This window comes from Nuphar pumila, chromosome 4 (genome assembly GCF_984573655.1).
Source record: "Nuphar pumila chromosome 4, dmNupPumi1.hap1.1, whole genome shotgun sequence".
Taxonomy (NCBI): domain Eukaryota; kingdom Viridiplantae; phylum Streptophyta; class Magnoliopsida; order Nymphaeales; family Nymphaeaceae; genus Nuphar; species Nuphar pumila.
Genome location: NC_143252.1, coordinates 140,436,050 through 140,508,138, shown reverse-complemented (window position 1 = coordinate 140,508,138; position 72,089 = coordinate 140,436,050). Strand labels below are relative to the sequence as shown.

The window sequence follows — 72,089 nt, the reverse complement described above, 5'->3', positions numbered from 1 at the left end:
TCAGCGGTTAATTTTTTGTGTCAAACGATGACTTAGCGACGTTCGCAACCACTGCTAAATCATCATTTTCCACCCAGACCTTTAGCTGTCGTCAAGACCACTGGTTAAAGTCACCAAAACATACAAAAAAAACAAAAGCAATCGGATTCGTGCAACGCTTTGTCTGATGATTGAGCATCTACTGTTACGCCTAATCACACGCACACGTATATATATATATATATATATATATATATATATATATATATATATATATATATATATATATATATATATATATATATATATAGTGAGAGAGAGAGGAACCCGTAACAGACTGTTGTGTCAGACGCCTTAAAGTGAAAAACGCCCTTTAAGACGTTTCTGGACCGCCGCTAGAGGGCATTTTCCCACCCAGAACATTAGCAGCAGTTAAAGACCGCTAATTTATGCCAATCGAATTTGAGAGTGTGCGGTCACGATTGCATATGGCAACAGGTTAGGTCCTTTAAAAATATTGGCCCTGTGGGCCCCTTTGTCATTGGGTTATTAATATTACCTTAAGCTGGACAGCATTCAGTCACATAACCAGGCACTTACATGTAGGAGTGTCAATGGGTCGGGTTTACCTGGACCAAATTCTTTAGGGTTCGGTTATGGTGACAAATAAGAAGACCTGATTAAGACTCAAGTCTGGACCCCAAGGTCTGATTAATACATGGACTCAAGTATAGTTTGTAAAATTTTAGACCTGTGCCTGACTTGAGTTCTGATTAAGACTTGCATTTTTTAATATAAAATGAAAAAAATATTATTTTATCGAATATGATCCCGATCTGGTTTATGTAGTTTTTATCGTTTTCGGGTATGATTTCTCTTATAATAAAATTGTGTTCCGGGCCGATACCATACCCAAAAATCTAGTCCAAGTCAGGTTCTACTTGGGTTCAACCAAACCGGCTGACACCCCTACTTATGTGATACCAGTAAGGGCTTCCTCACGATTTGGGGTGACACGAATGAAGCAGGATGAAATCATCCTTAACTCCTACTCTATCGTCATGCCCGCTCTTGAGATTTCATTCTTGCAATTTTTCCCTTTTGTTTCACCTAATTTTTATGGGAAGTTGCTGAGCTGACATCTATTTTTCATGATGAGTGAAACAAAAATCAAAGTTGGAAAGTGCTATTTGACAAGCGTCTTATAGCTTTTTTCACCACCTGCCACACTTTTTACGTGCAAATCCTTTGGTACTTTAACCTCTAAGCACTGAGCTGACAGGATTTTTTATTTAGAAATCCATGCCAATTCTCATGAAAAGCCCTTTTTCTTGAGCTCTGTTTCACTCATCCCCTGTGTCATCCCTCATCTTCACGGTACAATTTGTTTTAATCAAACGTGACCTTAGATGGATTCATGGTCAATTTAATAAGAAGAAGCCCTTTAAATAATGAAATTATATTCTTTGTCAACCGTTAATTTTTTAATCTTCTACTTGTGCTGGATATTGTGGAGAATAAAAAATCAATCAATAAAATCCTACACAAGTCAGATTTGAGCGATTTAAATATCAATTTTCATTAAATAAATAATGTAGATCGCATCTATCGAGTCCAATTTAAAATGGGTCTGACAAACCCCAGCTTGCTTTTCAAAATAAAAAAACAAAAAACAAAAAAGACCATGAGGTCATTGTGAGATGAATCAATAGAAGATGAAGTTGTTGAATCAGTTTTTTAAAGTGATTTGACAGATTGATGGAATTGACTTGACTTCAAGTCAAGATGCAAGCTTTGGACATCTTGTTGGAAACTGAGCACCAGTGGGGGCCACACATCAGCTATATTTATGTGGCTTTACTCCCTTCAATCTTCATCCTCACCAAAGCCAGAGGACCAATCTCATCTCTCCCTCAACCCACTGTTCATTCATGGCCTTCCGCATCACCATCATCCTTCCTCTCTTCCTCTTCTACTCTTGCTCTGCAGCACCCAGCCAACCACGTCTCTTCTCTTCTTTCTCCCTCCAAGACTCGCCCTGGCTCGTGAGCCAGAACCGAGTCCTCGTCTCCCCCAACGGCACCTTCGCAGCGGGCTTCCGCCCCCTCCCCACCTCCTCGCACCTCTTCCTCTTCGCCATTTGGTACAAAAACGCCATCAACCAAACCATCGTCTGGACCGCCAACCGCGACTCCCCTCTAAGCATCTCATCCTCTCTTGTCTTCTCTCCAGAAGGGGAACTAATCCTCGCCAACCACACCACCGGCCCAAACCTCTTGCCCAACGCCAAAACCACCAACCCCAACTCAACAAAACTCGTCCTAGAAGAGATTGGTCGCCTGCGGTTCGACAACTGGTCCAGCTTCGACTCACCAACAGATACGATCCTCCCGACCCAAACGTTCCAAAACCCATCGGCCCCTCGAACTCTGGTCTCCAGCAAGAGCCCCACCGACTACGGCTCAGGCAACTACGTGCTCCTCCCATCGAACTTCCTGACCTTTCAATCCAGAGACCAGTACTGGCCGGACAACGATGGAAAGGGGACTCCGGTTAGCCTGTCACCCAATGGCACTATTCTAAAAAAGAATGGTGAGCAATATTTTGCAGCTGATGTCAAGGCGCCCAACAGGCAGCGGAGGGTCACTCTGGACCCAGACGGCAACCTGAGGATGCACAGCATGGACCCAGACACCGGGACTTGGGCAGTTGTCTGGCGAGCGGTTGCGAACCCCTGCAAGATCAGCGGCGCCTGCGGCCCCAACTTCGTGTGCAAGAGTGATATTAGCGACACCGTCACCTGCATCTGCCCGCCGGGGTTTCGCATCACTCCCGGAGGCAGCTGCGAGCGCAAAATCCAACTCTTAAAAGACCCCGCGGAGAGCAAGTTTTTGCGCCTAGATTTTGTGAGCTTCGGCGAGAGGACGAGCCAGGTCTTCACCGACGTCGTCCAAGCTTCGAATCTCTCCTGCTGCCAGAAAATCTGCTTGAGCAATACGACATGCCTCGGCTTCGTCTATAAGTTTAATGGAAGCCAGTACTGCGCTCTCCAGATGAGTGGGCTGGTGAACGGGCACTGGACCTCCCCGCAGACCGTCATGTTCCTCCGCGTATCGAAACGAGAGACCGACGACGCTTCCAACTTCACCGGCATGGATTCATTGGTGAAGACTGGATGTAAGGTTGTTATTCGCCTCCAGGAGCCCCCGAAGAGATCCAACGAGAAGACGAGGAATCTCTCCATCGTCTCTTGCTCCTTCGCATTAGAGCTTATTGCTGGAGTAGCTTTCTTCTGGGCCTTCCTTCGGAGGCACACCAGGTACAGGGAGTTGACACAGATGTGGGGATTGGGGCTCTCGCCCGCAGGCGGTCTCGTGCGATTCTCCTACTCCGAGCTCAAGGCCGCCACCAACGACTTCGCCAGCAAGATAGGAGAGGGCGGCTTCGGTACCGTCTACAAAGGCGAGCTGCCGGACCACCGCGTCGTCGCCGTGAAGCGGCTCAAGTACCTTCCCACACGCCACAGCAGCGACGCCGAGTTCTGGGCCGAAACCGCGATCATCGCCCGGGTGCACCACCTCAACCTGGTGCGCTTGTGGGGGTTCTGCGCCGAGAAGGGACAGAGGCTCCTCGTCTACGAGTACGTCCCCAATGGCTCCCTTGACAAGTACCTGTTCCCCGCCGCTGCCCGGCAACAAGGCCTCCCGGAGAAGCCCATGCTCGATTGGAGCACTCGATACCGCATCGCCGTCGGCGTGGCGAGGGCCATTGCCTACCTCCACGAAGAGTGCTTGGAGTGGGTGCTCCACCGCGATATCAAGCCAGAAAACATTCTCTTGGAGGATGATTTCTGCCCGAAAGTATCTGATTTTGGATTGGCTAAATTAGCCAACAAAGAAGACATGGTGAGCATATCGAACGTGCGCGGCACTCGCGGGTACATGGCCCCTGAATGGATCGGGGGCGACCAACCGATCACGGCCAAGGCAGACGTGTACAGCTTTGGAATGGTGCTGCTTGAGATCGTCTGCGGGATCCGCAACTCGGAGTTTCAGAGACCGTCCTTGGAGAGCGCCGACTGGTACTTGCCCAGGTGGGCGTACCAGAAGGCGTGCAAAGGGAAGAATGTGGAGGAGATCTTGGACCCCAAGCTCCTTCAAACTTATGATGATCACCAACACTCTGTGATGGTTGATAGGATGGTGAAGACCGCGATGTGGTGCCTCCAAGAACGGACGGAGATGAGGCCGTCCATGGGGAAGATTGCCAAGATGCTGGAAGGGACGGTTGATATCACGGAGCCACCGACGCCCACCATCTTCTACTTGGAGGAATCTGCGTCTCAATCGTCCGCCGTGCTCTAGCTGCTACTTTTTCGATAGTGTAAACCTGTGGTGCCGGGCTTCTCTCTCAGACTTTCATCCTTGCTCTCATTCACGTTTGGAAGTGAGAAAACTCATGTGAAAAGAGAGTTTTGCCTATAAGAGTTTTTGACATGAGATGTTTTCCAAAATTAAAAAAAGCTTTTAGCTTGTTTCTATAGCCTGAAAAATATGGGAAAATGTAAAAAAAAAAAAAATGAGAGAAGGAGGGTGGTGATTATGGTGAGATAGCGGGTGGTGGTAGTGGTGGAGAATGTAAAAATAAATTTTTTCTTGGTGTGTGTACTTTTTAGAAAAATTCTCAGCTAAAAAGTCTCTAGTTTGGAAGGGTCAGAAAACCTATACGAGATTTTCCATTTTGCATCACTTTTTCTACATCGTTCTGGCTTATGAGAATGGAATCCTGATCACCGTTTAGTGAGAGGGTTGTGTATGTTCGCCCCCAATGATTCACTGAATCCCACGCCTGTGTTCGGGGCTTTGAATGAGCACCACGTATACAAGCACATGGGGCTCGTATTTCTGTGTATGTTGACATAACTTTGCATCGGACTCTGGTGTTGTTGCAAAGACTTAAGTACCCTTTATTGCTATTCTTCTCATAAAGTGATGGTTTGAGAAAATGACAAAAATGCCCTTCATTCAAAAAAGAAAAAACAAATAGTTCAAAAAAAGAACAAACATGTCCTCCATCCAGAAAGTCGAGGATGATGTTGACTCTTCAAAGTCTTCTTCTTTTTCTGTTCAAAAAAAGGACAAACATGTCTTCTTCTTCTTTCTCCGTAAAACATTGTAAAACCCTTTCTCTCTCTAGAGAAGAAATCAAGGTAAACAAAGAGTTCTTCCTAGAGAAGGCCATGAACATCAACTCTCTCACTCTCTCTCCTTTCTCTCTCTACTTTTGTGCACATCCAACAGACGATCCTACATTGCTCCATCGTCATCTTCTTCTTCTTCCTTCTTCGTAAAACACAGTAAAACCCTCTCTCTCTGTAGAGAAGAAATCAAGGGAGGTAAAGGGTTCCTCCTGGAGAAGGCCATGAACACCAACCCTCTCACTCTCTCTCCCTTCTCTCTCTACTTATGTGCCTGATTTAGAGTTTTTGCCCTTACAGGAGGGGGGTCCGGGGGCTCCCCCCCGGCGACGGGGGTCCAAGGGGGGCCGCCCCTGGCGGGGGGCAGCGCCCTCCGGACCAAATTTTTTTGGGCCTTCCAACAATGATTTGTAGTATTATCGAGCTTTCCTACAGCAATTTGTAGTATTTGTAGTGTCTTCCGTAAATCGCAAAACGCTATAGCGATTTGTAGTGTCTTCCGTAAATCGCTATAGCGATTTGTAGTGTCTTCCGTAAATCGTGAAACGCTATAGCGATTTGTAGTGTCTTTCGTAAATCGCTATAGCGATTTGTAGTGTCTTCCGCAAATCGCTACGCTATAGCGATTTGCGGAAGACACTACAAATCGCTATAGCGATTTACGGAAGACACTACAAATCACTCTAGCGTTTTGCGATTTACGAAAGACACTACAAATACTATAAATTGTTGTAGGAAAGCTCGATAATACTACAAATCATTGTTGGAAGGCCCAAAAAAAATTTGGTCCGGAGGGCGCTGCCCCCCGAGCCCCTCGCCAGGGGCGGCCCCCCCTGGACCCCCGTCCGCTGACCGCGCAGCGGGATCCGCACCGGGGGGGGAGCCCCCGGACCCCCCTTCTGTAAGGGCAAAAACTCTAAATCAGGCACATAAGTAGAGAGAGAAAGGAGAGAGAGTGAGAGGGTTGATGTTCATGGCCTTCTCCAGGAAGAACTCTTTGTTTCCCTTGATTTCTTCTCTAGAGAGAGAAAGGGTTTTACAATGTTTTACGGAGAAAGAAGAAGAAGACATGTTTGTCCTTTTTTTGAACAGAAAAAGAAGAAGACTTTGAAGAGTCAACATCATCCTCGAATTTCTGGATGGAGGACATGTTTGTTCTTTTTTTGAACTATTTGTTTTTTCTTTTTTGAATGAAGGGCATTTTTGTCATTTTCTCAAACCATCACTTTATGAGAAGAATAGCAATAAAAGGTACTTAAGTCTTTGCAACAACACCAGAGTACGATGCAAAGTTATGTCAACATACACAGGAATACGAGCCTCATGTGCTTGTATACGTGGTGCTCATTCAAAGCTCCGAACACAGGCGTGGGATTCAGTGAATCATCGGGGGGGGGGGGGGACATATAACCTGCTTCGCCGTTTAGTTGCCAAGGCCCTGCATCAAACCCGTTGGGGGCATAGGTTTTTTGGGTTTTGCCAAGCTGAACAGGAATAGTGGGTGTTTAGCTTAGTAGATATATTTTGCTTGTTTCATGATATATGATATATGCAGTAGTAAATAAAACCAATTATTGAAATTAGGGTGTCAATGGGTCGGGTTTACCCGACTCAGCCCTTACAAAACCCTATAGGGTCCGGGTATGGTGATAAATAAGAAGGCCCGATAATGACCCGAGTTGGGTCTGATTAATACATGGATTCGGGTATAGTTTGTAAAATTTTATAACAGACTGGAGCTGGTCCCGAGTTTCAATTAAGACCTGCAATTTTTCAATGAAAAAATAATAAAAAATACTATTTTACTGGGTATGACCCGGGCCTGGCTCATGTAGTTCTTATCGGGTCTGAGTATGATTTCTCTTATGGTGGGTCTGATTAAACCTGGATCCAAACACGATACCATACCAAAAGATCGAAACCAGGTCTGGTTTCACCTGAGTTCGAACCAAACCCGATGGGTTGACACCCATGTGTGTCTTGCAAGAAGGTTAGTGTTTTTCTTTTAGGGACACGAGCCATTTTGAGTTCGATTTTATAATCAAGAGTTTTGATCCTTTTACTTTTAACTTGAAAACAAATTTTTTTTAATTATAAACGAGCCGGTTCATGGTGGGCTCGTTTAGCTTGGGTTGATCACAAGGTCAAACTTGGCTGGGCTTGGCTGGTCACAGGCATGAGCTGAGCTTGAATGCGTCGAGCTCCACTTACTCGGTTGGTTTAAATACCTTGTTCAGATGTGCCACCACAACAAAGCAATAGATTAGCGACGACCACATTCCATCGCTAATCCGTCACTAACATGGTTAGCGACGGATTAGCGACAACGAGGCGACAGTATGCTTACGTCGTGAATATTTCGACGTTAACTGGCGACGGAATTATTCCGTCGCCAGGTCCGTCGCTAATTGCGACGGAATAACCAGCGCTATATTTCGTCGCCAATCCGCCGGTACTAAACGGCGACCACGGCTTAGCGGCGGATTTACTTCGGTCGCTATGCCGTCGCTAGATTAATATGAATAGCGACGGATGGTTCCGTCGCTAATCCATCGCAAACACGAAAAAAAATTAAAAAAAAAATTATTTGAAAATTAAATACCGAGAACTGTACAATTTCTATTTTCTGTACAATTTATATTTCCTGTAAATAAAAAACAAACCACACAAAAAAATTCATATAAAAAGAATCTACAACAATTAATCGTTCCACCTTAAAATTAAGAAGTTTAATTATTTACAATTCAACAATTACAATTAGGAAAAATAAAAAAAATAGAACTTCTTCAACACAGTCCTCTAATCATCGTCAAGATTTTGTGCGTCTTCTTGTTCATTGTCTTTATCTATCCCTTCAGCTCCACTACCCTGATTATCGCTAGCAGCCTACACAAGAAAAGAACAGTCAGTATTGATAAACAAAATATAATGAAATAAATTACACACTATATGTGATTCTATCATGTGCTCATGTGTGATCTAAGGCAATAAAAAAACTCTATATGTGATTCTATCATGCTCATATGTGCTCTAAGGCAGACAAAAAGTTATATATATATATATATATATATATATATATATATATATATATATATATATATATATATGATTCTATCATGCTCATATATATGCTAAGGCAGTTAAAAAATTGAATATGTGATTATAGCATGTTCATATGTGTTCTAAGGCATCTAAAAAAACTCTATATGTGATTCTACCATGCTCAGATGTGCTTTAAGGCAGGCAGAAAACTATATATGTGATTCGATCATGCTCGTATGTGTGCTAAGGCAGTAAAAAAATTGAATATGTGAATATAGCATGCTCATATGTGCTCTAAGGCAGGCAAAGCCAAAAGTTTTATATGTGATTCTATCATAAATGATATATAACATGTTCATATGTGTTCTAAGGCAGTAAAAAAACTCTATATGTTATTATAGCATGCTCATATGTGTGCTAAGGCAGTCAAAAAACTGAATATGTGATTATAATATGCTCATATATGTTCTTAGGCAGTCAAAAAACTGAATATGTGATTATAGCATGCTCATATGTGTTCTAATGCAGTCAAAAAAACTTTATATGTGATTCTATCATGCTCATATGTGTTCTTAGGCAGGCAAAAAAACTTTATATGTGATTATAGCATGCTCATATGTGCTCTAATGCAATAAAAAAACTCTATATGTTATTATAGCATGCTCATATGTGCTCTAAGGCAGTCAAAAAACTGAATATGTGATTATAACATGCTCATATGTGTTCTTAGGCATGCAAAAAACTGAATATGTGATTATAGCATGCTCATATGTGTTCTAATGCAGTCAAAAAAACTTTATATGTGATTCTATCATGCTCATATGTGCTATAAGGCAGACAAAAAGTTTTATATATATATATATATATATATATATATATATATATATATATATATATATATATATATATATGTGTGTGTGTGTGTGTGTGTGTGTGTGTGTGTGTGTGATTCTATCATGCTCATATGTGTGCTAAGGCAGTCAAAAAAATGAATATGTGATTATAGCATGTTTATATGTGTTCTAAGGCATCTAGAAAAACTCTATATGTGATTCTACCATGCTCAGATGTGCTTTAAGGCAGGCAAAAAACTATATATGTGATTCGATCATGCTCGTATGTATGCTAAGGCAGTCAAAAAATTGAATATGTGAATATAGCATGCTGATATGTGCTCTAAGGCAGGCAAAGCAAAAAAATTTATATGTGATTCTATCATAAATGATATATAGCATGTTCATATGTGTTCTAAGGCAGTAAAAAAACTTTATATGTTATTATAGCATGCTCATATGTGTGCTAAGGCAGTCAAAAACTGAATATGTGATTATACCTGAGAGGGACCTGGAATCGAAAATCCCCTATTCTGAACAGCGGCCTTGATCTCATTTCGGAGAAAGGGGGCAACGGTGTATTGAAAGTAGTTATTCAGTGATTCATTAATGATCTGGCGTACATCATCACCGGAAGGAATAGTCGGCTGCTTGGAGCTTATGTCGGCGCAAGAAGTCGGTGAGCCATAACTGGAAGAACCAATAACTGGTGAAGTGTTCATATTACTCTCAAACCCGAACACGCGACCTTTTTTGGGTTCACCTGCTGCAGTCACCCATGCTGTAGGATCAAATGATGGATGCTAAGTAGCGTCATCGCCATATCGCTCTACCATCTGTTGCTCATATGCTTCCTACAAAATAATGTTTAAAGTATTCATTAATAATTAATGATAACATTATGATAACTTGCATATATATTGCAATGATTATTAATAGAATTAATACATATTGTTGTCGTTCTCGCCTTCTCTGATACGAAGACTCTCGTAGTCTTCCGTTTATGTGTTTCTACAAACACATCCTTATATGGTACACTGCCTCCTTTTTCTGCTTCCTGCGAAGTTAAATGACAAAAGATTTAGTACACAAGTTTGCAACAATACTTATAAAATTAATATTATATATTGACGAGTTACCATTTTCTTTAGGTGGCTCCCAAATGTCTTAGATCCACCTGTGTGTAGATGGGCTTCGGGCATCTTCGATCGATTTTGTGCAGCCTTCGCAGAGCGATTTCTAAATGCATCTCCCGCCCACTTATCACACATTTCATCCCAGTAAGCTCTCCTGATAGTAATAGGACCATGGCCCTTCCACAGTAATGGATCATCTACTACGCCAGATGCTTTTTTTGCTGCAGTCTTCATAGTGTGCAGCATGTCTGCAAATCGATTGGCAGCCACCTTCTGCCACACATTTCTTGCATCATTTTCTTCCACCGTAGTTGCGAAGCGATTCGAAGCCTACAAATATTTTCAAAAAGTTAGTAGACATTGCTTAAATAAATTAAATATGAAACACATTAACTATGAGGAACAACTGTATACCATGAATGAGGACCACAATCTGTCTAACACCTCCTTTGGGTACTCTTTCCATTGAGCAACTGGTCCTGGTAGATGTTGAAGAAGTGAATTCTTAATCTCCCGTACTACTTCTTGTGGCTCAAACCTCGTGCTACACATGAATTGTTACACAGTAAATATCAATATAAAATATTTAAAAGATATGCAATAATTGAAAACAAAATACTTACGGTCGATTATCGATATACACTATTTGAATGAGTCTTCTTGTGCCAGCCTGAGAAGACCCTGTTTCCTGTGTTGGCTGTTGACTTGTGTGATCAACTGGTGTAGGTGGGTCGTGTACAGGCGCAACATCATCTGTAAAAAAATACATTAGAAATTCTCAGAATGTGCATTTGAACTAATCAAGCATCTAATTAGTTATATGGTATACCTATCACAGGAGCCCGTGAAGATGAAGGTTGAGCCTGGCTACTACTGGATGAGCGACCACTATAACCTCCACGAACCATATTCTAACAAATAACATATGTCATACAATACATTCAAATAATTCACATCAAGTATTACAATGCATTCAAGTCATTCACATCGAGCATTGCAATGCATTCAAATAATTCAAATCATTGACATCAAGTATTGCACTAATTCAAATCATTCGTTAATTGCATAAATTATAATACATTCAGATAATTGAAATCATTCACATCAAGTATTCAATGCATTCGAATCATTCGTATGCATTTAAATAGAGGTTTGTAGTATAAGATTTTGCTCACTAGCTTGAGAATTCTTCCTCGTCACTAGTTTGACTTTCTTCTTCTTCTTCTTCTTCTTCTTCTTCTTCTTTTTCATTGTTTGTCCATCCACTTGGTACATCATTTGGATCACATTCCTCCATGAATGTTTCATCGGCCAATGGAGATATGACATGCATATCATGCGCAACATCGTGACCATAAGCGAAGTCATAGACATCATCTGATTGATAGTAATCACTGTCTTCAGCTAACTCATCTTCCTGTAACTGATCATACTCGGGGTATAGTTTGGATTTCACCTTGCAAACTGCCCACCATTCATTTCTATCTGACTTTTTTATACTCGGATATGAAGTATAATAAACTTGTTGAGCTTGCGAGGCTAATATGAATGGTTCATATGTTCCAAAACTGGATTTATGATTCACCTCCACAATGCCTGAAGCTTTGTCAAGTCTTGTTGCAGTTGGATCAAACCAATGACACTTGAATATAATAACCCTGTTATTCATGCCTAAGTAAGTCAACTCCATTATTTCCTCTATAACACCGTAGTAATCATGTTCATTTTCACCGTAGCTGCTACCCTTGACACACACGCCACTATTTATCGTTGATTTGTTTATACCGTAGTCTTTTGTATGGAATCGATAACCATTTATGATATACTCGTTGTAGCATTCCACAACTTTGGTCGGACCATTTTCTAAATCACATATTCCTTGATCTTTAACATCACCATGGCGAACCTATGCACATACATAAACAATTATTGTGATCACGATCAATTAAGTAACTTAGTGTTGCTTATAAGTACAAAATTTATGTTAGCTTCTTTACCAACTGTTTCAACCACTCCACAAACTTAGTTTCACGTTCTTTTTGTACTTCTGCATCAGTGAGATGTGAAACTTTGCTTTGCAACTCCAGATCAAATCGTCTGCAAACCACAAATACTTATATTACCGAGCCATGTATCTACATATAGAACATAAAAGGATTTATAATTGAGTTGCATATACATATACTTACTCGATGTATGGGTCGATCATTGAGCAATTAAAAAGAATATAGATGTGTGCTGCATCTTGCTCTCGATCTGTCAATAGCCTTGATCGGCAACTACCAAATGCATGCCCAAGTGGTTGAAATATCGACAGCTTGTCAGCTACAGTTACTTGCTCTCCATCATCGTTACGGGGCGGGCATGTGTAACGTGTTGGAATATGAGGTTCGAAGTACATAGATGAGAAATTTGAAATCTCTTCTAAAGTGTACGCCTCACAAATAGAGCCTTCTACTCTTGCTTTATTACGAACCTTTTTTTTTAGGTCGAACATGCATCTGACAAGAATATACATTTCAAATTTTAAATATCTGTCATTAAAGAGACAAATATAAAAAAACATATACCTTTCAAATGGGTACATCTATCGATATTGCACAGGGCCACCAACCCTTAGTTCATATGGCAGATGTATGATCAAATGTTCCATAACATCGAAAAATGTTGGCGGAAATATCTTTTCTAACAGACAAACAGTGGTGATGACAGAGTCCTCGAGATTCTTTACATCTGATACAACGACCTCCGATGCGCACAATATTCTGAAAAATCCGCTCAACTCAGACAATACCCCCCATATAGGTTTGTTTAACATATCATGGAATGCTAGGGGTATCAATCGTTGCATAAAGATATGACAATCATGGCTCTTCAACCCATATAACTGTCCATCGTCAATCTTCACAGCCCGAGCAATGTTAGAGACATATCCATCTGGAAATCTCAGTTGTCTCAACCATTGACAAACATGTTTTATTTGATCAGGTCTGAGCACGTACTTCGCCTTTGGTTTCAGTACTTTGCCATTATACTCTTTGAGTTCCAATTTTGGTCTTTTACATATTAATTTTAATTCCATACGGGCCTTCGGATTATCCTTCGTTTTCCCTTTAATATTCATTACTGTATTGAACACATTATCAAACACATTTTTCTCTACATGCATCACATCCAAATTATGTCTTATCAATAGGGTCGGTCAATACGGTAGTTCACAAAAAATAGATTTTTTCGTCCAATTGTGATCCTTCCCAAATCCACGGAAGGGTGTAGGACTGCAGGCATCTGTTAATACATCTGGAAAGTATCGCAATCTTCTTAGAATCTCTATGCCGGACAATCTTGAGGATGGACCTTCCGTTTCAGTTGTGCCTGCTTTAAATGCATTCTTTTGACGTCGGAACGGATGATCGCTGGGTAGAAATCGACGATGGCAATCAAACCAGCAAAGCTACCTTCCATGCCTCAATCTAAAAGCTTTGGACTCCTCCATACAGTACGGACAAGCCAACCTCCCATGTGTGCTCCAACCAGATAACATACCATATGCAGTGAAGTCACTGATTGTCCATAGAACAACGACCTTCATGTTGAAATTTTGTATTTTGTGGGCATCATACGTGGTAACACTGTCATCCCACAGTACTTTTAATTCATCAATCAATGGCCTTAGATATACATCAAGATTTTGGCCAGGTGAGGTCGAACCAGGGATCAACAGAGACAAGAAAAGATTTGGACGTTTCATACACAAGCTTGGTGGAAGGTTGTATGGAGTTACAAATACTGGCCAGCATGAGTATGGAGTTGATCTACCCCCAAATGGATTAAATCCATCTGTACATAGACCGAGTCTAACATTTCACACTTCCATTGCGAAGTTCTGATGAGTACGATCAAAGTACTTCCAAGCTTCAGCGTCAATAGGATGCGTGATCTTGTTTTCATCGTGTCGAACTTTATTTACATGCCATCTCATGTGTTTAGCTGTCCTTGAAGACATATACAATCGCTGCAATCTAGGAGTGATAGGAAAGTAGCGGAGCGACTTGTATGAAACTTCCTTTGATCTCGTGCTACCATTGCCTCTTGTCTTTGGCTTGAACCGAGGATGCCCACATGACGGGCATGATATGTCATTTTCCTGCTCCTTGAAATACAACATGCATTGATTTGGACAAACATCAATCTTTTTGTAACCCATACCTAGAGCGTTGACCATAACTTTCGCACGATAGAAATTTTGTGGCAATTTCTCATCTTTAGGCAACATACTCTTCACAATCATGCACAAACGGTCAAAACATGATTGACTCAAATTATACTCGGACTTCAAATTCATTAGTTGAAGAACTGCAGACAAGATAGTGTGACTCTCACAACCGTTCCAAAGTGGCTCATCAGCATCTCTAAGTAAATCATAAAATCTACTAGCTGCATCGTTTGGTGATTCTTCATCTACGACAGTTCTTACATCACTAGAACTCATAGCAGAACCCAATTCTGTTCCTGCGGCATCAAATATCAAATTCGTATATGAATTATTGTGCACCACATTCACCCGTGCATCAAAATCGTTTCTAAATTCTTCTCCATGAAACGTCCAGTTTTGATAATCGCTCACAAAACCCTTCCTGTATAGGTGATGTCTAACGCCATGAGGTTCTACAAATCGATTATTCTTACAAATCTTGCAAGGACACCTAATCCGACCTGTGGGATCTACCGTACTGACACTTGCCGTTGCAAATTCAATAAAACTGTCAACACCATCCATATATTCATTCGATAACTCATTGTCCACTATCCTACGGTACATCCATTCACGGTTTGCAGTCATTCTGTCATATGATGTTACGAATAGTATCCTAACCAGTTAAAAGAGAACCATCAGAATGATATGATGAAGAAAATATCAAATTTATCATGCAATATATGATGTCATACAATCACAAGAATTATGATGCATGCATTAATAACTTAATATTTTCATGTGCAAACTATTCATGACACGATACATTCATTTGAAACATGCTTTCAGTATACAATTTCACATGGAAGACATAATCAAATTGAAAGTAACTACATGTAAGCATGGATACAATCACATCAAACATTGCAATACATCGAAATAATTCATATCAAACAAATGTCAAACATGTACCTGCAGCAAACACACTTCAATATCCCACTAACTACTATCATGCATAGCATGGACTCCGTACTCCAAAAATAAGAACACTTTCATATTCATACATTAAAATCATGCTCAGCATGATCTCCGAACTCCAACAAAGCAGTCCTAGATATCAACAACTAAGTGAGTGTGTGAACAATAAAGTGTTACATTCAATAAATTAAATAACATGTGATGCACTTGCATCACTTACTCACCACGGGTATTTACCCGATTTGCATTGTTTTTGTCACTTACTTACCACGGGTGGCGGGGCACAAGCGAGTTTCGTTGAGAAATCTGCAAAAAACACTGTGTTAAAATGAATATTGAAGCTAATTAGGGAAACACAAACACTTATGCAATGCAAAAAACAACTAAACTGTTGATGATATATCTAATGATGAAATGCGATGAAATAAAGTGTGCAAGTAATGTACTGCAATGAATATTGAAGCTAATTAGGGAAACACAAACACTTATGCAAAGGAAGCAAAAAGACTAAACAAAGAAAAATAGAACAAAGAAAAAATAGGAAATGGATCATAAATTGTTTATCTCTGCTCAACGGACGATCTATAGAAGATCATTCTTATACAAGAGGTGACAAAACAAAAATTTCATAAACCAGTACAGAGAAATACTAAACAACCACTTGCCTAACAGATTATAAAAAAGAGAGACACACTAAGAAACCATTTGCAAAATATACAATAAACTAAACCACAACCAATTAAAAATGGGATAATGATATACTCTCTTTAGGATTTCTCTGTTCCCATTTTCTCAATCAAAATCTTTTAAAACTCATATTTTTCTATCATGCCCTTTGTTTCCCCAATCATTAAAAGAAATAAAGGGAAAGGAAAATTAAACTGAATAGAAGGAAAATAATGACAAAAATCCTTTTCTTAACACAAACATGGCACAAGATGTTACATCTTCCCATCCAACAAACATTAGCCCAAACAAATATTCCAAATAATAACACTTGGAAAACAAACTGGTAATTCGGTTAAAACCTCAAAAAGATCATAGAAAATAGGTCAGATAGTCGCTTGCATGTGCTCAAGGAACAACTTCAAGAGATAGTTTTCATACAAGAGGTGTCAGAAGAAGAAATAATCATCATGGACATAACATAAATAAATAAATATATATAGAAAAATAGCGGGAGATAATGTAAGAAAGATGTCACATGAAAACCATAAAACAAAATGCAAAAAATAACAGAAATGGAGGAAATCGCTCAGAACAATTTGCTTATCTTTGCTCAAAGAACAAGCTTTGAAAGTTGTTCTCGTACAAGAGGTGTCAGAAGAAGCATTGAACATCATGGAAAAAATGAAAAAGAAGACATAATCATAAAAAGATAGTTTCGGAGGAAGCAAAAATGCAGATGAGGAATCGGAGGAAGAAGAAGAAGAAGAAGAAAATGCAGATGCAAATGATTACTTGCGCGTCGCCGGGCGGTGGCGGGAGGCTGACGGGGAGCGGCAGCTGGCGAGCGGTGGACGGCTGGCGAGCGCTGGACGGCTGGCGAGCGGTGGACGGGGAGCGGCGGCTGGCGAGCGGCGGCGGCCGGGCGGTGGCGAGAGCCGACGGGCGGCGGGAGGGAGAGGGCGGCGGGCGGGAGCAAGACAGCGAAACAGGAAAAAGAGAAAGAGGGATGGGATTAGGGCTTTACGTGACATTTAGCGACGGCTTAGCGACGGAATAATTCCGTTGCTAAGCCGTCGTAAATCAAAATACCAAAAAAGCGATGGAATATATTTTGTCGCTACGTCATCGCTAATTAGCGACGGATTAGCGACGACAGAGTTCCCTCTCTAAATCCATCGCTAAAATGGTGTTCTTGTAATAAGAATTAGCGACAAAAAAATTGCAGTCGCTAATCCATCGCTAAGTAGCGACAGATTAGCGATAAAAATTGTTTCCTCGCTAATCCGTCGCGAATTAGCGACAGATTGTATCTCTAGCTAATATGTCGCTAATTAGCGACGGAAAAAATCTGTCGCAAATTTCCGTCGCTAATTAACAATTTTCTTGTAGTGTGCGTGGTGTGGTTGCCGTTTGCAAATCCAATAGGTTTTGCTCTTCCCTTATGTCATTTGAGATTTCGTTGATGCAAGTTGATTTGATCAAATCTGACTCCATAGATGTGACATTTATAACGCTGATATGCAACTTGTGTGTAGGATTTTTTGGCGATTGAAAAATCAATGGTTGACAACACAAAATTTTGTGATTTAAAAAAAATCAGGTTTTCTTCATTGAAAAAATATGATCCAAGGGTATATTTTTACTGAATCGACCATGCTTAATCCATCTATAAGTGCAGATTTGATCAAAACAACTTGCGTGATAAGATTTAAGAGGGGTATGAAATGGGGGATGATATAGTGGATGACTGGAACCGAACTCAATCCTATATAGACGAAAGTGGTATCCACTCACCAACGGGAGCTCTGCTTGTCTGGTTGGAGCAGCTAATGCACGTCACCTTGTATTGGGATGTTGCAGGTTCAAAACCCAACGGCATAGTCCTAGTAGGGGTCTGCCTAACCCAGCTTGCCTTTAAAAAAAAAGAAAGTGGGATCCACTCATCCCAACGTCATATTCTATCGTCATACCCACACTAAGATCTCATTTTTGCAAGTTGTTTTGGCATGTAAATGGATTTAACATGGTTAATTTGATAAGAATCAACCATTGAATCATATTTTTTCATAAGAATACATTATTTTTTTTAAATCACAAAATTTTGATCCTTTTGCAACCATTGATTTTTGAATCTGTGGAAAATCCTGCACACAGGTTAGATTTTGACTGTTCAAATGCTAATTTAGATCACATTTTATGATTGCTGATTTTTGAATCGCTGGAAAAATCCTGCACAGAATCAGACTTCCGTTGAGAAATCTGCACAAAAAAAATGATGATTTAAAATGAAGTCACCATGAAAAAAAAAACCTTTCAAACTTAGGACAATAGGATCCTGCCAACTCATCTTTGGGCGAATATGGATCCACGAATATCATATTTGTAGGCTCAGGAGGCTGCGGATGGAGAGGTGTGAGGGTTGAACTCGAGCGCGACGAAGGAGCGGGTGCAATGGGAAAGGGCTTTTCCTTGCCGGGGTCGAGCGCCTGCCGGGGTCGACCCTCTACCGGGGTCGACCCCCTGCCGGACATGACAAGGGGTTGACCCCCTGCCGGGGTTGACCCCCGGTCGGACACGGCAGGGGGTCGACCCCGGACATGACAAGGGGTCGACCCCCTGCCGAACATGACAAGGGGTTGACCCCCTGCCGGGGTTGACCCCCGGCCGGACACGGTAGGGGGTCGACCCCCTACCGGGGTCGACCGCCTGGCGGAGTCGACCCCCTACCGGGGTCGACCGCCTGGCGGAGTCGACCCCCTACCGGGGTCGACCGCCTGGCGGAGTCGACCCCCTACCGGAAAACGCAGGGGGTCGACCCCCAATCCATTTAACGGTGGGGCCCGGAAATACCTGCGATTGCTCCGGGCGGCGGCGGAAGGTTGACGGAGATCGACTTCCGGCGAACGGTGGTGGCCGGCAGAGAGGTCGACGGGATGGATAGGGCAGCCGAAGGAAGAGGGCGGCAGGAGGGAGAGGGCGGCGGGCGGGAGCAGCGAAAGAAGAAAGGAAGAAGAGGGCTGGGATTAGGGGTAATGCGACATTTCGCGACGGATTAATTCCGTCGCTAAGCCATCGTAATTCAAAAAACGAAAAAGGCGACAGAAAATATTCCGTCGCCTAGGCCGTCACTATTTTGCGATGGAATTTTAGCCGTCGCAATTCCGTCGCGAACTGCCGTATTTATTGTGACAAAATATTTACTCGCACAATCCGTCGCTAAGTAGCGACGGATTTTGCGAGGGAATATAATCTGTCGCTAGATTCGTAAAATTCTCCAATTATAGCGACGGATTCATTTCTCTCGTTAATCCGTCGCTAAGTAGCGACGATATAACGCCGTCGCTAATCAACTGTTTTTTTGTAGTGGGATGTTGCAGGTTCAAAACCCAACGGCATAGTCCTAGTAGGGGTCTGCCTATCCCAGCTTGCCTTTAAAAAAAAAGAAAAAAAAAAAAGTGGGATCCACTCATCCCAACGTCATATTCTATCGTCATACCCACACTAAGATCTCATTTTTACAAGTTGTTTTGGCATGTAAATGGATTTAACATGGTTAATTTGATAAGAATCAACCATTGAATCATATTTTTCCATAAGAATACATTATTTTTTTAAATCACAACATTTTGATCCTTTTGCAACCATTGATTTTTGAATCTGTGGAAAATCCTGCACACAGGTTAGATTTTGACTGTTCAAATGCTAATCTAGACCACATTTTATGATTGCTGATTTTTGAATCGCTGGAAAAATCCTGCACAGAATCAGATTTGGTTGGTTCAAATGCTAATCCAGACCACATCTACGGGGCCACATTTGATTAAAACAGCTTGCGATAATGAGATCCAAAGATGAGTATGACTTTAGGGCCTGTTAGCGTGCCGAAGAAAGCTGGGGCTTTGCGTTGAAACACACGGCATTCTATGCGTTTCTGCTCCTCGTGGCACCAAAATCAACGACAAACTTCCCTTTCAGCGAAAACTTTTCTCGTTGGGGGAGGGGTCCGATTCATTTACCTTGGAAGGACGCTTCACATTTGTGGTGAGGAGCATCCTTCCGTGCTCAATTAGTGTATGATTTTGAGGGTTGACGGAATCCCATTTAGTAAGGCTATGGGATTTTTTTCAAGTGTGGACCTCAATCACAATATATCACAAGGACACGTGGGCACAAGGACAATTAACACGGGTTGGGCTCAAAAAGTTTTTTTTTTTTTTTGGAAATTGGACATGAGGATACAAAAGTGTTTAATTTTTAATCAATAAAAACTATTTTTTTTGACATTTTAATGTTAAAAAATGCATTTTTATTTAAGTAAAACTGTAAATCATTAAAATTAATAAATAATATTAAAATATTATCCACACGTGTTAGTATCCGAGAGAGTGTGCCTGTGTCACCATCGATACACCACCAAAATGGCGTGTCACCACATTCACAAAACACTGCCTGACGAGAAGTTTTTGAGTTATTTCAAACACTTGCTTTGGGCGTTAAATTACTTTTATGTGCTTCCACGAATGATAGATTACTGATATTCTTCTACATATTAAAAAAACTGTGAGGATGGTATAATCATTTTGTTTATTGTTAAATCGAGGTATACTATACGAGTGTAGAACCAAATGGAGTTTTTCATAATAAAAAAAAAACCGCTATATGTGATAACTGAAAAAATTCAAAGGCTATTTGTGAGTAGGTGATAAGTTGCTTGAATCATTTGCTCCCATTTGTTCTACATTCTATGGGGGGGGGGGGGGGGGGCACACACACTATAAACACTGAAATTAAATCTAGATAAAAAAGTGAAATTCAAAATGGATAAAAGCCTTCTTGAGGTTAGATTTGTTCTCAGAGGAAAATTTAATTAGATTGGGTTTCTACATAATTTTTCTGGTTATAGTATAGAATTGAATCTAAGTTCACATGGGCTGCATCTAAATCCAATTTCTAATGGTTATTTAATTAGATGCTAAACCTAAATATTGGAGAGAGAGAGAGAGAGAGAGAGAGAGAATAATAAAAGGCAATCAATACGGGCAGAAACTTCCACAAACTTTTAACTACTCATACTGGAGGAGGTGACACATCAAGTCCTATAAAATCAAAGACTTTGTTTTTTTCTATCGATTTTACAGAATATTTTCAATATCTGTTTCTGAGTTAATGACGATGTTACAAAACATGAAAATGAATCAAAGAATCATTCGCTCTTGCTTCCCCAAAGGTGACATCAGATATATTGTGCCTCGTGTGTGTTGGCTTAGCAATGGAGAAGCTCTTTTTAAATTTTTCAGATGAACCTAATTAAGGCTATGTTTGGGAGTCTTAAAGTGAGATGGAAATATCCTTTCCATGTGTTGCTAGAACATGGTTTTGCCAAATTGTAGTGTTGAGGATAGAATCACCAAAAAAAAATTCTCTTGTGAATGGTGTGGAAGTGGTGTTGAAGCTGCCAACTCCATTCCTAATTCAGTGTTTGGATTAACACCATTGTTCCCAAATAGCAGTCAGCATGAGAGCCCTGGTGGAAACTACAACTCAACTTCGATTCAAGGCACCCCAACAGGGCCTAAATAAGAGAATGATTGACAGACATCGAAGGGTGAATATGGTTTGAACCGGGGCTGTGTGTAAGACTGGTAAACGAGCTGAATGAGCCGAGCTTGAAGTGTTCAAGCTTGACTCATCCCTGTGGCGAGCCAAGTGAGCTCGAGCTCACGATCAACCTGAGTTAAACCAGCCGAGTTCGAGCTGACTTGTTTATACAGAAAATACATTGTTTTACAGTGGGAAGAAATAGGCTTACAAAAATATCTTAAATATATATTTTTTCCTACCTAACGAGCTTATACCAGTCGAGCCGAGCTGAGAAACAAGTGTTCATATTCAGTCTGCCAAGCCTATTTTATAAGTTCGAACAAGCTCTTTACGAGCAGAACATGAGCCGAAGCACTAGCAGCTCAGCTTGTTTCTCAGCCCTAGCAGTGTGATGGTTGATTCAGTACCGAAACTGACCTTATTAGTTCAACGGGTTGGACATTAATCACATCCGGATGGTCCGGACCAGCTCTAAACTCAATGGTACAGTTCTTGCCCTCATCCAATGGTACAGGTGTCATAAATGGGGTCTTGTACTATCAATGGATCATAACCAACCAATAAAGAGTGGACCAAAGACCTCATTGAGGCTCCTACCCATGAAGCAAAGGGACCACTTTGGATAATTTTTTGTGGATCCCAAACTAATCTCGGTAAGGTTGCTGACAGAATTCAAGGTGCAATCTCTGCCGAATTGGGTCCGCAAAAAGCACTTCATTGGACCTTGGATGAACCTGCATCCGAAGGCTACCTAATTGGCTAACCTTGACTAGGCCACTTTATTGACCTTCATGTTTTTTTCATGGACGAGGAAACCACCCTCAGAATTAGAGACCTAGTCACGCTGGCTAAGCCTGATGTACTTACGATCGCTATCCCTAAGCTGTAAACCCCTGGCACACCTACTAATTCTATAGCCAAGTCCAGAGTCAACCACCATTCTGGATTTGGAATTCACTCAGTTGATCAGAAGTTGGGTGAGCCCAATCGAGGCAAAATTTGAAGCGAGTGAATCCGAGTCTGTTATTATCAGGAAATGCTTGGCTTATATTTAATCATCAGGATAAAAATGGGATGACTCGACTTAGCTCTGACCAGGACTAGGTCCCAACTCTTGCTAGGCTTCTTTGGTCCGTGTTGAAGGAAATACTGTGTATGTGTGTGTTTGTGCGCCTGTGCGCGTGTCTGCGTGCACATCCAAAATAGCTTTGCACATTGCTTGGACAGAACATGCACATTGGACATCCACCCAACAAAAGCCAGGAACCTGGCCATATTCTGCTACTTCGCCATCAAAAGCATCGGCAGTATGTCACCTTTCAGGACCTTCATTCAGAAGCACAGCTCTTGCTTTCTGCGGGAGTTCATCCCACCCAGAGTGCCCAAGGTCTTCTATGATAAGCTTAGCCTGCTACAAACTTCTCCAATATGATTGGTGAAGGCAGCCGCAGCACCTTTTACAAAGGCCAAAGACTAATTCTTACTTGGGACAGTCCTATAATTGCCGCCCGCACCGGCGAATGACAGCTGTTAAACGCCTGAAGGCATACATCCTTTGGCAGCAATGCCTAGTTCTGTGCACACCTGCAAATCTATGCCTGAAGGCATCATCTGAACTGGGTTCGCATGTGAGGGTTTTGCACAAAGGATGCACCTAAAGCTGCGAGTCCACAAGCATGCCTCAATGAGCTATCTGAACACGCATCTGTTCCCTGCTGCAGTGAGGCATCAAAACCAGACAGCCTCTAGCCCCAGAAGCCCATACTTGACTGGAGCATATATTAGAGGATTTCCTTGAACAATGCCTTGTGCACCACTCTGGTATTTAAACCAGAAATTGTTCCCTTACAGCACGACTCTTGTTCAGAAATACCAAGGCTTGGATTAGCAAATCTCTCTTACGAGAAAAGGACATTTATTAAGCAAGTATGCAATGCCTTGTGATTCCTGGATTTCCTCAGCTCTAGTGATTGCAAATCACAATCACAGCAATTTCTCGAGTCTAATGAAAACATGAGAAAGTGCAGGCTGTGATTATGATTCACTTGAGAATGCTCCCTTCCTGAATCCTGTGAAAGTTGGTCACAAAACCAACATTGTGACCAACAATCACAGTTTTTGGTTCTCAACTGTGATTGCTCATCCCACCTGTGACCAAAGCAAACACGTCTAAATTTCACAGATCGCTCCAGAATTGCTTGAATCAGAACCAACCACAGAAAAAGCAGATGCATTCACAGTCGTTTAAGCGATGACCGGCATGTGTCCCGAAATGGGGATTCAATTAGACGTACAAAGAGAAGGGACACATTCTGGATTCACAGCTTATGATCAATTTGTGATGGTTGACGGAATGGTTACAACAGGAATATGATGCTTGCAAGGCGGCCCTGAATTGAGGTCTTCCATGACAAACATTGCCAAGATGCTGTCAAAGGACAATATCAGTCACAGAAATAGGGATATCGACCATTTTCTGTCTAGCAGATTTCAAATATCAATCACTCCAAATTTCCACCAGAGAAGGAAGAAAAACACGGGTATACAACTTCCAACACAAACAAGCTCTTTCATACTCTGAAACTTTACCACTAGTTCATAAGAAGACATTCAACGGAAAGAACTAACTATTAAACAAATGAGACAATATTTGAATTTAGTCGTGTATGATTTCATTTGTATGGGCTTGTGTCTCCCAACCAGTAGATGGCAAAAACTACAGGAGAACCAATTAAACATCACCCAAATACATAGTACAGCTACAGACTACAGAGAAGGCAGCAGAAAAAGCAAAGCCTGAGAAAACCATTGACGAGCAACCTCACAACAAAAGTAAAATAGTCACAAGACATTAAGGTCTATCCCCAAGGAGAAATGCATGTGGTTGCTAAATAAGCACACGGTCCCAAATACCCCACAAAGATCTCCATAGTTTCACCAAAACGAAAGGCAGACTCAGTATCTTCTCCTGGGAGGAGACCTAGAACGATGCCCATGTGGAGACCTGCAGAGGCGAACAATTACAAGGGTTATAATGAGGATAAACTGCATCGAAATAATGCAGTTCAGTGTGAATCTGTGATGAATAGTGATCATGAAAAAGTGTCTAGATAGCAACCTCCTCATGTTCCTACGCCTGAAGGGTCCATTGCTGAAAGCCCAATCAACAGATATGGTTTGTGTGAGAAGTTCAGTACCATTCAGGTTTTGTATCGCAGCCCGGGCTTCCTCTATGTTCTCATACTCTATCAATGCATAGCCCTGTTTCAAGAACAAATGAAATACCACGATAATGTTTTTACTCAGGTAAAATGTGAGCGTTATTTAACACAATTTAATACGGATAGAGTTGTGGGGAAGGGTCAAGCTAATGTAAGAAACAATGAAAGAATTGTCCAACCTTTCCTTTAGAAAAGGCAAAAGGTTATGTTTAGCCAGTACAGACCCCCAAAAGTATTAAAACGAAGCAGTAGGTGGGTATGAAAGATGACAAGTTCAAAACAGCACTGCATTACTAGTTTCCCGGTACTGATACAGTACCCGGGAAAGAAAAGGCCAAGATCAAACATGGAAAGCGGCAATTTTGTGGTACAGGCAGGAAGACATGGAAGAATGCAGGGGTTGCAAGTGTGTGCACACATGTGTAAGGAGAGAGAGAGTCTAATTAAATAAAATGAAAACAGCATCAGTTTGACTTTTGACCATGGGCATCTTCTGAAATATGAAGAATACAATGTCATGGGTAGGAATTATCCACAACTCTATGTAGGGGTCTCTGTTGTGATGGATGGCTAGGGATGGTCTTGCCTTTCTGAAGTCATGAAACATAAAAAATCACAAGTTGCTTCAGGCCGCAGAAGAGAATCATCATTTAAGGGATTGCAAAAATGAACAAGCAATCTTCAGATATTTTTGTGCCATTAGCTTGATCCCTTAATCAAACGAGTAAATGCAATACTGATTAGACTATTCAAGAAATAAACACGAAGTCAGGGACCTCAGAAGACGCAGAAGGCAAGGAGATCTTTGTTTATCTCCGAAAAATAGTGTTAGGTGATAAATTTCAAAATCCCCTCAGTCTTTTACGTTAAAACCAAAAGCAATTATGAAACATGAAGGTATCTCTCCATCTCCACCTTATCGTATGATCATTACCCACAAGAATGCCCAATGACCTCTCTACTATAACATGACATTGAACAGTGACAAAGATATTAAACCTAAATGCATCAAAACCAGTGAGAGATGAAAAATGACAAACCAACGAAGGAAAGGTTAGCAAATGGAATAGCACACCATAGCTTTCACATACACACATTGTGACAAAAGAAGAACAGACAAAGTCACCTTAACAAAACCAGTGCGGCGGTCAAGATTGAGGTGCAAGTTCTTAATATCCCCACAGTCTCCAAATTTTGCATGTAGGTCATCCTCTTGAGCCTCTTCATGAACCCCGCTAACCAAAACAATCCACCCCTCCACAGCTACATGTGAGGAACAAAGAGGTCAGTATAATAATGTTAATGCATAAAAAGAAAGGGGTCGCCTACAGCTCAAGTTATGTAGTTTCTGAAACTCACCATAGACATGACAAAGTATTAAAGTATAATGTTCAGAAAGAAAGATAACTGCTAATAAGAAAAGAAAATAAAGATTCAATAGGATTAAAAAATTCAATACAAAACAATGCAGCAGGAAGTTGAACATATTTATCAAATACGAACATGAAAATCAAGTGATAAATTCTAATAAATAGCATAAAGTGTCATTGATTCGACTGGTTTATTTTTCTCCTCAACCTCAAGTAAACAAGAATAAGAATATAATTATCACAACTTTTGGACAAGAAAATCCTCCCAAAGGTATGGCTGAACAACCAAACAACATTAGTCAAGTTATCATCAACCATCAACAAGAAAATGAAATAGAAATTATAAATTATAGTCATAGATAAAAGATTGATATTGTAAATCAAAAGGCAAGACCAATTTGTAAATTAAAAGCAGTGAAGACCAAGAACTTCCAAAACCAAAAACAAAAATACAGTAGCATCATATATTTGAGCAAAATGAAGAAAGTTTAAAATAGCAATTACCAGATACGAATTTCTCATGGTGACCTTTTTCCCACTTTGTTGGACGGGTGGGGGTAAAGAAGTTAGTCCAAGACCATAAAATTAGGTTAGCCACTTGGAACATAGGGTCTTTAACTGGTAAGTTGGTAGAGTTAGTAGATGTTATGTGTAGGAGAAAGATTGATATTTTATGTCTTCAAGAGACCAAATGGGTAGGTGAGAAAGCTAAAGTGATAGAACCTTGGGGATATAAGATTTGGTATACAGGTATAAATAGGAATAGGAATGGAGTAGGGATTGCTATGAGTCGTCAGTTTATAGATAATGTAGTTGAGGTCCGTAGGAAGGGTGATAGAATTTTACTTATTAAATTAGTATTAGGTACGGATATTATTAATATTATTAGTGTTTATGCACCTCAAGTAGGTTTAGATGATTCCATTAAGCATCAATTTTGGGAAGATTTAGATGGAGTAGTACAAGAGACATCTTATGGAGAAAAGCTTTTCATCGGCGGTGACCTTAATGGACATGTAGGCATTAGTAGGGATGGATTTGAGAATATCCATGGAGGCTATGGTATAGGAGAAAGAAATGAAAGTGGAGAAAGGATTTTAGATTTTTGTTTGTCCTATGATATGATCTTAGCAAACACTTGGTTTAGGAAGAGGGAGTCTCACCTAGTAACATTTAAAAGTGGGGTTAATACGAGTCAGATAGATTTTTTCCTACTTAGAAAGAGAGATAGGGGTTGTTGCATCGATTGTAAGGTTATACCAGGAGAAAGTGTAGCTACACAACATAGAGTCTTAATTTTAGATCTTAGAATTAGACAATGCCGCAAAAGGGATAGACATAGGATAGATCCTAGAATTAAGTGGTGGGCACTGAAAGGAGCTAAACAAGGAATGTTTGTAACGCAGGTAGTTAAGGAAGTTGATTGGTGTCTCGAGGAGGATTCAGAATCAATGTGGAATAAGATAGCGGGTGGTATGAGAAAAGTAGCTAAGGAGGTATTGGGTGAGTCTAAAGGCGGTGCACCACTAGGTAAGGATACATCATGGTGGAACGAGGATGTCAAATTAGCTATTAAGGTTAAAAGAGAGTGTTATAGAAATCTAAGTAAGAGTCGTGATAATGAGAATTTGGAGAAGTATATGATAGCAAAGAAGGAAGCTAAAAAAGTTGTTCGAAACGCGAAGGCTAAGGTATATAAGGAGGTTTATGACAAGTTGGATACCAAAGAAGGCGAGAAGGATATTTATAGGCTTGCAAAGATGAGAGATAGGAAATCGAAGGATTTGGGTATGGTTAGATGTATCAAAGATGAAACGCAAAGGGTTTTAGTCAAAGATGAGGAGATTAAGGAGAGATGGAAAGATTATTTTGATAAGCTATTTAATGATAGTCATGCTCAAGATCTTGGAGACTTCTCCATTCCTTTTCATGAGATAAATCGTGACTTCATGCGCAAGATTCAAAAGAAAGAAATTGCAGAGGCTTTGAAGAAAATGAAATCAAGAAGGGCAGTTGGCCCAGATGGTATACCTATCGAGGCTTGGAAATGCTTGGGAGAGAAAGGTTTAGAATGGTTGACAAATCTTTTTAACTTGATTTGGCGAACAAATAAGATGCCTAATGAGTGGAGGAAGAGTACTTTGGTGCCTTTATATAAGAATAAGGGTGATATACAAGATTGCACAAACTATCGTGGTATAAAACTCATGAGTCATACTATGAAACTTTGGGAGAGGGTGATTGAGTCTAGGTTGAGGAAGGTTGTCATGATATCGGAGAATCAATTTGGTTTTATGCCTGGAAGATCAACTATGGAAGCTATACATCTTCTTAGACAACTTATTGAAAGATATAGAGAGAGGAACAAAGATTTGCATATGGTTTTTATTGATTTAGAGAAGGCATACGATAGAGTACCTAGGGACGTTCTCTGGTGGACAATGATGAAGAAAGGTGTTTCTCTCAAGTACATTAGTATAATTAAAGATATGTATGAAGGAGTAGTAACCAATGTCCGCACTTGTGGAGGGGTGACAACCAATTTTCCGATAACGGTTGGGTTACATCAAGGATCTGCTTTAAGCCCTTTCCTATTTGCGATAGTGATGGATGAGCTTACGAGATCAATTCAAGAAAATGTACCGTGGTGTATGTTGTTTGCTGATGATATTGTTTTGATTGATGAGTCTAGAGCTGGGGTTAATGCTAAGTTAGAATTATGGAGACAGACATTGGAAGCTAGAGGTTTTAAGTTGAGTAAGAGTAAGACTGAATATATGGAATGTCGGTTTAGTAAGCAACGAAGTAGTGATGGGAGTGTAGTGAAGCTTGGTGAGCAAGATATACCGGTGAATGATTATTTCAAATATTTGGGATCCATCATTCAAAAGTATGGAGAAATTGATGGAGATGTAAATCATAGGATAAAGGTTGGGTGGATGAAATGGAAAAGTGCTACTGGAGTGCTGTGCGATCGTAGAATGCCATTGCGGTTGAAGGGAAAGTTTTATAGGACGACTATTAGACCCGCTTTACTATATGGTACGGAATGTTGGGCTGCCAAGAGACATCATATTCAAAAAATGAGTGTAGCTGAGATGCGGATGCTTAGATGGATGTGTGGAAATACAATAAAAGATAAGATTCGGAACGAAGAGATACGTAAGAAGGTAGGTGTTGCACCCATTGAAAATAAGATGCGAGAGAATCGTTTACGGTGGTTTGGACATATTCGGCGAAGGCCTAATGATGCTCCAGTTAGAAGGTTGGAGAAATGGGAAAATATATTAGTTAAAAGAGGTCGGGGTAGGCCTAGGAAGACTTGGATGGAGATGATAGGAAAGGATATGAATGCTTTGAACCTCACCGAGGACATGGCGTTGGATAGAAATGATTGGAGGAAAAGGATTCATGTGGAAGACCCAAAATGAATTTCTTTTTTGGTTCATATCGCTGACCCCAATTGTTTTGGGATGAAGGCGTAGTTGTTGTTGTTGTTGTTGTTGTTGACCTTTTTCCCATGAGTCTTTTTCAAGAAGGTCTCAAGATAAAAGAGTAAAAATTAAGAAAAATAAATAAAAAAAGCTTTAGAGGAACAATATTAAAAAAAGGCGCAAAATTAAGAAATGTTGTACCTAACAATAAAACCGGCCAATTATTAACTATCAATTATCACAAATCAAAACTATTATCATGCAAAAATCTCTCCAAATGATTCCCGATTTCTACGAAAAACTAAAAAACTAAGATATTTGACAGAGAAACTATGCTGGGAAATAATTCTTATTCTAAATGCCTGAACCAGAAAAAATGAAGACAGCCAACTTCATATACGCGTCTAAATAAACAAACTAACTAAAACAAGAATGCCAATAATCCAAGTGAGCATATCGAAATGATTCAAATATCTAATTGAAAAGAAGAACAAAAGCCTAACTGCAAATTAAAGCTGATCAACTAAGAAAACAACCAGAAATGCCTTAAAACCAACCAAATTAAAAGCCCAGGAGAAAGAATGGCAGAATTAAATAAATAAGAAAAGCATGACCCTGACAATGAAACCATACAAACTGAAATGATTGGACCAGTTACATACCATCAAAGTCACAAGTGCTGTAAGAATGCTTAATATAATATATTTTTCCCCTGTCAAATCAAATCTTTCACATACATGAACAGAACAAAAATGCAGCTAAATCATTCTAGGTCACAGACACACAGGGGACATGATAGAGATATGCTTGGTACAATATGATAGTTTGTAAAACTAGGATATGAGGACACAGCTGCATATACTATGTTACTTGGACACTGATACAGGCATCGGTGTTGGACAAAGCAGGTTGAAAACAAGATCCGTGGACACGGTATATATTTTATTTATTTATATAAAGGGAGAGAAAGAGAAAACTAATTAAGTAAAAAATAAAAGAACTATTTAAAAAAAAGGAGACATCCTCGGTTCTCTCATCATTTATGTTGTACCACACAATTCATCGAAATTGTAAGGAGAGTCAGTTCTTAAATGGGATTGAGTGACTAGGCTCGACTGTGGTAACTACAAGAGAGAATCTTTTAGCAACCAGCTTGACTCCATCAACTATGAGCCCTTTTTTATAGTAAAGGAGCATGCTGACTCATTCTCGTAGAGTTAGGCACAATAAAATATATGGAGAAAAATAAGGGTTTAAACAATGTTGACACAGTGTTCAAAATCATACATTTCGTTCAAAATCATTCAAAAGTGTTCGACACGTGACACCAAGTGTCCATTTTTATCTTGAACACTTATATGCTATGTCACACGGACTCGGCTAGGGAGGCACCGCACCCGAGTCGACATGCCCCGACATGGGTGTGGACACGGACACGGCCCGGACTCGGTCAACGCCAAGTCGGACTCGGTCAACGAGTCGAGGCCGAGTCCATCCTTGTTTTGGACTCAGTCAATGTTGACCGAGTCCAAAAATGTCCATTTTTAGGGCAAAAAACAAAAAAAAATTGATCTTTTTATATATTTTTTTAAAATATATATATATATATATATATAGCATGAGTCTCAAACATAAGCCCCAGAAAAAAAAATTCAGGGGGCGCTGCCCCCCTACGCCCCCCTTGGAACCGCACCGGGGGGAGCCCCCGGACCCCCCTTTCTGCAAGGGCAAAAGTACAATTTGCAAAGTTTGTAAAAACACTCATGCTTGTGCCAAACTTTAGAGGACAATATCCACATATATGCACACACTCGATATATATATATATATATATAGCCGAGTCCCTGTGTCCAAAATTTTTAAAATTGTGCCGCACCCGTGTCGCACCCGCACCCAAGTGACATAGCTTATATGTTGAAAAATGAAGTGTCTAGGAGTGTTGGTGTAAGTGTCCCTCTAGAAGTGTCAAGGTAACATAGTGCGCGCGCGCGCACACACACACACACACACACACACACACACACATATATATAGGATTTTGAAAACCTCCTCAATGGAAAACCCTCCCAAATGAACGTTTTATCGGATTTTTGGTGTTTTTTTCAAAATTCCAACTGTACCGATGTGATTTATATGCTTGTTTTTATAAGAGAATCAGTTCTTGGATCATTTAATTCGGATGCATGGATAGGTTTTTATAAGTTTCAAAAATCAACGGCGTACAATTTTCATTAATTTTTTAGGCTCCAAATACTATTTTTTTTATCCAAAAATCATAATCCAAGTGTCAATTTCTAGTAAATTAATCACGCTGAACACATTTGCATGCTCAATTTAGTAGAAATCGACTCTTGGATCATGTTTTTTCGACAAAAAAACATGTTTTTATGAGCCGGGAAAAACTGCTACCTTCATAGCCATTAATTTTGGATCACTGGAAAAACCTGTATACAGGTCAGATTCCGGTGATCCAAAATCCGGTTTCTACTAAACAAAACCTATAGATCACATCTATGGTATTAATTGTGAGGGAAAAGAAAACCAAAAAATGTGATTTTGAGGGGGTAGAATGAGAAAGTGGGCAGAACCAGCACATTACTCATATATATATATATATATAGAGAGAGAGAGAGAGATTAGGTGCCTACGATACGTGCTTTATGGGGTTTTTCAGATTTTTTTGTTTTATTTTTAAATTCTGACAGTACAGTTGTGATCTATGTACTTCATTTTATAGGGATCAGCTCTTGAAGAGTTCGATTCCGACACATGGGTGAGTTTTTATAAGGTTCGAAAAATCTTTGTAAAATTTCGAGGCTCCAAATATCATTTTTTTCATCGAAAATACATGATCCAGGTGTGGATTCCTAGTAAATCGACCATGCCCAACACATTTATAGGGTCAAAACTGCAAAAAAAACACCGAAAGAGCAGAAAAACCCATCAAGCATGTATCACAAGCACCTACCCTCTCTCTCTCTCTCTATATATATATATATATATAGAGAGAGAGAGAGAGAGATAGATAGATAGATAGAGAGAGAGAGAGAGAGAGAGAGTAATACGTTCCTTAGGCCCCCTTTTTGTTAGGTCTTGTTAGGCCCACTAAAAAATCATAGTTTTAAGTTTTGTTCTCACGTCTAACACTGTAGATATGATCTATAGGTTTTTTTTTAGTGGGAACCAGCTTTTGGATCACCGGAATCTGACCTGTATACAGGTTTTTTCGGTGATCAAAAATCAATGGCTATGAAGGTACCAGTTTTTCCTGGCTCATAAAAATATGTTTTTTCGTCGAAAAAACATGATCCAGGAGTTGATTCCCACTAAATTGAGCATGCTAAACACATCTAACGGTTCAGATCTATCATAAAAGACTTAAAACCTATGGGCAGAATGAGAAATGTCAAATGGGGCTTACTATGTTCAGTTCTCGTATATATATAAGGCATGAATGCCACTAAAAGTAAAGATTATTGAACAAAAATTCTAAAACATTATAACAATAAATCAAGGTTGATAATTGAAATGCAACATAATCAATGACAAATCTAGAAAAAATGCACAAGTAAATGGAAAATGGAAAAATCATAAACAGAAAGAGATAAAGTTAAGGGCATACTATTAACCATGTCTGACATATGTTTGTCTGTGTTCATGAAGTGCTGTGGGTGCCCTTCACCGCTTTTAAAGTAGTGTCGTGTCAATAACAGAAAAATGCTGGGTGAAGTGTCTGTGTGACATAGATTTCCTTTCCATTACAGGAAAGCAAGAAGGGACAGCAGCAATTCCAATTCACTTCATTATAAAGTTAGCATGAGAACCCAACTGTATGAACTTTGATACCATCTACATGAAGTGTTTGATAAGCGCTATCAAAGGCCCAATTAAAGCTAAACTTATTCAGTCTAGAGAAAAATGCTTGAGAATTTACGTTAACAAGCTATAAATATAAGCAGATAACACAGAATTTTTCAGAGGAGACAGGATTTACATATGAAATTAATCATGTCGTACATATATTCCTGCTATTCTGCTCCCTCAGATGAATGCACCTTATGGCTTCAAAACTAATTTTAAGTAGAAAATTCTTCAGACCAAAGTTACTGAAAGCTTCTTAGATAGGTGGGAAGCCTGCTTCCCGGAAACTTGCTTCAGAAACGTGATACTCCTCGCTTCCGAAATTTGATGAAAATCTCGATTCTCACACGCTTCTCCTATACTTTCCACATGCTTCATCTATTCTTATTATATGTTCTCTCGCTCTACTTTTCATGTTTTTTATGTGTTTCTTATCTACCTTCTCAATCACTTCCATGTGCTTTCTCTAAATTGGCAGTCATCATTTTTAGATTTTGTTAAAATTTTAATTCTTACAATAAAAAACATGAAATTTAAAAACAATCACTTTTATTTTAGTTCTATTTTGATTGCCATTCAATTCTTATATTGTTTTTTTTTATTTCCCCCTTCCTGCTTCCTATACATTTTAAAATGCATCGCTTCCTGCTATCGCTTCTCATATTATTTCCCGTTTCCCTTCCTAGTCTCGCAACTTTGCTTCAGACTCATGGCTGCCATTCTAGTATTCTAAGGAAAATGATTCTGCGACAGTGCCAGCATACAAATGTTGATGCTGGTACTTCAAGGTGATGGTGCTGGGTGATTTTGGGTGCCTCCACATATGCATAAACCACATATCATACATATATAACATATTTATATGTGTTCCAGATTTTTTCTATAAGTTTTTTTTAGAGAGAAGAAACATTTGACAGTACAGATGTAGCATGACCCACATTGGGATCTTTGTGACCAGATTAAGAAGCAATTCTGAATCATCCTTCTTTAGGAAAACATGACTGAAGTCGCTGAACTGTTGAATTTCAGGAAGAAATCCCATCAGCTGAGACATACACAACATCCCACAATACTGTTTCCATGGAAAGAGGTCTGTCTATATGAATTTCTCAGTTTTTTCCAATATTTTCCTAAATTTAAAGCTCACATTCGCATGACCAAGTCCACAAATTCACATATTCAGCAATCATGATTCACTCACAGACAGTGATCAGGGTCTAAATTAATCAATTATCTATCAATTTTGATGGCAACTGTTGCCATCATTTCCTAGAAGTAATCCACCTTGCAATACGTTTATGACAGTCTGACAAGGCAGTGGGTAACAAGCCGGGTACCCAATGGGCTCTCAGGCACCTGGCCCAAAATGGGCTGGGTTTTGGGCTGCCATATGTAGCCCGAGTCTGATAAGAATCGGGCCTCACCCGGCCTAACTAGTACCGGGCCTTGGTAAGAGGAAAAAATGACTATAGTGGAGCCCGGCCCATCCCATCTCATTAACTAGTTGGGCATAAAGGGCCCGAACCAACTGACCTAGACCTGGGTTGACCCCAACAAGATTCAGGCGGGCTTCGGTTGCCTGGGTATGGCTTGGGCCTGTCAGGCCTTAATGGGCCCTGATGCTTACGCTTAGCACATAGGAATCTGCATAGTAGTCAAGCATATTGAAAGAATATATTCAAATTGATGTCATCTAGATGTATCAAGATCAGATATGAGTCCTTGACAACAGTTCAAATTTCAATTCAACTTAAATTTCATACATCACACAGAAGTCAATTTTTTTTCTTGTTTTAGGAGATAGCCCGTAACTAGACCAAAGAGCGTCCATATTAGGGCTCTCTCAATTACTTTTTCTTCTCTTAGAAGGAAAATAAACCAAATTTTCATGATTGCATTCTGATAATGGGATGATATCATAAGCTTATTGCTTTTCTCCACTTCATGATATTTCATGGGTTTCAATGATTACAATTTTCAGATGCAACTAGTCCTCAAAAAGAGAGAGAAAAAACACCTGCAAATTGTGCATTTCATATGAAGAAATAAGCTCTCTAACTCCTTTTATCACAAATAAGAATTGTGTACCTTTCCTTCCAGTGTGCATCCCATCCTAAAGGACCTACATACATGATATCAAATACATTCATTCTCCATATGCAACAGGAGCATCTAATTATACAGTGAACAGGATTACATCCTTATAACAGATTTTCTATGTCCATCCTTGTTAAGATTTAAGATCTTCAAAAGATTTTATTACAATGTAATTATTAATCAACTCCAATAACCTATTCAAAGTCCAATTTCAGTTTTTCATAACTCATTGAAGCTAATAGACTGAATGCCACTGAATCCAATTCATAATATTACTATTTGATGGTCAGTCTTGTTCCAGATACATGTAGAATATGCATCAAAAATCATGTGCAGATCTTATTGTGGAACCAATTGATGAAATGGATTATGTAAAATCAATGCTGGCCCTTGATCCAGATTCAAAGTTTTCCACCATGGTGGAAGCTCAATATACTGTTAGAAGAAGAAGAAAAAATCTAACCAAAACCTTTTCCAAAGCACCAAGATCTGACTGAATAGAGTTTGAGGTGAAAGGTTATGTGCTCTCCAAGTTAAATTTGCCAAGCAGTTAATCAAATTTGCATTTTCCACTTCAAAAAGAAAGTATAAGAGGAAATGTCTTACTCAAACTTTATTAAATGAAAGTGAATCATTCACAGCAGTCAACCTGGAGTATTGCTAACAGCCCTAGCCAGAAATTAAAGACTGAGTGAAAATGCTTAGTGGAAAGAAAAAAGGATACGTCTGAACACTGCTTCACTTACCCAATGATCAGACTCAGTACATGACTCTAGTCTTCAATCTTAATAATGAAACCAAACATAAAAACATGAAGTACCCTACTAACTCTACCTCTAATGCTTTTCCAGGAAACAAGATCAGCAACTTAACCAAATATATCACTCAAATATGAATTGTTGTGTCCAATTTGTACTTCATTCTCCTCAAAAACGAGATTCTTATTGCACATTTCTTTATTAAGCCACCATCATAAAAACATATAATAAATTAAAACTGATTCTTGAATATGCAAAAATAAACAAAGAGATCGAGTGAAATTTAGTTCATAAACAATGGGGAAACTGTGGAAAGTGTAAAATCTGGATCAGTAGAGTTGCAGAATCATAATTTTGTAACCAACATTTCGGCCTTTTATGTCTCAGTAAAACTATCAAGAGGAAACAAGGACAATCAAGTAAATCCCTAAAATAGATGTATTACAAGATATAAAGAGCAGATGGTCATAAAAGCTAAGGGAAGTAGAAAAGAAGACATAGCGCAAAGAATTACTTTAGAGAGAGAGAGATCCCCAGAAAATTGAAATCTGCCTCTCAAACTACTAGGGAGGCTTCAATACTTAAGAGAAATGATCCAGCACAAGCAGCAAATCATAAATCAATACATAAAGCTGAAGCGCAAAATATGGGTCGTCAAGAAAACCTTCAAACCAGAAGGCTTATAGATACAAACAAGCATATAGAGGAAGCAAATGCGATGATGCAAAAATTATCGTGCAAAGCAAATGCGATAGGAAGCATACAAAATTATTAAGCCTAAGAAGCGATCCCTTAGTAGCTAAAAAGTATGATCCAAATTACGAAGCCAAATTGAATTCCATCTAACACAATCACACGCTATATAAACACAAACCAAGCTAATGCAGAGATTGAATTTTTTTAACTTCATACATTGGTCTAACCGCTTCGAACCAACTTTGAAAAAAAAAACCACCATCACCATAAAGCAGCAGCAATCATCATTCCGTCCATCAAAGCCCATCCCTGCAACCCCTCTTTCTGCATTAATTTAGCGTTAAACTCTGCATCGCCACACTCCCAGACACCCACTCCAAAATTCCATTAAACTCGAGCAACCATGCCCAAGCTCCGAATCACAAAGACTAAAGCAACTCCTCGAAAAAAAAGGAAAATACAACAGATTGGAAGCTAAGACTATCAAAGAAGAAGCACGCAGCAGAAAAAAAACCCTAAGAGATTCTTTCTCAGCTCAGAGCCGAAACAGATTCGATGGACGCCGTGAACAAGACAACGTTCAATCGATCGTACTTCCGGCGGACAGAAAATCGTAGGATTTCCCCCCAAAAAAATCGCAAGGGATTCCAACAAATGCCTCGAACAAAGTACCATAAAGCACAACCTGAACGAAAGAAACACATCCCACCTCCACAAAGAAAAAGAAACCCCCAAATTCATCCAAGACAAAGCAAATATCAACAAGAAAGAATCAGAGAGAGAGAGAGAGGAACGCACATCTTTGGGGACCAGGGCCACCGTCAGAGTCCAAGGAATCGAAATCCCTAGCGGGGAGGCGGTTGCCGCGCTCGGCGTCGGCCTCGCGGAAGCCCCTGCCCTTGGTCTTCTTGGGGCCGAGCCCGCCGGACGCGTAGACGGCGGAGCGGAGCCTGGGCTGGGGCGCCGGCGAGGGATCCGCCTCCACCCCTCCGTCCTCGTCCATGAGGTCGTCCTCCTCCGGCTCGAAGTCCACCGCCTCCGCCTCCGCTCCCGCCATCATTCCTCTCCTTCTCTCCTCTCCACAGAACGGTGCGATGCAAAGATGGAAAAACACCCCCCAGCTTTTGCCGCTCCTTTATCAGTAGATTCAGCACGGCCCCCTACATGCGAGAGCAGGGACACAAAACGGATCAAATACGGTCGGTTATCGTTGACCCGTATCCATATCCAAATACCAACCATGGATCTGAATCTGGATCCTTATCCGAATAAGATCCGATGGAGTAGGACCAAATCCTCATTCCTGATCAAAATTTTACATAGCGCTACTGGATCAAACCCAGTTTTATAGAACGCATCTGAATCGACCTGAACCCACTTGTAATTCTAACCGTTTTATACTTGTACCATAACGATTTGAACCAACAAAGTCCCGAACTAATTCATATATGACACGGACAAAAAAAAATGTATAAATGTACTATTACATGAATCTATGCATTTTTCTAGAGACGGCAGTGGACCAGGGGAGAATGAGGCTCGGCCCCGCCTTGCCCCGTTTGGACTGGGGATGAAGGGCATGAAATGGGGATGGAGGCAGGGATGAAGGTTAAAATCCATCCCCGTGTGGGGATGAAGGCGGGGATGGACTTATGTTTTTTCACCATCCCACCCTGTCCCATCCTCGTCTCGATCCCCGCTCTGTCCCACTTGGGTGTGTTCAGCGTGCTTATTCTTAATGCTAGGAATTGGCTCTTAAATGGTATTTGTTTTTTTTTTTTCTTGAAAGGCACCAGTTATTATTCAAGGTACCACTGGGTTTTGAACCTGCAACGTCCCACCACAAAGAGATCACATGCACTGAGCTCCTACCAACCACCCGGAGCCCCATTTGGTTTAAACGGTATTTGTTGAACCAAAAGAATTACATGGTTATGGCACTTATGATCTAAATGCAGACTCTCACAAAGCAAACCATGCAAATCACATCTATGAGGTTAGATTCATAAAAAAAAAAAAAACTTAAAAATAACAAAATAAATTATGAAAACAACTCTTAGTACAAATCCACTCTGGGATAAGAATTTATTCATTTGAAAAAGTGATAATTGCCAAATCTAGTCTTTAGTGCAAATATAAAAGAGAGACTGTCTCACTTTCTTTCGCAACTCTCATTTCCAAACACTCGCCGTCAAGGTAGTTTGAGTATGTATCTACAAAATGCATAAAACTCCCATCCCAGCTACCAGCTACCGGCGGTTTTCATACAATCTGGACGAAACTATGGTATATCCAAAATTGATCTATACTCCAAGTTTCGAACCAGTTCTACACCAAACAGTTCTAGACCTCCAAACAGTTGTCAATACCAATGTGGGGCTCCACTTGTATGGCAGGAGCAGTTAGTACCCATCACCTTGTGTTGGGACGTCGCAAGTTAGAATCCCTACCAAGTTAAACCTGGTAGGGGGTCTGCCTAACCCCAGTTTTCTCTGTCTAAAAAAGACACACATTGTTCTCATATAAAATTAAAAAATCTCGTTCTTAAGAAAATCTTGCGATATATTAAAATTTGTTGTTTTGGGATAGTATTATTAACATATAATCAATGTGAAAAACATTATAATATATAATATTATGACAATATTAAAAGTGTAAAAATATAATAGATGCTTTTGTCGAGTTAACATAGTCACAAAAGCTTGATATTTTCAAAATAGGCAATATTGTGAAAATCAATTTTAGTGTATAGCAGTTTTCGTAGATATTGTGATATCTTAACAAAAAAGATATTATGATCAAATCACAATATTTTCTTTTTAAGAACATTTTTTACAGTGGCGCTTAGCATGCAGCTCAGTTGCTGATGACCATCCATCTCAATAATTTTCGAGATGTGCACCACAACCATATCGAGAAATGCCAAGAAGGGGGTGGCTGTGTGCTCACCATGCAGCGAGACTGCATATTAAATGAAGTCTTTGTTCACAAACATTATATGCAGCGGCGCTGTATCAAGATGGGCGCGGTCTCCATCTCGAGAAATGTTGAGATGGGTGGCTGTCAGCGACGCACAGAGTCCCTGCATAAAAATGCCCTCTTTCTAAAATATCACTGATATAGTGATATTTGTAATATATACCCAAACCTGAACTGAAACCCGAACCGATTGGGTTTGAATTATTCAGACCTGATTCAAATCCGGGTCTGGAGAAACCCGGACCAAACCGATCCACGTACACCTGTGAGCAACCCGACACGGCTGCACCACTTGAAGGCGAGCATCTCTGAGTTTCTGCAATGGCTGCCATTGATGCCTCCCGTTTTCCGGCTATGTCTTTGGCGGAACCTGACTACCAACGTACGGAAATCCCAGTTTTCCGACCAAGAGATTCTTTTCTGGCTTTATGCGTACAAATCCATCGGCGAACTCAAGCAAATCCACGCCCACATCGTCCGCCGGGAAGCCGATCGAGACGTATTCATCGCCACAAAGCTCTTGGAGTCCGTCGTGGTCGCCTGGAACTTGGAATACGCTCTCCGGATTTTCTACGGCGTCGAGTCCCCTAATGCCTACACATGGACGACCATGATCCGGGGCTTCGTCGAGGCCAAATACCACGAGAAAGCCATCGAGTTCTATTCCAGGATGAGGCCTCTTGGCGTTCAGCCGAACAATTTCACCTTCCTCTTCATGCTGAAAACGTACTCTTCCATGGGCGACCACCATGGGGGGAGAATTATTCACGGGAAGATCTTCAGAAACGGCCTCGAATGCGACGATTATTTGCACAATGCCCTTGTACATCTCTATGCGAAATGTGGTGATTTGAGTTCTGCGTACCAACTGTTTGAGGAAATGCCTCAGAGAAATCTGGCTACCTGGAACGCCATGTTGTACGGTTGTTTTGTTTGTGGGGACATTGAGGGTGCACAAAAACTGTTTGATGAAATGCCGGAGAGAAATGTGGTCTCTTGGAACACGATGCTTAGTGGGTATTCTAGATGGGAGCATGTGGACCTTGCTAGGTCTCTTTTTGAAGTGATGCCCAGGAGGGACTTACTTTCATGGAGCGCGATGATCTCTAGCTATGTCCAGAGCCAGCAGGCGTCTGAGGCGTTGGATCTCTTTCGCAAGATGCAACTTGCTGGTGCGCGTCCAGATGCTGTGACAATGGCTAGTGCTCTCTCAGCATGCGCTCAAATTGGTGCACTGGACACTGGCAAGTGGCTTCACGCTTATGTCCAGAGGAAGAAAATGAGGCATGATGTGATTCTCGGCACGTCGCTCATCGACATGTATGCAAAGTGTGGTTTTTCATAGACATGGCTCTTCAAGTTTTCGAAACAATGGAATATAGAAACCTCTACTCTTGGAATGCTTTGATATGCGGGTTGGCAATGCATGGCCTGGGCCATGAAGCATTGGATTTCTTTGGCCGCATGGAGCAGTCATACATTAGCCCCAACCAGATCACATTTGTGGGTGTGATTTGTGCCTGTTGTCACATAGGATGCACAGATGAAGCACGGAGACAGTTTCATCGAGGATTTCCTCATTGATCCAACAATTGAACACTATGGGTGTATGGTTGATGTCCTTGGTAGAGCAGGTCTGATAGATGAGGCTAAGGAGGTGATAGAAGGGATGCCAATGCAGCCTAACATTGTGGTGTGGGGGGCATTGCTCAGTGCATGCAAGATCCATGGCAACATGAGCATTGGTACAAGTGTGGAGAAACATCTAACGGAGTTGGCACCGATCGAGGGAGGGTGCTATGTGCTGGTGTCAAACATATATGCAGTTGGAAAGAGATGGGATGAGGCTGCAAGAATGAGAAATGTTATGAGAGAAATGGGAATTGAGAAGAATCCTGGATGTAGTTGCATTGAGGTGAACAGTGTAGTCCATGAGTTTGTGGTGCATGATCACTCGCACCCACAGTGGGAGGAAATCACTAAAGCCTTGGTCGAGCTAAGCGTTCGTCTAGAAGAGGAAGGTTACTTCCCTGATCCCTCATTGGTGTTGTGTGATTAGATTTTGCCAAACAACTGATCACTTGTTTCCTCATCTTTACAACAAAGTGGCACCTATTAGGAAAAAGCAAACCAAATATTTCCTCGTAATATTTTCCAATGGAGAGGGAATGATAAAAGATTTCCCAACTCCTTTCTGCTCTCTTCGGCAGCAATAAGTGTGCAAGCCAGAATGGCTGACTGTGAAAAAAAAAGGGTTCCCTTTAGAATAGCTTAGAATCACAATTTGGAGAAAAGTACAAAAACCTTGACTAAAAGGTTTAAAATGATAAAGATTATCAAAGACCGTAAGTTTCAAAGAAAAAAAATCACAACTTCAAATGTCCCCAAACTTATGCTAGGACTTCTATGTGTGCCAACTAAAGTACAACCACCAAATATCATTTTATTTTTCATGTAAATGTTTTAGAGGTCTATTAATGTTGAAAGAAAAATATCACAATAGATTAATTAAATATATAACTTTGAGATATTATCAATTATTGTTTATAAAGATTGTTTTTTCAGAAATATCATTTTCATTTACTTACAAAATTTTATTTAAAAAAGTGGAAAGATTTTGCTAAAAAAAATCTTTAAATGGTCATTAAACTAGCTACCTCCTACACCTCTTGTATTTGCTCACTATCTTGTGGGAAGCATACGAGAACATAACGTCAAAGGCCAAATTAGGTAAAATATAGCGGCTAAATCATAGAAGCAAGAAACATGTGGCTCGAAGTTCTAAGAAGTACAACTGGAAAAAAATGAGTTGGTCGTTGCTATGCTTATGCTCGGTTCGTAAAGTGCTCGTTCAAACTCGTGAAATGGGCTCAATGAGCTCTAGCATGAACGATGAATGCTCGCTTGGCTCATATAGACTCATTTATTAATATTAAATATATTTTACACATTTTATATTATAGAATGAAGATGATTGAAGTATTTGGCAAGCAAGCAGTAAGTTTAGAATTCCAATCCTATTGCTTATAAGTTTTATTTTGTAAATGAGCTAGTTTGAGTTTGGCTAAGTAAGTTTAGGGTCTAAATTTTATTAATTTTATTATTTTTAACTTTTAAAAAATATATTTTTGTAAATGAGCTTGCTCATTCACATCTCATTTAGCTCAAGCTTGGCTAGGTTCCAAACACCCTTTGCTCCGTTGGTTCCACTTATTTGCCAAAGGTGCTCACGTTTTGGTTTATAAAGAGCTTATTCAAAGTCATAAATAGGCTAGACAAGCCAAATATGAAATAAGTGTTAAGCTCGATTTGGCTTGTAAGGGCAGTCATTTGAGCAATTTAGGTGGTCATGTGAATGAATTTGAGTTTAGCTCGACCCAATAATTATCAAGTCGGATTTTTGGTATTTAAATTCATTTTAGGGTTTTTTCCCCTTCAATTAGCATAATATATGATCTTTGTTAGGGCTTAGGCGTGGTTGGTTTTAGTTAGAATATTAACGGTTTTGTTAGACTTTTTTTAAACATATTATTACTCTAAGTTATTAGTAATTATATTTTCCTTTTTATTGATTAATGGTGTCAACAGGTTAGATCTTGATTGGACCTATATGGGTTGAACTTGAATGTGGCTTTGAAGTGCTGGTAGAGGGTTCAGACCTGAGTCTGATGGACCACACCAGGTTATAAGGATTATATGAACGTGTAAAGTAATACTTTTTTACGAAAAATAATTGTATTGTTCTTGTAAAATGGCATGCTTCCTGAAATTCTTAATAATTTGTCAAAATCTCTCGCATATCTAAAATCTCTGATTCTTGACTTTTTAGAATATTTTTTTCTTTCACAAATATGTTACGATCATCACAAATCAATTTCGCAAATGTCACCCACAATGTGCGAACTTCTTTAATTATATACTTTCGCCGTATGTCCACAAATATAATACAACCTTGGCAAATCATTTATATGACTGTCAACCTCCTTTAACTAAATTTCATGAAGTATGCTCACAATTATAATACGAACTTTACAAATCATTTTTGTAAATGTCACCCAAAATGTGTGAACCTTCTTTAACTAAATTTTATGAAATATGCTTGCAAATACAATGTGACCTTTATAAATCATGTTTGCTAATGTTCTCAAAGGTGGGAACATCCTTTAACTAGTATGTTCGTAAATACAGTACGACTTCACAACCAATTTGTGTGAATGCCCCAAAAATGTGTGAACCTTTTTTAAGTAAATACTTTAGACGTACATTAGCAAATACACTACTACCTTTGCAAATAATTTGTGTGGATATCCTCAAAATATAACCTCCTTTAACTAGTATGTTTGCAAATACACTATAACCTTTGCAAATAATTTGGGTGAATATCTTGATAATGTGCGAACCTACTTGAATTAAATACCACAAATGTATGCCCACAAATACACTATGACTTTCACAAATAATTTATGTGAATATCCTCAAAATATGTAAACATAAATTTGAAATCTCCAAAACATATGTGAAAAGTGTTTAGTTAAAGGAGGTTAATGCATTTTGGGTCATACTATATTGGCGGATGTAAGGAGTTTCACACAATGTGGTTGACATTTACAAAATTGATTTGGGACCATTGTACTAAATTTGTAGAAAGACAAAAATGTCTTAAAAAAATTGAGAATAAGATATTTTGGATATGCAGGAGATTTTGGCAAATTGTCCGCCATTTAGCACGCCATTTTTACAAGAACAGTGCAATCATTTTTATACTTTTTATCAGTTTTACATTGAGAAAACACAGACCTTAACAGAAGCTTTTGTAGGGTCTGGGTTTGGTATGAAATTTCATAAACTATACCTGGATCTATATACTAATCAGATCCTTAGGAACCTAGATTCTAATCAGACCTTCTTTGTCACCAAACCCTGAATCTATAAGGTTGGTAACTTGGTACTCCATTTCCATTGTAGAAGAGTGATGTCTTCTCTCGTTCGATCAGCCTGAAAATTTGAAATCTGGAAACTAAGATAAATACTGAAATCAGATTTCCTATAGAAACGCAGCATAAGCAAAATAGGCACATCAGTATCATTGAAGATTAAGAGTGGAATCACAGACGCATCCAAGAGCACACACTGACCATTTATCATGCAACCATCACAATCCCCCAACATTTCTTCCACATGTTTTACAGTTGGATGGCTTTCTCTCAAAGCTGCCCAGTCCCAACAGCACACAACACAACAAAATCCACTCCCTACCAAAAGGAAAAAAACACAACTAATGCAACATCTTTGTCTTCAAAAGAAACAAAAATAATGCAATACCATAAAAAAAAAATCCCATGAAATCACCCTTCCCTCACCTAAAAGGCCAAAAACCATCGATCCACCACCAAACCAAGAGTCCCCCAGTTCACTTTTCAGCTCTAAACATTCAATGATTCAATATCCCCACCCCCACCCTCCACACACACACACACACACACACACACACACACATCACTGAATCAACGAGCATTTGCAGTCATAGGTTTCTCCAACAAAGCAGATATGTACATCTCCCGCAACTCGGCCCCCCTGTCCAGCTTCCTACCGATGGTCCACCTGACCTTCTTGAACCCAATCCCCTCTATCATGGGCACGTAGAGGTCATTCAACTGATCCTCTATGCAGAAGAAATGGTCGAGCCAAAAGACCCCACCGGGCCTGAGCACCCTGTAGATATCAAAGAAGATGAAGTGCAGCAACTTAGGGGGGATCCAGTTGCTGAGTACGTGCATCGAGTGCACCAAATCGAGCGTTCCGTCGAAGAAGGGCAGCCTCTGCGATATGGAAACGTAGAGCGGCACCACTCCGCGCGAGGCCATGAAGACATTGAAGGGCGCGTTGAAGTTCATAGAAGTCGTCACGATGGTGACGTTCCGCTCTAGCATCCGAACCGCGAACGTCCCGGTTCCTCCCCCGATGTCTAACCCGATGCGTATCGTTCCCCTTTTGTAGGCCAGCACCTCGTCGATCGAGTAGTCGAGCCCGCCGGTGTCGCCGGCCGGAGGGCCGACCCACCGGTGCTTCTCCCGGCCGGCGAGGTCGAAGCAGTCCTTGCAGTCGTCGAACGCCTTCTGGCGACCTCGGTTGACGAGGCACGTGTAGTTCTTGCAGGCGTAGGCCGTCCAGACGACGGTCGAGTCGTCGGGGATCGACCAGAGCGAGTCTGGGAATGGAACCGGTTCAACGAACCGATCCGAAAGGCGGCCCGGGGAGCGGCAGCGGCGGCGGGGAAGGGGCTCGCAGCCCTTGAGGAGGAGCTTCTGGGCGAGGACCTCGTCGTCGGGGCAGGGCCCGCCGACGGCGTAGTCCATGTAGCGGGCGAGATCGTCGCCGGCGAACTGGTCGCAGGCGCGGCCGGCCGGCGGGAGGATGCGGTCGGAGCCGATGTTGTGGTTGTGGCCCAGGGGGAGCTTGTGGGCCGAGACGAACTCGAGGTACTCCTTGGGAAGGTTGGGACTCTCGCCGGAGAGGGGAAGGGGCAACGCGGTGGTGGCGGCGGCGGTGTCGTCGGAGAGGCGGGAGGAGAGACGGACCAGCTCGTCCAGGAGCTTCTCCGAGGCAGAGTTGGCAGACCGGAGGTCTGAGCGCAGCCCGGAGATCTCCTCCTCCGCCCTCGAGAGGGACGCGGTGAGGGAGAGCAAGACGTTCCGGCGGAAGGGGCTGTCGGAGGAGAAGAGGGAGAGGGTGATGATGTTGGTGGCGAGCACGCAGAGAAGCAGGAAGCAGACGTTGTTGGAGAAGCAACGTGGGTTGGCATCCATTGCTCAGCCCTCTCTCTCTATATATATTCTCTCTCTCTTCTTCGGCTCTTCTGCGGTTTTCTGATCTGAGGTCGAGAGTGGAGGGAAGGGTTATGGGTATCGATCATTAGTACATATGGATTTTCATGGTGGAATTTTTTCTTCGTTGTTTCTTGTCGTTGTTGCGTTCTTCTTCAAGAGTCGATCCGTCGATGTCTGAACGACACCAAATGGGGACTCTCCTGAGTATACATGAAGTGACATCTACGGAAGGAAAGACAGTTGACCATCCTTCTTTTCGTGGAGCTCCACTAATTAGCAAAAAAAAAAAAAAAAGGCACGTTCTTACAACTCCTGCTCCACTAACAGCCCACAAATCCAGCCTATTAATGTCAAACCGGATTACACAATGAGTTAAACCCAAACCCAAATATCTAGCACATTGTTCATTACTTTGAAGGGTTTTGATGTCCCTTGGCGAGTCATTGAATTATGCCTCAAGGCATTGTTACCATCTTTAATTTTTATTCATAAAAGAATATATCCTTTCATTGGTGGGCTTGGGTGTCGATGACCTCACCCGGAGATTACCTGCTTTGGCAGGAAAATTGGTTATAAAAAAAAAATGGCGATGAATTTAATAATGTAAAACCAGGTAAACTATAAGTTTTTTTTTTTTTGCCGAAGTGTAGATTAGTATAGTGACAAAGAAACAAGAGAAGGTAGGAGCAGCACTAGTTAAGTAAAACCCTTTCAAAACCCAGTTTTTGCACCTATTAACACGCCATATTTTCCGGCCTCCGTTTAAGTTCACCTGCTAAAATGACCTACACACTCTTAGAAAGTGAGTATTTTTGTGCCCCAAGGGGTCTCCACTCCTGGCTAGGTGGATGGGCTTAATTAAAGTGTCAAGTTAAAAGGATGTTGTGAGTTTGATAGCAGGGGTATGCATCCTTTGCCGTGGGGCATAAGGTGAGAGCACGGGCGTAGGGTGTCGACAGGTCAGATCTGGTTTGGACTCAGGTACATAGGAACCCCAATTCCACTTTGAGGTGCGGGTACCCAGTTCAAACCCACGTCTATCAGGTTCACCATAAAGAAAACTATACCTGGGTTCTATAAGGATTCCATAAAGCAGACCTAGTTCATACCCTATAAAATAATATATATTTTTAATCTCTTTTACATTGAAAAATCACTGATCTTAATCAATTGGAATCGGGTCTGGTATGAAATTTCACAAACCATACCCAGCTCCATGTATTAATCGGATCTCTTGAGTTAGACTCAGATTTTAATCAGTCCTTATTTGTCACCAAACCCTGGCCCTATAGGCTTTGGTACGGGTCCGGTCTAGGTGAAACTCCGCCCATTGACACACTTACCAAGGGGTGCAATTGAGGGCTGCATTAGAGCCAGCTGGGTTCATCACCATCTTTAAAAAAAACTTGGTAGCCGCAACAAGCACAGTTGTCTTCCTAGTTCTCAAAACATCAAATAAGAAGAAAGATAAACCTTTTGCTAACGAGGATTTGCACAGCAGCACATGCAAAGACATGTGACTTCTGGGTCCGGATCACGATAGATGGTACTCTCAAGGTTTGGAATTTAATGCTAAATGCTGCAAATATGAAGGTTTAGGGTACTCTAGAGTGTAACCAATATTTTCCCTCCCATGTGGGATTGACCTGGTGGAGTGGAGCCTTGGCCACTAGACAGGTGGTCAAGGTTGGAATCCCATGAGTGTCTCTCCACTTCTCAAGCCAATGTCCAGAATAGGCCTTGGGGGCGGGGTCCTAGACTCATAGTTTTATGCCACAGGTAGGGCGATCGTAGGTATGGCAGGCTGAGACAGCGTGATCAGGTCTTCTAGCCCGGTGCAGTTTCTTCAAGTTATTAATCATAAAAAACCAAAATTTTCTCATTCTAAAATATCTTATATTTGTCTCCATCTATGTTCTATTTGAGCTCACAAACACCTACTCTGATTATGTGGACGGTCAGGTTTTCCACTCTAAAGAGTGGAACCTGTTTTTCATGTTGAACCCCTGATCCGTTCTCAACTAGGGCTGGGAAACAAGCTGAGCCTCTCATGGCTTGGCTCATAAGGAGCTCATTCAAACTTGTAAAATGGGCTCAGCAAGTTGAACATGAACAATAATTACTCTGATTGGCTCGACTCGTGCAGGCTCGTTAAGTGGTAAAAAAATATATTTTAGATATATTATACATCATATATATATAATGTTAAACGAACTATTTGGTTTGCAAAAAATAAGATTAATGGTAAAATCTTATTACATCTAGCTCTGCAAACAATGCATTTTTTTTAATTCTATTTCCTTCAGCTTTAAAACCATGTATTTTCAATAAACAAACCAGCTCGAACATGGCCAGTTTAACTCGGGCTCATTATGAGCTCAAACTTGGCTTGGTTCGTCACACAAACCAGAACTAATAAGTTCTGATCCTCATATGAGATCAAAACCAATTAGGGTAAAGAGCTGACCCTGTCTGAATCTTGTGAGGACTCTCCTTGATTGAGTCTGAGCCTTTAGCCAATTTGTCATGTTCGATTATGTGGAATTAGTCCTTTTCTCTTCCCCCCTTTGAAGCAATGTAACAATGATATCAAAATTGATCTGAATATGGCCTAAATGGTACAAATTGGGCTGATTCTGTTTTCAAAAATATTTTTGTAAAAAATAAAAAAAAAACATTGAAATGGGTCTGATTAAAAAAATAGCCAATTTGGTTTGAATCAAATGGTTTTATTGTTTTTTTCAAAAAGTTGATTCACTTGATGAACCGATTTTAACAACATTGCAAGGTAGTACCGTAGTACCCACATCCAAATAGAATCACAATCACCCTAAGACTCAAGTGCGGATGGTCTAAATGATGGGGCTCGTCCAAGCTGGATGAGGGCATTTGTGCGTATCTATGGACCCACTTTAGATACTAACCATTTGATGATGTTGGTGGCTTCAAGCTTGTCCTTAGGGATTCTGAATTTGTTCAATTGTCCAAATGAGAGAGAGAGAGAGAGGTCTTAAACACAACCACCAGAAACATAAAATTGGCTTGATTGAGTATCAAATTGAAGGATTAAGGGTGTGTTTGAATCACGGGACACACCCGAGCAGGGACCGACTGGTCCCTGCCCGGATGCCGACCCATGTTTGATACACGGGAACCAATTGGTCCAGCAGGCACTACTCACCGGTTCCCTCCCGCTCATGTTAAAAACAAAGGGGCAGGAACCAACAGGTCACCGCCGGACCAGTTGGTCCCCGTATGTAAAACATGGGATGGCACCTGGGCAGGGACCGGCCAGTCCCCACTCGGGTGTGTACCGTGATTCAAACACACCCTAAATGTCACAAGGAAGCCTCACCAAAAGTGCATTATTAAAAAGCACACCACCAACAAATATATATATCAGCAAATATCAAGATACTCTCCGATCACTTGCAGCCTGGAACTACAACTTAGTATTGCAATCTGCAGATCATCAATTTAAGACGTTACACCCAAAGGTCCAAAACTGTTAGTTCCTGGAAGGTTGCATTTACAATGTAATTCACAAATGAAAACAAAAAAATGCTATGGAGTACATTCAGAATAAGAATCAAGTGTGTTCCTGATATAAGTTAGTTTGCTTTCAGATACACGGGGGCTTGACTAGCTTAAGATAGAGATGGTACTAATCACCAAGAGATGGGTCAGTTTGAGGAGACACATCCATGTATGCTTATGGAAAAGAGCATGACAACGGAACAGGGAATCACATATGATCAGCTGCAGGTAAGAAGTAACTTCAGTAGCCCTTTCAACAAGACCAAAAAATTGTAGATGATTGACTGAAATAAGCAATTGCCTGCCAAAACTGATGGATACTGCGGATATAAACAAAGATGCACATAGCTACCAAGCAAGACCCAGAAAGGAAATGATCATCCTAATCAAAATGGAGATGGTGTTTCTTCCTGTAGCACCTATTTGTGTACCATTCAGCTTGATGACGGAGGCCCATCCCAAACATTATCTTGACAATAACGAGCATTACATATGTAAACGATGATAGTAAGAAGATCCAGAAAAGCCTCCACCAAAGTGGATAATATGGCAAACGAGCTGCATATATTGGAGTTAAGACGCAGATGACCTAAAACCCAACAGAATAAGCAATTATTACATGTAATACCTACATACTAATAGGCTTTAGAAATATTTTAGACACAGAAAAATGCATACCACACATGCAGGTGCAAGTGGGATAAAAGTTAAGCTTTTTCTGCCTTTCTCTGGCTCTATATTCAGAGTCTGTAGCATCAAAAACAGATAATGAAACGACTCACTGTACATGTATGGAAATGGTTGCATGCATTTTCACTTGATCACAGTTTCAACAACCATCAAGAAAATGGAAAAAGAAAACTACTACACAATCACAAAGATAAGTATTGCTAAAAAGTAAAAGAAAGCAACATAAGTTAATTCAGCATATCCAACCATAAAATCTATATTTAATGTGAAAAATACTGCTTTATTCACATTTCAAGGTCAAGGATCTGGAAGCACCAACCAGGAATGAATTCCAAAAGGTTAAGTTAGAAACAAACCTTAGTGAAGCAAGTCCCAGAAAACAAAGTACCACAAACTTAGCTACATTATTAGAGAGTGAATGGTTCAAGTGACGTGGCAGTCAAGGAAATTTTTGGAGGCTCACAGAAGGATCGGCACAAGAGGTCTGCCCAGATCAGGTGAAAACAAGAAAAAGCATGGACCAGAAATATATCTTTTACCTGTTTGCAAAGATCTTCCAGAAACTCAGAATAAGCTCCAGGCTTAATTTCATTGAATTTTGCCAGGAAGGAGTGCTTGATGATATCAATAAGCACCTCACACATGTATACCAGGAAGTCATTCTGCATTCAGATAGAAGAAGACATCCATTACAATGGAATGAGAACATGCGAACTAGGTTAACAAAGAAAAAAGCTAAGTTATTTTAGAACTTACAGCAAGAAAACCCTCAAACCAAGCACCCTCAGCTTCTAAAATATTCTGAGCTAGTACAAACAAAAGATATGCAGTAATATGAAACCTCTCAACCGAGTCTGTTCAAGAAAATAAGTGAAATGTGGTTAACTGGAAACAGCAAACAGAGTCTTTGAACGAGGAAAAAGTTAAAGATAAAAACTAAAAAAATGGAAAAAAGAAAGAAACATCCCTGAGCATCATTATCTGACATGGTCTGTGAATCCAACAACCCACACAGTCACTGCACCGTGTCATGCCCCATAAATTTTCCTCATGACAAGACAACAAATTTTGATACCTTGTGTCTGCTTTTCTAAGAGTTAACAGTGAAAAGTAGCATGCTAGTATTTCTTTTGAAAGCCACGTTTGAAGTCGCTAAGACTTGGAACTTTTTTGTTTCCAGGTAAGGAAATAGTCATGGCTAAAGAATAATCATATTTGTCATGTAAAAACAACTAAATGAGGAAGAATTGCTTACTACAGTACACCAGTTAGTGGAAATTTTCCTTGCTAAGACGTTTGAAAACATTGCTTTTAATATCTGCAAAGTTATTTGAGACTAGCAGTGCCAGTAGTGCATTATTGTGTGAAACAATGCAGGTACATAAAGTTATTGCCTGAGCTAATAAGATAAACAAATGCACAATTATGACTTGTTAGGGAATTTGGCAACATGAGCGGTGAATATTCGAGGCTAGAGGCAAGATAAATTGTGCCAAAGCTAATTAACAAGGATATTGAACGCAACCACTGATATTGTTTGGTCCAAAACGAATCTCATAAGCTCAAAAGTCATATTTTCTGGTGAACAACTTGCAACCCTTTCAGCAGAACTAAACAACACTTACGCAACATCCCCACCAAATGATTGACAGAGTTTGTCAAATATCTGCAATGGAAATATATCAATTTAACAACATCAAAGGAAGTTGACTTCACTATAAGCATGCAATTTTGCATAAAGAGATAAGAGTAAGACCAAATTCTCACATCTAGAACATTATACACCACATACAGCTTAAGAGTACCTTGGCCCCGAATTATATGATATCTAAAGCTGATATCTGGTTCAGGTAGAAGAAAGAGGGAAAAGGAGACTTTCTTAGTTCACTGAAGCCTAATGAATGCAAGCATCATTGACAGCCATCAGGAGAAACTTAAATATAAGAGTGAATAACCCTTATTACAAGAACACCTGTTGCCTGGGTAACTCCACAAAACAACCAAAATCTGATAATTCTGCTGCACTTGGCCTCTGGAACTGCCTGTCACAAATATTGGAACCATTTTGCAGTCAAGTAAGTAGATTTGACCTTTTTTGTTCTTTTATCAAAGACTAATCCTAAAAATAAAAAAAAATACTTAAGAGTTTGGAACTTTGGATTGCAACATCTGTAGACCAAGTATTATATTAGCTAGGGGTGCACAACGAGCTCGAGATTGGCTTGATTAAACTCGAATAGGACTCGTCCGGGTAAGTAAACGAGCCGAGCTTGAACAAGAGCTCAGGCTCGTTAAACATAAAGGAGCCGGGTTTGATCAACCATTAAAACACGATTAAGCTCGATTAAGCTCAGTTTGTAGTTGTATAATGACAAATATTAGGATATGTATAATTTTTGTTTCCAAAAGTCACAAAAAATGGTTTTTCCCAAGTGGTTAGGCCATTGTGTACTTGTGTGTGACATCTGGGTTTCAAATCCTGCCATTTGCACTTGTTTGAAAAATGCTTTTTTGAAACAAATCAACTGGGCTCAAGCCTAGATGATTTTGTACATTTGGTGTTCAAGCTCGCCTTGAGCTCGAGCCGAGCTTGAACACATAGTTTTTTGAACGAGCCGAGTTTTTTGAGCCTAAGCTCGGCTTGAGCCCGGCTCATGTGCACACTCCTAATATTAGCTTCAATCATAGGGATTAAAATGACAAAATAATGGCAGCCAAATTCTTGTGAGAAATTGAAAATTTTCATATTTCTTGAGTTTTATCAACAAGATATTGGTAAAATATTTAAATTAATAATAGAAAAATATATTTGTAAGAAGATATAAAAAAATACAATTACCCATTTTTTCACAGAAATTAACCGATAAAAACATAAATATCATGATAAAATCACAATATTTATCTTTTTAATGAAATTATCACAATATTTTGAAAATATCATGATATTTATCTTTATTTCTTGTTTTTTTATATTTTCCAAATATTGCTCATATCTGTCATATTGGGTGCAATGTTATGCAAATGAATCAAAATACAAAAGAAAAAAAAAACAGATCATCGAAACTCTTCTTAGAAAGCGCCCAAAGTGAAAATATTCCACATGTAACATGTCATATAGTGTGAGAGACAAGGTACATAGTGTATTCAAGAAGAAACCACACAAAAGCATGAACCCATTAGTATTTGGACAGATTACACTTCGAAAATTTTAGAAGAGCAATGCAAATATGCTACCATTTACCATCACAACCCCAAACATAGGCTTAGGAGTCCCATTTAGTCCCCAAGGCTACAATTTGAGTAACTTCACATTCCTCGTATCATCTCTCACTACCTCCCTGCAAGTCTTTAATTGTCCTCCCATTCCATTAGTTTGTCTAACATTGATAAACTTGAGTATTTGTAAGTGTCATTCTCTGTCTTAACAAGATATATTTGAATCTTAATGAAGGGAATTTCTTTATTTATCATTTTTTGCATTTATTTTTGCCAGTCCAAGATTTCCTTTAACATACAGATTCCACATTTGTCCTATCATGTTACTATATGTTCTAAAAGAGTAATATGAGCTACTCTATATTCATATCACTGCATTAGCAAAAAGCTCACTTTAAGTGGCAATGCAAATCCTACTAGTGTCATAGCAAGATGTACCACAAATAAAAGGCGCAGCCATTTGCACCCAACAAACTGCTAGATTGCCTCCATTTAATCCGCATGCACCAACTCTCTTACTAATGCCCCTAAAAAACACTGCCTTGCAGTAGAGACAACATTCCAGAATCTGTTAAGTTGAAGCATTATTCATTGTTTGAATTTTAACCATAGCCTTCTATGCATTTTATATCCACCAAACTGGTGCTCAATATTTTAGTTTCATTGGCATAAATCTAGACCCCTTAGTTCTAATATTTTTCTCCATAGTTCCAAATTCTCATTTACTTCTGCTAGTCTTACAACAAAGTTCCATCATAATATTTACGATAAAGCACACACAATTACCTCTTATATTGCTGTTACCACATTGAGCACAAACAAACATGAACTCAATTTTAAACTAGAAAACACCATTTATCACAACCACATAACAAATATTAGTATCGGCTATCTCTTCAAGGCAATTTCTCATGATAATATAGGTTTAGTTGATAAATCTCGAGAAAACTCAATGCTAAAAAAAATTTAAAAATATAAAAATAGCAGAAATAAGTAAGAAAATAACATGTTTAGATAATAAAAAACACATAAAAAAAGAAATAAGTAAAAAATATAAAAAGCAGGAATAAAAGCATATTTAAGATATATAAAAGAAGTAAAAAGATAAGACTAGCTGATAATATCGTGATATTATCGGGACAGTATCATGACAATATCGAGATATATATAAATTTTTCATAATTTTCAAGATATCGCAATATTTTGCCTTTAATATCATTTTATGAATTTACAGCTATATTATCACGATATTTTCAAAATATCGCCTATATCTGTAATCATGGTTATCGGCTGTCTGTGACCATGGTCACAACCAATTGTTACTTCCCACCTAAATATGCATCTCCCAGATTATCTTGTTGATGTTTGAGATGTCTTTCATTCATATTGTCACAAAAGCTGGCTGTTCATAGACACTTTCACAGACCACTCTTTTAGGTTGACAAAAATATAAGATAATTTTACTGTATACTTTCAAAGCCGCCTTTACAAGAAAGCAGTTACCACTAAGGACCATCCTATAACTAACCCAAATCAATTTTTTGCAATTGAACTTTTATGCAGGCAGTACTCCATTTCATCAAAACTTCAAAATCTGGTTTTGTAAGTGCGATATATCAATAGTTAGCGCAAAAGAAGCAAGGTATTTTTCTATGTTTGTTTCTTTTTTACAATCAAGATCTTGTTGAACAATAAACAAGGCATTTTTCTATCTGTTTGTTTATTTTTTACAATCAAGATCTTGTTGAACAATATACACAACTAAAGGGACCCTTTATTGTCCATCCAAGTTGATACAACCATGAGTATCCCATCAATATCCTTGTGTATTAAACTATTAATTATCCTTATACCTGGATCTCTCACCTAATCCAGTTCACTTGCACACTGGTAACCTATGTCACAGGGACTCGGCCAACTGGGTGCCGCACCCGCGTCGACGCGATGCGACGCAGGTGCGCGTGCGGGTGCGGCACCCGGTGCGGTCAACGCACCCAGGGTCATTTATGTCCAACTTTTGCACATTATATATATATATATATATTTGCCGCATCCCTGCACCCGCACCCGCACCCATGTGACATAGCTGGTAACATACCACACAGTCAATCTCTCTCGGGCATAAGCATGTAGATAATCTTTGTATCTGCTTGTGTATCCAACCTACTGCAGAGTAAACTAGCATTTCCTCATCCTATAATCTTTATTAAAAATCCCTGTTCTAAAGTTTAACTCTTGTTTATTCATATTTATCAACCACATACCAGAAATTCTCCTCATGATGAGGATTGATTACCTTTTCAATTTCTTTTCACACCCTTTCACCAATCTATCTCAGCTTTCTTTTCTTCCATTGATCAACATAGCCATCTACATAAAGGCATGTCATAAAAAATATTCATATCATCCATTATCTAGTCAGGAGCTGGTCAATTACTAACCCCGCCTTATGACAAGATCAGACATCAGGAACTATTTTAATCATACCTCTGGTTCTAGCAACATAATGCTATCTTGTTGATCTGCAGAAGGGTTTGTCTCCCTATTGCTTTATCTTATATGTCAATCAAAAGGAAATAAAAGTTAAAAAGCAAATTTTGACTCCCTTGTCTTTTCAGCTGCTTTCTTGCCCTCAATGCATTGCCACTTATGTCTACAATCTTATTTCAGGGGGATAAGAACCACACTTTGCCAATTTTCCAATTTTCCGACCATACTAGCTCTAAAGTCTAAACACTAAGGCCTACTCCAACTTTCCTTTTGGAGATACTACTGGATATGGCAGATCGCTTCTTTGTGTATGTAATGCACAAGAAATCTAATGAGAAGAGGTGAAGAAAAAAGAGATAGAAAGTGCTAGACTCCTAAAACAAGGCAACCAGACAAAAATGAATGGTATCCGTAAGGAACTTTGAATAACATTAAGTAATCAACATAATAATACCATCAACATATATCAGTTTTCTGAGGTACAAGTAGAAGAATGTGATTCTTACCTCATGTTGAAGAATCTCCAGAAGATCAAGAGGATCTGGGCTGGCATAAGCATCAACAATGAAAGAAAAGAATCAAGACAGACAAAGAACCCAACATCGATTAGCTGCACAGGGTTGAAGATATCAGAGACTAATATAGAACATATGAACAAAAACAGAATTATAAATTAAGAGCAAGGTCAATGGTTTACATATTCAGTCATAGAGTCGGCATCTTCATTAGTGTGTGCATGTGTGTGTGGATGCACACAGACACACACTCACACTCATACACTTTAAACTGAAATATTTCAAGATTCATTTCTAATAAACCATTACTACAAACCCAAAAACAGATATATCAAAGTGGAAGAAAATTAAAAAAATCAGTGAGTTGATGCAGCAGTTAGCACTATCCAAGAACATTCATTAGTTCAATTAAGGAGAAACACAAAAATAGTTCATCTATTAGCCGGCTAATTCAACAAAGTGACTTAGCTTCTCCACATGTCACAAGTCAAACTATTTCTCTTTGAGAACCATGAAGATCTCAACAACAAGACCAATAAAGGACAAAGATTATGTTAAAATATGTGTACTCGTACACATATATGTATGTTGAAATATAATCCTTAAATGTACATATATATATTTATATATGTATATAAAGATACGTATACATATATATATGTATACGTATCTCTATTTATATATATATATATATATAAATATATATATTTTCTCTTCCTAAAATACCCTTAAGGGTATTCTTATAATTTGTCATTTTACGCATATTCCAATTGGAATATGCATTGTAATATTTTTCCTTTTTTTGTTTTTTTATTTTTCATTTTCGTACCATATTGGGGGCCTCCCAATAGAGACGTTGGGAGCCCCCTGTTAGAAAGTGGCTTTGAATACATTAGGTTCAATAAAGAACCCATACACATGCACATGAAGTGCGAATAAACCCATTAAAGAGAACAACACAAGCACATAATGTGCTAACACATAAACCCACACAAGGGGCAAAAATATGACATAAAGTCATAAGTTGAATATTATTGAAGAAGAAGGAAGGGGGTATAAACCCCATACAATGGAGCATAAGCTCCTCCAAGGAGTTAAGAATACAAAGGGGGAGACCCCTATTTATAACACAAGAGAGGGACCACCAAGGGGGCTCCCAAAGGAGTCGTTGGGAGCCCCCAACGGTCACATTTGTGACCGTTGGGGGCTCCCCAACGACTCTTTGGGGAGCCTCCCTAGGTGGCGCAAACCACAAAAAAGGGAAAAATAAAAAAGAAAATTAAAAATAAAATTACAAACATATTCCAAATGGAATATGCGTAAAAACTATGAAATGTCTAAACTACCCCTATGCCTATAAATAGATAAATATATATTTTATATATATAATTAGGATAATACATATGCATATATACCATATATGAATATGTATTATCCTTTATATATATAAAATATATATAATATTACAATTGTCGAATGATACATTTTAACACCCCCCCTCAAGCTTTGCGTGGGGGAACGAAAAGATTGAAGAAAGCAAGAGGAAGAATCTCAAGGCTTCAAGAGCCTTCAGGACGAATGCCATTGTAAATGTCTCCCTCCAATGTCTTTAACGATGAGCACCTTCCATGATCTATCCAAGGTACTTCTTTTCCTCTTATCTTCAAGATCCTGAGGAACAACAACAAAGAACAAGTAAAAAATATCTTACTCAAAAAGGAACATTCCTAACAAGGTGCAAAATTTATGCATAATAGGATAATTACTTTAGCATGAAAAGAAAAATTTAGAAAACCAAAGTTTTCAAAATCATATATCATGTTTAAAGAGTGAGCGGAAACATATTGCAAGAATGCATAATGCATTCATAAGGTCCAATATTGGACAAACACAACCCCATAATGGGGGAATAACAAAATAGTCCACTAAGAGACACCACAATAATCCTACGAAGAGGCATAAGCAACATATACTTTATTGAATGAGATCCTAAAAGGCCATAAAGAGCATATGCATATATTATCATGAAATGAATTAATACGTAAAGGAATCATTAATGAATATGTTTCAAACATGTAATGAAGTGCCAAACAAGAGAAACGAAGTCTCCAAGCATACTTTAGACAAAAAATAAACACAAGAGTTTACAAGGTTTTAAATCCATTTACGAGGCAAAACGAATAGTGTTATTTGAGTAGAGAATCTTACCCATTTAGGAAAATCTCACTCAATTGACAAAAAAGGACACATTTTGCATACAAAAGTGGCCAAAATACCATAAACACTTAATATATAGATTAAATGCCAAAAAATCAACTTGATTTTAAAATATGCATATCAAAAATATGATTCACTTGAATATCTTAAAACACAAGTCATGAATGAAATTTTGCAAATTTCAACAATAGTTCATCCATTACAAACAACTACCTCATTAGTCCTCCAAAACCCATAAATCAAGTATATAAGCTACTAGATCAAGAATATAAATATAATGCCATTAAAGGCCAAAGACACACACAAAGGTGTGCAAAAGAATCTCTTGTCTACATATAATAATACTTGAAATGAGTGCATCTACGACAAGAACAAGAGAATACAGGCCAACATGGACCAAAAGCATCTCTTGTCTACGTAAAAATACACTAAAAACCAAGTATGTTCAGCTACTAGAACAAAAGTAACAAGCCAACCATGGGCTAAAACACAATACATCTCTTGTCTACATAAGATGGCACTTGAAATGAGTGAAATAAACCAACCATGGGCATATATCTCAGCGACTAGAGCAAGGACACAAACGCCAACATGGACTAAAATCACACACCATGGTGTGAATCAACGTGCCTTGTCTACATAAAATAACACTCAAGACAAGTGTGTTCAGCTACTAGACCAAGAGAGCAAAAGCCAACAAAGGGCTACCAACACACGAAGGTGTAATAAAATTCTTGTCTACATATGATGACACTTAGATAAGGGGCATAAAAGGAGAAGACTTTTGAGGCAATAAAACTTGTAATGACAAACATATAAATAAAACCTTGAAACAATATTCTTCAAAAAGAATACCCATAATAATATCATTTTGGAATAAATGTGTGAATATACACACACCAAGAACACTTGTGCACAAAAGCACAAAATATAAATGTGCAAATGCACTCATATGATTCATAAACAATAAAAGGTTGGGCAATAATCCCCAAAACCTTGATTTTAATATACCTTAAAACATTTAAGGTTTTAAACACCATATATCCATCACATTTACATATAAATGAGAGCATCCATTAGATCAATGGCCAAAAGAGAAAAATGAGTGACACACTCATAATTAGAGATCATATAACAAATCATTTTATAGTCCCAAGGTGCCCATAACTCACCTCAACAACCATCTATAATATGGCAAGTAGACAATCTAAAATGATATAACACGAGGTGCCCATAACTCACCTCAACAAACATCTCTAATAAAACAATAATAAGGCCAATCAAATGATGCATTAAATAACATGTGATGGACAAATATAAATGCCACAAAAAGGCAATAAACACTTTAGGAATCATTTTTCAAAGAAAAGAGGACCGAAAAATTGAATCAAAGGTCCAATATAATCAATCACAATAATATGCTTTATAACAACAATTTTGCATAAATCCGAATTATGCTTAATCTTCAAAAGAAGTCATTTATACAAAAAAGACTTATTATGCAACTAACACAATTTATGAAATATTAAGCAACATCATGCGTAAGAACCAATTTGGAATAATCAAAAAGTCAAAAACAAGCCTCAACTATGATAGATATAAAGTGCAATTAAATGCACACCAAATGATAATAGATACACTTTTATGCAATGCAAGATTTTTAAATGACAATAATCTTCAATGAGCAAATAACAAACTTAGGCCAATATAGGCATTCATAAAGATGGTGAAGTTTGAAAATCTTATGAAATCCACTATTGTAACTTAAAAAATGATGCTCACAACCAATCTTCTCACAACAACCATGAAATCTTCATAAAAGAGTATATACTCACAAGAAGATTATAAGGACCGAAAGGCTCCTAAAAGAGAGCTCAAAAAACACACAAAATTCCCAAAGAAGGGGAAAACTCCACTAAAGTGGGAGAAATCCCAACAAAGAAGAATAATAGATTTATTAAAAAACCTTATGATAAAGTATGGCATAAATCTATAAAATTAAACATTTATCGAGGAAAAATTCAAAACTCTTAAGTTTTATCAAAAAACATGACTTAATAGATTATTACCAACTCCTAATGCAATAAGTACGCAACAAACATTAGTGAAGACCATAAATTTTATAATGAGAAAAGCTCTTTAAATCAAATTGAAAAAACTTTTAAGAGTATAAAGATGCAAAGAAAATCACCATATTCCATAAGACCATTTTAAAACTTAATTCAACCGGAAAAAAACCTTCTTAATTAAATGTTGCTCATATAAAAAGGACACATTAGGAAAGTGAATCAAAACTTATTAAGGAATTTTTCATATATGTCACGCATTTTTCAAAAAAACTACACCTCACAAACATTTTAATCTTAACATACCTTTCTTTAAAGACTTACCATTCATATAAAAGGTATTCTTATAAACAAAGTTAGGTTTAAAATATAAATTCAAAGCTCCAATGGTCATAAATTTTTACCGACTCATTAAAGTAAGTTTTGAGCAATCATATATCTAATTTTTCGCCAAACAAGTTATCATTTAAAATTTTTCAAAGAAAACATACGAAAGAGTATGTATACGAAAAAGATTCAATAGAGTATCAAGTAACTCAAATTTTTATAAAAAGACATAATGATAAAGAGTACACATAAAAAAAGAACATATTAAATTCTTCATACAATACTTAAAGAAATAGAATGCATACCGAATAACTTTAAGAAAGAAAAGAGAGAGAAATGAATACTTCACCATTTTTCTTTAAAAATTTCTTGAATACCACGCTTCCCGATGCACCAAAGAGCAACTCAATCTCAACTTGGCTCTGATACCATGTTAGAAAGTGGCTTTGAATACATTAGGTTCAATAAAGAACCCATCCACATGCACATGAAGTGCGAATAAACCCATTAAAGGGAACAACACAAGCACATAATGTGCTAACACATAAACCCACACAAGGGGCAAAAATATGACATAAAGTCATAAGTTGAATATTATTGAAGAAGAAGGAAGAAGGGGGTATAAACCCCATACAATGGAGCATAAGCTCCTCCAAGGAGTTAAGAATACAAAGGGGGAGACCCCTATTTATAACACAAGAGAGGGGCCACCAAGGGGGCTCCCAAAGGAGTCGTTGGGAGCCCCCAACGACTCTTTGGGGAGCCTCCCTAGGTGGCGCAAACCACAAAAAAGGGAAAAATTAAAAAGAAAATTAAAAATAAAATTACAAACATATTCTAAATGGAATATGCGTAAAAACTGTGAAGTGTCTAAACTACCCCTATGCCTATAAATAGATAAATATATATTTTATATATATATAATTAGGATAATACATATGCATATATACCATATATGAATATGTATTATCCTTTATATATATAAAATATATATAATATTACAATTGTCGAATGATACGTTTTAACACCCCCAACGGTCACAAATGTGACCGTTGGGGGCTCTCCAACATCTCCTTTGGGAGCCCCCAAGGTGGTCCCTTTGAGGTGTATAAATAGGGGCTCTCCCCTTTGTATTTTTCTATCCTTGAGGGAGCTCTTGCTCCATTGTAATGGGGTTTTCACCCCTTCTCTTTCTTTCTTCAATAATATTCAACTTATGACTTTAAGTCATTTTCCCCTTTTGTGGGTTTATGTGTTAGCACATTATGTGCTTGAGTTGTTCCCTTTAATGGGTATATTCGCACTTCATGTGCATGTGTATGGGTTCATTATTGAACCTAATGTATTCCAAGTCATTTTCTAACATGGTATCAGAGCCAGGTTACGATGGGGTTGTCTTTTGGTGCAACGGAATGCGTATTGCTCAAAAAAAAATGGTGAAGTATTCATTGTCCTTCTCTTTCTTTCTTGCATAAACTATCTTTCTTGCATATACTATGTACATGTAGTGTTTATGATAGTTGAATCATTTCTTTTCACATTTCGGGTGTTCGTATATTTTAAAAATATCTCCTTTTAAATTTGGTAAACTTGTTTGTTATTCAAATATATAATTCTTGTTTATATGTTTATCGATTACTCATCACATATAATAGTAATTTATGTTTTTCAAAATTGTCTTCAATTATGTGAGATTTATGATTTTTACATAAGTATTTCATGATTGACCTATAAATTAACTTTTAAAAATTATATATGATTTCTTAAAACCCTTGACTCTCATATAAAGCCTAATTTGTTTTGAGCTCCTCTCTTGTTTATGGATTTTAGTGCATTTTTTGTGAAAAATTTGATATAATTCTTGTATAAGAATCTCTCACATCTAAATCTTTGTTGTTTACTTTTTTATGAATCCTAAGTAGTTCTTGTTAATGATAAATGAGAACTCCTAAAGGTCTTTCAATGTTTTTGGTTTATTTAAAGGATTTTTGAAAAAATATTTTTGTGATAAATAGGTTGTATGAACCATTGTGTTCATTAGGAAAGATCTTTTAAAAGAACTTCTCACACTATATAGAATGCATAGTGTATCTATTACATCTTTTGGTATAAAAGACTTCATTAATTTTAACGATGCAACTTTATAAACTTGTTGGTTTGTATTTTTTACATAAAGTTTCAAAACCTCTTGATTATATCTCTAAAGATGTCCACGTTGGCCGTAATATGGTCTTCTTTGTCTTAAATTGCATTTGTCAAGCACATAATTGCATAATTAAAGCTTGAGAGTCTCAAGCATTTGGTTCTTTATATAAAATACATGCCATAGTGCATGTTTATTATTTTTACGCTTTTGCGTACTTTGCTCAAGTGTTGTGAGAGTGCCTTCGTGCACATCTTTTCTAAAGTATTTGCACTCGTATGCGTATTGTCTTATAAAGTGCATGTCTGCTCACTTTTGTGTATTTGTTGTATTTTGTGCACATTTTTTTCTCAAATATTTGCGCTTGTATGCATTCTCTCTTTTCTATGAAATACATGCCATAGTGCATGTTTGTTTACACCTTGGTGTGTATTTGTTCAAGTATTGTATGAGTGCCTTCGTGCACATCTTTTTGTAAAGCTTTTTGTGCTTGCATATGTATTGTCTCTTCGTAGACATTTTTACATTGTGGAGATTTTGTGCACATTTCTTTTGGTGAAAGTGTAATGAATTTAGATATTGATTCTTCGTAAACCTCTTGTCATTATGTTTGTTGAAAAGGTATTTTTTGCCTTTTATGACACTTATTTTATCCATCACAAGTTGTTATATGATGCATCAATCCTTTTATGACTTTATTGTTATATTAGAGATAGTTGTTGAGGTGAGTTATGGGCACCTCGTGTTATGTCATTTTAGATTGTCCACTTGCCATATTAAAGATGGTTGTTGAGGTGAGTTATGGGCACCTTGGGACTATAAAATGATTTGTTATATGATCTCTAATTATGAGTGTGTCACTCGTTTTTTCTCTTTTGGCCATTAATCTAATGGATGCTCTTATTTATATGTAAATATGATGGATATATGGTGTTTGAAACCTTAAATGTTTTAAGGTATATTAAATCAAGGTTTTGGGGATTATTGCCCAACCTTTTATTGTTTATGAATCCTATGAGTGCATTTGCACATTTATGTTTTATGCTTTTGTGCACAAGTGTTCTTGGTGTGTATATATTCACACATTTATTCCAAAATGATATTGTTATGGGTATTCTTTTTGAAGAATATTGTTTCAAGGTTTTATTTATATATTTGTCATTACAAGTTTTATTGCCTCAAAGGTCTTCTCCTTTTATAACTCTTATCTAAGTGTCATCATATGTAGACAAGAATTTTATTACACCTTTGTGTGTTGGTAGCCCTTTGTTGGCTTTTGCTCTCTTGGTCTAGTAGCTAAACACACTTGTCTTGAGTGTTATTATATGTAGACAAGGCACGTTGATTCACACCATGGTGTGTGATTTTAGCCTATGTTGGCATTTGTGTCCTTGTTCTAGTCGCTGAGATGTATGCCCATGGTTGGCTTCTTTTACTCATTTCAAGTGTCATCTTATGTAGACAAGAGATGTTTTGTGTTTTAGCCCATGGTTGGCTTGATACTCTTGTTCTAGTAGTTGAACATACTTGGTCTTGAGTGTATTTTTACGTAGACAAGAGATGTTTTTAGTCCATGTTGGCGTGTATTCTCTTGTTCTTGTCGTTGATGCACTCATTTCAAGTATTATTACATGTAGACAAGAGGTTTTTTTGCACACCTTTGTGTGTGTCTTTGGCCTTTAATGACATTATATTTATTCTTGATCTAGTAGCTTATACACTTGACTTGTGGGTTTTTGGAGGACTAATGAGGTAGTTGCTTGTAAGGGATGAACTATTGTTGAAATTTATGAAATTTCATTCATATGTTGCTTTCTTTTAGATACAAGTGAATCATATCTGTGCTATGCATATTTTAAAAAATTAAATTGATATTTTGGCATTTAATCTATATATTAAGTGCTTATGGTTTTTCTTGCCACTTTTTGATATGCAAAATGAGTTTTTTTGTCATTTGAGTGAGATTTTCTGAAATATGTAAGGTTCTCTACTCAAATAACACTCATTATTTTGCCTCTTAAATAGATTTAAAAACTTTTGAACTCTTGTGTTCATTTTGACTAAAGCTTGTTTGGAGCATGTTCATTAGTGATTCCTTTAAATGCTAATTCATTTCATGCTTGTATATGCATATGCTCATTATGGCCTTTTTTTGTCCTCATTCAATAAAGCATATGTAACTTATGCCTCTTCGTAGGCTTATTGTGGTGTCCCTTAGTGGACCATTTTGTTATTCCCAATTATGGGGTTGTGTTGGTCCAATGTTGGACCTTATGAATGCATTATGCATTCTTGCATTTCGTTTCCGCTTACTCTTTAACATGATATATGATTTTGAAACTTTGGTTTTTTAAATTTTCTTTTCATGCTAAAGTAATTATCCTATCATGTGCCTCAAATTTCTATGCATAAGTTATAACTTTGTACCATTGTTTTGCGGGTGAGTCATCCGATATGGTTTTGATTAATCTTGTTAGGAATATTTCATTTGAGTAAAGTGCAAAGATATTCTTTACTTGTTCTTTGTTGTTATTCCACAGGATCTTGGAGATAGGATAAAAGGAAGTACCTCGGATGGATCGGAAAATGTGTTCACCATTAGAATGCAATTGAAAGAAGGCATTTACAAGTCTCAATAGCATCCTTACCGAAGCCTCTTGGAGTCTTGCGCCTTTTTCAACCTTTTCGTTTTCCCGCAAAGTTTGAGGGGGGGTGTTAAAATATGTGTACTCATACACATATATGTATGTTGAAATATAATCCTTAAATGTACATATATATATTTATATATATAAAGATACGTATACATATATATATACGTATCTCTATTTATATATATATATATATATATATATATATATAAAAATATATATATTTTCTATTCCTAAAATACCCTTAAGGGTATTCTTATAATTTGTCATTTTACGCATATTCCAATTAGAATATGCATGGTAATATTTTTCCTTTTTTTTTGTTTTTTTATTTTTCATTTTCGTACCATATTGGGGGCCTCCCAATAGAGACGTTGGGAGCCCCCAACGGTCACAAATGTGACCGTTGGGGGCTCTCCAACGTCTCCTTTGGGAGCCCCCAAGGTGGTCCCTTTGAGGTGTATAAATAGGGGCTCTCCCCTTTGTATTTTTCTATCCTTGAGGGAGCTCTTGCTCCATTGTAATGGGGTTTTCACCCCTTCTCTTTCTTTCTTCAATAATATTCAACTTATGACTTTAAGTCATTTTCCCCTTTTGTGGGTTTATGTGTTAGCACATTATGTGCTTGTGTTGTTCCCTTTAATGGGTGTATTCGCACTTCATGTGCATGGGTTCATTATTGAACCTAATGTATTCCAAGTCATTTTCTAACAGATTAATCCACATCATGTCAATCCACATGTGTGGGTTAATAACTGCAGAAGAAGATACGCATTGCCAAAGCATGAGAATAAAGTAAATTCAAATTAAGATAACACGGAACAGTGGCATCACCAGTTCACATCTCCATGGCACATGAAACATTGTATTATAAACTCTTTGTCTCTTCTTCTCATTTCCAACTGATGCAGTTACCCGTAAAGAACTTCCACCTTGTATCTCTCCCCAAAGATACTGCAATGGAAATTTTTCTAAAGGCATTGGATTGGCACCTGGTCCAGTTAGACATGAAATTCAACTATATCATAAAAGTATGACAGGTGAGAATGAAGGCTGCATGCATAGAAGTTCCCCAATCACTAAACAGAACAACAGAATTCTACGTAAAATATTTTCTAAGCTGTACAAAAGCGCAGCTACAATACCAGTGCAAGACTTGACACAAACATATCCTGGCCATTCAGTAATTACCAGTTGGCCCATTCAGGATAAGCCACCAGATCCATAATAAGCAACAACCTTGCAAAGAAGACAACCACATCAATAATTTTTTAAAGGGGCTCAAACTAGTATTTTATTTAAACTCCTTAATATTCAAATCATTACAGCAGATAAAGTGCCGTCTTCATTGTAAATCTCCTACATTGCTATGGTTTTTCAGCATTCCCACTACTGTGCTACCATGAATCTAGTTAATATATGCAATGTGCTACCATGTCACACACACACACACACACACACACACACACACACACACACACACACATACATACTAATGCACGTAGATACATGTGCATCAAGATTTAACATGTACAGAAAAAATGCATCAAATGAAAATTAATACTTTGAGATCAAAGGGCCTAGCCATTTACTCTAATTTGACAGGCTATGTGGTACAAGCATCCAACAGTAATCCATAATGTCATTTCACTCTGAATTTCAGGGCAATTCAAAGTGCACATTATATCTACTCCCAAAATTGTCTTTGTTCCAAAGAGTAAATATACCAAAGCATCTAAGGTCCTTGTTATCTCAATGTAAGATATAAAACATTTTGAAAGGTGTTATTTTACAACTGTATTTAACACTTTGCATACTCAGTATTCTTTCTATATTCTTCCAATGTTTTGACATTTCTGGCATGATCAACAGTGATATTTGTTGTTCCACAACAGATGCAACTCCAATCCGCTATTTTTTCCATGTTGGAACAACAAACAAGTTGCACGATAAATCCAATTTGTTTAAGAAGAGTACAGCAGCAATTTTTTCCTTTAATTGATCAGGGTGCTGCAATTGTTAATTGCAGGCTTGCAATTGTTTCCCTTTACCTTCTTCAAGTTTGGTCCTTTCCAGATATTCTCCAATTTGGAGACCCCATCAATTATTAAGGTTTTGCTCAAGGAAATAATCCAATAATCTTGAATTGCTCCTACGACCAAAAACTATTCAAAAGGAACACCCTTTATGCATACTAAAGTCAGATTTGTCATTCATCTCTTGCCACTATATCATGATTATGACATGTTTAACCTAAATTGGCAATGAAGAGTTAGGTTCTTCATTGGACTTCGCACAGAGAACATACTTCACTAATTTGGCAGCAGGTTCATGGTATAACTATAACATGAACACAATCTTACCAAATATTGAAAAAATAGTACATAATTACAGACAGCCATCTAGCAACTTCCTCTTCATTTACCGTTGGGTCCTAAACAAGCAGAGTCTTTACTTCAGCTATATAGGAGAAAGATATTTGCATATCTGGATTACTTTAAGGCTTACACCATTTCCCTCTCCAGGCCTCCAAATTCATCAAGTTAGTCACCAGGCCTGTAGGTCCCATTTATTATTCTGAAACTAGCTTTGCAAGTAATTCTACATGTTCATTTCATTCAAAGGTTTCTAGCAAATTTCACGTTGCAAGCAATTGCAAAGAGTATCCCGAAAGACTTCTGTTAACTTACATTTTACTTAGACCCTTTTGTTAATACTAGCACTGTTTCACAAACCTGCATTAAACCAATAATTCTATTTGTTGAATCTTCATTTATATTCATCTGAGGCATTAATTCTAACAAATCTATACCGACACGCAAGCACACATTATCATCGATCATCCATAATGCATACAAGTTACGGCTTCCAATATAAGAAAAAAAGGCAAGCAATTCTCTTGTTTGAACTCTCGGTAAGACGAGAGGCACATACTACAGATCGGCAAATACTAAGTGAACAAACAGAAGAAAAGAATAAGAGGAAAGAAAGAAAACTTACAAGCAGGGTCATCGTCTGCGGTTAAAGTTTTCCAATCCAATGAATTTGCACTCTACTTGCGCATTCCCATTGATTTGGGACCTCCATTTCCCCGATTGATCAGGCATCACGCTATCCTCCTCGCTCACACGCGAATCCGACCGGCCTCCTGACCGGTTCAAATCGGAAACATCATCCGAATTGATCTCATTCACCACTCTCTGTCGCAATTCCGGCTGAGAAAACGGAGCGACGGACGAATTCTCGAAGTTCGACTCCGCGCAAACCGTCTGGACACCCCCGCTCCGATCGGAGACGAGGGCAGTAACCTCATCGACGATCAATCCAACCACACCAGGCTCAATTCTAGGACGCAGCAAGCATTCCTCGGCAACAACCTCCCCATTTTCGTCAACGTCCGATGCATCTTCGGCACCGGCAACCTCGCCGGAGGCGAGACCGGACTCTTCCACGGCCTCTTTGACGTAGGCAACGTCCGCGTTCCGGGATGCGTCATCGGGAGCTCCCCCGCCGGCGTCCTTCTGCTTGGAACCTTTGCGCTTCCGCCTCCGCGGATTAACTCATTATGAATCAATTTTGGGCCAACAGAACACAAATCCGCCTGAATTGGACAATTCACAACGATGCTGACAACATTGTGCAAGACTAGCCGTGTTTTCATGGTAACCTTCCATCTTTGACCTTAAAAGTGCACAGTTTTGCTTTTTGTTTTATCTTTTTAATTTCCCAATGCAATTAGGGATGCAGACAGACCCGATTTGTTGACCAAATCGGGCGCAATCACGTGGCACAAAATTTTTGATTAAGCACCTGATTGCCCTCCATCAGGCCTTGGCCGAGACAACAAAGGTCATGTCCTCAAAATGGAGAGGGTGGTGTATGTTCGCCCCGATGATTCACTGAATTCCACGCCTGTGTTCAAGGCTTTGAATGAGCACCATGTATACAAGCACATGGGGCTCGTATTCTCGTGTATGTTGACATAACTTTGCATCGGACTCTGGTGTTGTTGCAAAGACTTAAGTACCCTTTCTTGCTATTCTTCTCATAAAGTGATGGTTTGAGAAAATGACAAAAATGCCCTTCATTCAAAAAAGAAAAAACAAACAGTTCAAAAAAAGGACAAACATGTCCTCCATCCAGAAAGTCGAGGATGATGTTGACTCTTCAAAGTCTTCTTCTTCTTTCTCTGTTCAAAAAAAGGACAAACATGTCCTCTATCCAGAAAGTCGAGGATGATGTTGACTCTTCAAAGTCTTCTTCTTTCTCTGTTCAAAAAAAAGACAAACATGTCCTTTATCCAGAAAGTCGAGGATGATGTTGACTGTAAAACCCGAAAATTTTAATTACAAAATATTTTAAATTATGCAAATTGGGCCTAGATCCAAATTGCAGATCCAGGACCCATAGAGGGGTATTTATGCTTAAATAATGGAGTTATATTAAAATAATATTAATATTAGTAATAAAATAAAAATATACATATATATATATATATATGTATATATATATTAAGCAAATTCGAGGATCCACAGTTGGATCCACTTGGATCCAACTTACGGATCCATATTGATGGGGGTTGAAATTTTATGAAATTAAAATTTTATAAAATTTTATTTTTAAAACCCATCCGAGGATCCACAGTTGGATCCATTCGGATCCAACTTGTGGATCCATTTTGATTTGGGGCAGGGTTACGGGTCTCGGGTCCAGACCCGAGCCGCGCCCTGTAGCAGCTTTCTTTTAAAAGATAAGGGGCAACCCGATAAGGGTTGCCCGATAAAACCCTAGCAGAAACAGAAAGGGGGGCGCAGGGGGGTTACGCAGAGCGTAACGACCCCGCGCCCATCTCGGCAGAGGAGGGGGAGTCTGGGCCGATAAAAGCAGTGGAGGAGAGGGGTTTTCCCTCATCTCTCTCCCTCGTCTCTCTCCCTGTCTGCGTGCGCGCACCGGAGGAAGAAGAAGTCGCCGGAAGAAGCTGCGGCAACCCACAGCCACCGCAGCTCGAGCGAGCACCCTTCTCCACAGCAATGAAGAAGAGCGACACCCGCAGCCCAGTACTCACATCTGCAGCTTCCGATCACCGGAGAAATCGCCGGGAAATCCAGCATAAACAGGTACGGTGCTCCTCTCGATTCTAGGTGAGGGATCGAACATGGGTTCGATCCCGTGTAGTCTTTTGAGGTGAGGGTCCCTGGGGACCTGTTGCATGGTTCTTTGTTGTTTCTTTTGTTGTTTCGTAGATTAAATTTTGTGTTGGGGGTTTTCATCGACCCTAATCCGAAAACCCTAACCTATGATTTGGAGGTTTGGGGTTTCCCTTGTGAAAGGGGGGTCGGCTGAGGTAGGGGATGGCCCCAGCCG

At 39.0% G+C, this 72,089-nt stretch overlaps 5 protein-coding genes, 1 long non-coding RNA gene, 2 other non-coding genes and 1 pseudogene across 8 annotated transcripts; 3 read left to right on the top strand and 6 right to left on the bottom strand.

Moving 5' to 3' along the window:
* The first annotated feature begins 1,668 nt into the window (after positions 1–1,668).
* Positions 1,669–4,619, top strand: LOC149841338 (G-type lectin S-receptor-like serine/threonine-protein kinase At5g24080). Its single transcript, XM_090004761.1, has one exon. The coding sequence runs from the start codon at positions 1,911–1,913 to the stop codon at positions 4,341–4,343; it is 2,433 nt and encodes an 810-aa protein (XP_089860887.1). The 5' UTR covers positions 1,669–1,910; the 3' UTR covers positions 4,344–4,619.
* An 11,792-nt stretch (positions 4,620–16,411) lies between these two features.
* LOC149841337 (small nucleolar RNA snoR1) lies at positions 16,412–16,502 on the bottom strand. The gene has a single exon (XR_016431749.1). It is a non-coding gene; the product is annotated as a small nucleolar RNA snoR1 (small nucleolar RNA).
* Positions 16,503–16,612: 110 nt separating this feature from the next.
* On the bottom strand, positions 16,613–16,707 carry LOC149841336 (small nucleolar RNA snoR1). Its single transcript, XR_016431750.1, has one exon. It is a non-coding gene; the product is annotated as a small nucleolar RNA snoR1 (small nucleolar RNA).
* Positions 16,708–24,254: 7,547 nt separating this feature from the next.
* Positions 24,255–38,173, bottom strand: LOC149841335 (RNA-binding protein Y14A-like). The gene is made up of 4 exons (XM_090003767.1): positions 37,866–38,173; positions 25,978–26,114; positions 24,749–24,891; positions 24,255–24,634 (listed from the first exon to the last, which is right to left on the bottom strand). The coding sequence occupies exons 1-4, from the start codon at positions 38,125–38,127 to the stop codon at positions 24,586–24,588; spliced, it is 591 nt and encodes a 196-aa protein (XP_089859893.1). The 5' UTR covers positions 38,128–38,173; the 3' UTR covers positions 24,255–24,585.
* Positions 38,174–40,380: 2,207 nt separating this feature from the next.
* LOC149841334 (pentatricopeptide repeat-containing protein At5g15300-like) lies at positions 40,381–41,391 on the top strand. The gene has a single exon (XM_090005247.1). It carries the CDS (start codon positions 40,381–40,383, stop codon positions 41,389–41,391), a length of 1,011 nt encoding a protein of 336 aa, XP_089861373.1.
* A 198-nt stretch (positions 41,392–41,589) lies between these two features.
* On the top strand, positions 41,590–42,105 carry LOC149841333 (pentatricopeptide repeat-containing protein At5g66520 pseudogene; annotated as a pseudogene).
* Positions 42,106–45,550: 3,445 nt separating this feature from the next.
* Positions 45,551–46,852, bottom strand: LOC149841332 (putative methyltransferase At1g29790). The gene has a single exon (XM_090005246.1). The coding sequence runs from the start codon at positions 46,850–46,852 to the stop codon at positions 45,551–45,553; it is 1,302 nt and encodes a 433-aa protein (XP_089861372.1).
* A 3,569-nt stretch (positions 46,853–50,421) lies between these two features.
* On the bottom strand, positions 50,422–52,088 carry LOC149841331 (protein POLLEN DEFECTIVE IN GUIDANCE 1-like). Its single transcript, XM_090005245.1, has 5 exons — positions 52,064–52,088; positions 51,857–51,954; positions 51,640–51,762; positions 51,089–51,157; positions 50,422–50,999 (listed from the first exon to the last, which is right to left on the bottom strand). Exons 1-5 carry the CDS (start codon positions 52,086–52,088, stop codon positions 50,793–50,795), a joined length of 522 nt encoding a protein of 173 aa, XP_089861371.1. The 3' UTR covers positions 50,422–50,792.
* A 14,984-nt stretch (positions 52,089–67,072) lies between these two features.
* Positions 67,073–70,339, bottom strand: LOC149841330 (uncharacterized). Its single transcript, XR_016431435.1, has 2 exons — positions 69,726–70,339; positions 67,073–67,717 (listed from the first exon to the last, which is right to left on the bottom strand). It is a non-coding gene; the product is annotated as an uncharacterized LOC149841330 (long non-coding RNA).
* Positions 70,340–72,089: the final 1,750 nt, after the last annotated feature.

Bases quoted from the DNA above. Each gene is read 5' to 3' on its own strand.
- LOC149841338 (XM_090004761.1), top strand. From the start codon at position 1,911: ATGGCCTTCCGCATCACCATCATCCTTCCTCTCTTCCTCTTCTACTCT.
- LOC149841335 (XM_090003767.1), bottom strand. From the start codon at position 38,127: ATGATGGCGGGAGCGGAGGCGGAGGCGGTGGACTTCGAGCCGGAGGAG. The intron at 24,892-25,977 runs GTGACTTTGTCT...TTCTTGAAACAG, and splicing joins GCCGCACTGGTTTTGTTAAG to GGCTATGCATTGATAGAGTA. The intron at 24,635-24,748 runs GTTGCTATCTAG...TCGCCTCTGCAG, and splicing joins AGGCGTAGGAACATGAGGAG to GTCTCCACATGGGCATCGTT.
- LOC149841334 (XM_090005247.1), top strand. From the start codon at position 40,381: ATGCCTCCCGTTTTCCGGCTATGTCTTTGGCGGAACCTGACTACCAAC.
- LOC149841332 (XM_090005246.1), bottom strand. From the start codon at position 46,852: ATGGATGCCAACCCACGTTGCTTCTCCAACAACGTCTGCTTCCTGCTT.
- LOC149841331 (XM_090005245.1), bottom strand. From the start codon at position 52,088: ATGTCAGATAATGATGCTCAGGGAT. The intron at 51,763-51,856 runs GTAAGTTCTAAA...ATCTGAATGCAG, and splicing joins GGTTTGAGGGTTTTCTTGCT to AATGACTTCCTGGTATACAT. The intron at 51,000-51,088 runs GTATGCATTTTT...GTTGGGTTTTAG, and splicing joins CACTTGCACCTGCATGTGTG to GTCATCTGCGTCTTAACTCC.